The sequence below is a fragment of the Nuphar pumila genome, chromosome 13 (assembly GCF_984573655.1).
Source record: "Nuphar pumila chromosome 13, dmNupPumi1.hap1.1, whole genome shotgun sequence".
Classification (NCBI taxonomy): Eukaryota; Viridiplantae; Streptophyta; class Magnoliopsida; order Nymphaeales; family Nymphaeaceae; genus Nuphar; species Nuphar pumila.
This window is the reverse complement of record NC_143261.1, coordinates 91664440-91725387: the sequence shown is the minus strand read 5'-3', so window position 1 is coordinate 91725387 and position 60948 is coordinate 91664440. Positions and strand designations below refer to the sequence as shown.

General features: G+C 39.3%; 2 protein-coding genes, 1 long non-coding RNA gene and 1 other non-coding gene across 6 annotated transcripts; 3 read left to right on the top strand and 1 right to left on the bottom strand.

Annotated features, from left to right (window-relative positions):
- The first annotated feature begins 575 nt into the window (after window positions 1-575).
- On the top strand, window positions 576-2568 carry LOC149819161 (uncharacterized). Of its 2 annotated transcripts, none has more exons than XM_089985252.1 (2): window positions 576-894; window positions 2015-2568. In XM_089985252.1, exons 1-2 carry the CDS (start codon window positions 651-653, stop codon window positions 2173-2175), a joined length of 405 nt encoding a protein of 134 aa, XP_089841378.1. In that variant the 5' UTR covers window positions 576-650; the 3' UTR covers window positions 2176-2568. The 2 variants fall into 2 exon arrangements, with proteins under 2 accessions (XP_089841378.1, XP_089841377.1); XM_089985251.1 differs by having other exon boundaries at window positions 2012-2568.
- Window positions 2569-14247: 11679 nt separating this feature from the next.
- LOC149819160 (binding partner of ACD11 1-like) lies at window positions 14248-19658 on the bottom strand. Of its 2 annotated transcripts, XR_016427145.1 has the most exons (6): window positions 19518-19658; window positions 16465-16568; window positions 16318-16393; window positions 15363-15446; window positions 14609-15275; window positions 14248-14461 (listed from the first exon to the last, which is right to left on the bottom strand). XR_016427145.1 is itself a non-coding variant. In XM_089984624.1 (5 exons), the coding sequence occupies exons 1-5, from the start codon at window positions 19521-19523 to the stop codon at window positions 14709-14711; spliced, it is 837 nt and encodes a 278-aa protein (XP_089840750.1). In that variant the 5' UTR covers window positions 19524-19658; the 3' UTR covers window positions 14248-14708. The 2 variants fall into 2 exon arrangements, 1 of the variants encoding a protein (XP_089840750.1); XM_089984624.1 differs by having other exon boundaries at window positions 14248-15275.
- A 6706-nt stretch (window positions 19659-26364) lies between these two features.
- Window positions 26365-33951, top strand: LOC149819159 (uncharacterized). Its single transcript, XR_016427402.1, has 3 exons — window positions 26365-26580; window positions 27096-27206; window positions 33566-33951. It is a non-coding gene; the product is annotated as an uncharacterized LOC149819159 (long non-coding RNA).
- A 5870-nt stretch (window positions 33952-39821) lies between these two features.
- Window positions 39822-39894, top strand: TRNAK-CUU (transfer RNA lysine (anticodon CUU)). The gene has a single exon. It is a non-coding gene; the product is annotated as a tRNA-Lys (tRNA).
- Window positions 39895-60948: the final 21054 nt, after the last annotated feature.

Below are 60948 nucleotides of genomic sequence, written 5' to 3'. Positions count from 1 at the left end.
GAAAATTGTCGTGACTTTTTTCTCACGAATATGTAGGCTCTTGTAAGTGGAGCGGGTTTGTGTCCGGATATCCAACTGACCAGTTACTGATTACCTGAACTCAGAGAGTCCCTTGAGGGTGCGATACCTATTTGGGTTCAATCTGTTCAAGATCCAGTCCGTTTACAGGGAAATCCATTTTCAAAAAAGCTGATCGGATCCAAATCTAGCAAGCTCTCTTCCTGATTGATTTTGATCCAATTTATGAATTAACATTTTAAGCGCTCCAGCAATGTCGACTGAAAAGTACGGGTTAATAACCCGTTACATTCATTTGCAGCTCCGTTTTTCTCTCGGTAAAACGGCCACACTTTTTCTCACCGACCCTCTAAAACCTATTTACACAAAATGTCCTCAACGTTTTCCAAAATGCCTCAGGTAAACTCAACGGTCAACAGCCTTTTCTTGCCCGTGACGATTCCCAAGTTCCAAACCATCTTCTCCTTTTCATATCTCCCAAAAGTCGAGGGCAAAAACGTCAACATCTCACTATAAAAAACCCTAAATCGCAGGCGTCACCGGAGCGTCAACTCCTTCCTCCACCTCCTCTTCTTCTTCTTCTTCTTCTTCTTCCCTCCGAGAGATAGAGAGAGGCTCAGAGGAGATCAACAATGCACAGGCTCTCCCTCTCGAATTCCCCTTCGAAGAACTCGCCGATCCGCTGCGGAAAGGCGGAGAAGGCCCTAGAGAGCCGAAGGCAGGAGGGCGAGGGGAGGGAGGAGATCCAGGAAGCCAAGAGGGAGAAGCTCAGGACGTGGGGCTGCCGGAAAGAGAGACTCGTCCATCTCATCCCTCTCGTCCTCCTCTTCTGCATCCTCGTCCTCTACCTCTTCTCTTACGATCCGCTCCAGAAAGGTGAGAGAAACCCTGAGCTGTTACTCGGTCTCGAACGGAGCGATTCGATTTTTCAGCTTTCCTTTCTTCCGTTGTCGATCCGCGTTCTTGCTCCGGTACAGATTTTGCTCTTATCTTGTTTTAGCCAACTGCATTGTTAAAACCGATTTTTTTGGATAGGCGCCAGTTGCTTACCTGAAAATTCTCCAATTTTCTCGGTCTCAAGAGAGTCGAGTTACTGTTTTTCGGATTTCTTTCCTTTAAAAAAAATGCGATAAAGAAGCTCTTTTTTACAGGGAAATGCGAATTTAATATACGATTGTGTTTTTTTCCTTTTCCAAAACGGTACGAATTCTAGTTTCTTTGGAAATTTGATCAAGAAAATATTTCTTTCCTTTCTTCTTCCCAGTCGATCCGTGGTCTTGTTCTGGTCGAGATTTTGTCTTACCTTGTTTATAGGCAAGCCTGTGCATGCGGTTCTTCATTAAAATCTTGAATGCAAGTATCAGATTTTGTATGTTCCTGGGTCTTCTTCTCATTTACCTGATTTTCCTCGGTTCTTCACTCAAATCGTCCTATTTTTGTATGTTTATGGATCTCCGTGTCTCATTTTGCTCATTTTCCGGGTCAACTTGCAGTTTTTGGTCGATTCTTCGTGTGCATCGTGATATCAAATATCCGGTTATCCGTCCTTTCTTTCCCCTGCCGGTTTAGCTTGATATTTTTTTTATTTCGTACAGAATATTCATCCGATGCGATACTCTGGATGTAATCCGCGTTTTCGCTTCGTCGAAAAAAAATCTTTCTTTTCTCTTTTCCAGTTTTTTCGTACGTTTCCTTTTTCTTCTGCCGCTCCTATTGTTCTGCTTTTTTTCTTCTCACGCGAGCTCATTCTTCTCGTAAGAATGTGAAGGAAACCCTCTTTCGAAGCAATTGAAACCAAAAGCACCATAATTTTCAACAAAGAGTCGGAAGGAGGATCCGATTATCCGGTTCTCTATAATTTTCAACAACAAAAGTCGGAACAAGCATCCGATTATCCGGTTCTTCTTACTCTCTCTCTCTCGGCCATCTCTTTGCAAATTGACATCAGATTGTGACTCTTTTCCTCGTTTTTTACTTTTTTCCCCTTTTCCAGAAGAGTCGAAGATCGGCGGCGTGGGTCGATTTTCCGATCGACGGAACGGCGATGTTTTGGCGCTCTACAGCTATCGTAGCCTTCAGCATGCGGAGAGGAAGGACGCCGCCACAGCAACACCATCTCCTCCGTCAAATCGCTACAGAAAATTCGCCGATGTTTAGGCGGCGTTGTAAGGGGGAAAACATCTTAAAACAATTTTTTTTTGTTGACTCGAATCCCTTGCATGGCACGTGCCAACTGTCTTCTTCGCACGTGTAAAAGACACATTTGAGACAGTGGGAAGAAATCCAGCCGGAGATAGGGGTCCCCGCTTGCCGTCGCCTTTGCGCTTCGCGTCACGAGCGGTCCCCTCTGATCAGACGTAACACGTCCCTGCAGGCCGCAGCGTCGCGATTAAAGCGTGACGGTGTCCATCCATCCGTAATCCGTTGTCAAGTATGACGCACGAAAGTGCGAAGCTTATCCTGGAGAATTATGAAAACGTCCTTGTAGTTTGGGTAGCGATATTTGTTTCTGATTTATTGATGAGGGGCATACTGGTGATATGACGTTTAGCACAGGTTGTTTTTGGTAATTTTGAGGACGTTTAGTAGCCGTTTGGTAGGGATGTTTTGGTAATTATGGTTGTGGCTTATTTTCCGTCGCCTATTTTTGCCGCTTCGGGACCACGCGGCGAACTCTTTGGTTTTTACAAAGTGCAAGCTAGGAAATAAGGTGGGGATGCCCTGGATGGACTAGCAATCACTGACGGGGTCTTAGTGTCCACGTTGCATCCTAAATTGTGTTTGCTGATGGTTGATGGACGGACAGGATGATGGTCCCATATTGGGCGCATGATCACCCTTTTATAACGCGGTCTTCGTAGCTGAAATATGACGATGATGATGATGATGATTAAATTTTGATTTTGAAGACTGGTGATTACATATGCACGTGGTGGTGCTACGGTCAATGGGGATCAATGTGTATAATATTTTTATCTAAATTAAAAACAGATACATCTGGTTACAAACTTCAAAGAGCTTGCGGCCCCAAATCCATAGCTTTGAGCGAGCAAACGCATCGAGGAGATCCATAGAGTATGCTCACATGAGGCAAAATCAAAACAGCATTTCTTGTTACCAATATCAGTGTATCGTTTCTATTAGGGCTGAATATGTCCATACGTATCGTATCGGCCCAAAATCGATAGGAAACAAGCTGTTTTGGCTTAGTTTTTAAAGGTTTAAATTATTTTTAAATAATATTAATATCATTTTAATATTTTGCTGACACATGTCATCTGCTGATTAAAAATTTGTCTGATTCAGTTCAATTCGGTTCGGGCGGATTCTCTGATTCGTTTTGAAAATCGATTCAGGCCCGATACCTATTCTAACAATATTTGACCAATATAGACTCTTTTATCACTAGTTTGAAACCGGACTCCACAAGTTGAGGGACTGATTTTTCTTTTCTTTTTTTTACGAGAAAGAACCTTGTTAAGACTGCGGGTCACTTAATGGATCCGGCTCCTTATGAAGTAAACTCCATGTAATCCATCGATCTTGATGCCTTGACAGGGACCAACTGAAAAAACGGTGGGGTACATCTTGGAATCCATGGAGTTTGATCCGAGTTGATAAGCTATTTATTATCATGCACATTTGGCATCCCACAAAGCCTGCCTGACCATGATTAGGAATTGCATTGCGTCTTTTTTATCTAAATTGCTGCTGCATGTGACTAACATGTTGCCGGAAAGTACTCAACTTGCCAGTTGATGAACTCGGTCACGATTCATGGATTCGGTCCCATGTGCATGTTCAAATGATACCCTAACTCGTGACATAGGGGGTTAATCACATGGGGGAGTTGCACGGCCCTGACATCGGTTTAATGCAGGCCCCACTCAAAATGCTTCCAGGTGATTGGTTCTTGGGTGATGGTTTAAAGAGATCCTCCTTTTTTAAACCATTACTCCAGGGTGCCACTTTTTGCCATTGGAACCGTCTTTGGTTGCTCTATTTAGGAGCCATCCTCATACTTTCTTGGTGAAGGGTGACCTAGAGAAGATGTCCAAAGTCAGACCCGTTTGGTCTGATAGAGATGAAGTAATGTCTCTAGAATCACATTACCATTATCCAAGACGCCAACCCAAGTTTTTTATTTGAGAGATCAACCCACTTGGTTATCGAGCTCCAAAGAATACCAGACCCTTATCAGACTTTAATCACTCACGAGAGCCCCACGGCAGTACTGGTAGAGCAAGGCCTGCCGTGGAACAATAGAAAAAACCGGTCATCTTCTTGTTTTTTGCTTTGATGGCTTGTTTGATAAGAAGATGATGAAGGAGCATAGTAGGAGACTTAGGTCCATAAGCATTCGTTGGGATTCATTTTTGTTTTAGATTTTTATTTTTGTTTTTGTGTTTGGATCACTATATCATATTCATATTTTTAGGCTAAAATCTTATTTTTTTAGAAGTTTTATCATATTGGGTAATTTGCTTTAATTAGAATTAAGTAAAATCTCATGTATTTATAGATGAGCAATCTACGTAGATGAACAGTGGAATGAGATAAATTGGTTGCTCTTTTCCTTGATCTCTTGTTTTCCTCTTTGTTTCTTCCATTTTCTTTCATTTTTCTATTTTTCTCAATTTTTGTGCATATGACTAGTGGAACTTAGATTTTATCGCTAATCGCAGTTTACATCAGTTGGTCTTAGAGCAACACCCCAATTGAATATTCGTGATGTCGAGCAACTCTAAAAGCAAATAGAGGAAAGCCATCGAAGTGCATATGGATTGTGTCGAGACTGATGCACGTGTTGTAAAATATCAAATCTGCGAGATGAGTCAAGGCATCACATCATTGGTAGATATGTTCAAAACCCCATTTGGAGTCCTGTGGACAGACGCTACAGTGAGAATCTTGGGTTTTTCATCAGGCAGCAAAGACATCGTTCCAATCTAAAGAATCAGTGCCCAATGAGACAGTGGTAAGTGGTGAAAACCCTAACCTATGGACTTACCTCAACAACGCATCGATGGATGTATCACAACTGCAGAGAGCCACTGACAACCAAGCAGTTACCGGTGGGTTGGTACTAGTGACTCCCCGCCTTAAGGCATATCCAGTTTGGTCTACATTGAAGTTGGGTTTCCACCAGTGAAACGTAATCAAGATCATGCAGAGCATGAACCTAACGTTGTGTGAAATTAAAAAGGTTAAAATCCATGCTTTTTGGTAATCTACATTATAGTTGGATTGCAACAAAATTCAAAAACAATATTTTTCTTTTTTAACCCTTAAAATGGAGTAATGCAAGTTAAATACCTTGACTTATAAAATTAAATTAAGGTCATCCTTGTCAACAAAAGGAACCAAGATTAAGCAATTTGAATTTGAAGAAAAACATTTTGAAGAATTGTAACAAATGTAGTGTCCTAAATTTCTCAGTGAGGGAAAATCCCGTAACATATTAAATTTTTTTGTCTTGGGGAAAGTCTTGAGAAAACAACAGCATCTACAAAATTTAAAGTAGTAGAAAATATAAAAACACAAAAGTGCTCAAGTATCACCATAATATTGCAAAAAACCTTGACACAAAAAAATAGGTGACGTTTTGAAAATATTACAATTTTTTCAAAATAATGCTGATATATGTATGACTATGCTGTTCTTCAAATTGTATTTCAGATCAGTTTTAGTTACCTCATATAGCTTTTTCTTTTTTTAAGAAGCCTCGTATGCCTAGTTGGGTCCGTCATGTTTACGGTATTTGGGCCTAGTAAATCTATTACCCTATGCTGATGAATAGGACAAATTTGGGTCTACTTCTATCTGAAATGAGGTTCAGCCAACTTGGCTATCATCCAAGGATGACCAACCAGAAATAAGGGGATAGAATTATGCACCTAAAGGCCCTTGCTGGCCTAATTCAGTCTGGTGGGCCCATCCATTTTGGATTATTATGCCAGACCACTAGGTGTGAGGCCTAATTATTTGACTTGATTAGTTGATGGACCAGGCTATGACTGATATTGGTCTGGCATAACTCTATCCATTGTCCTGATTCCTGTCCAAAATTCAGATAATTCAAGCCAATAATGGTCCAGTCTCACGACTCCTTAAGGTAAGGGGTAAGCCCATAGAGTTTTACGCTGTTAGAACAGTGACTAAGTACGAAAAACAAAGCTAGCGCAGCTAGGTCTATGATCCTGAGGATGGTTTCTCTATATAAATATAAAAAAAAAGTAAGGTTCAAGACCCTGCCACATCCTGGTCAAACGATCGGGTTTAAAACAATCCCAAGCTAAACGCCTGTTTTTTTTTTAATCAGAGAAACTATGTTCATGTTTGAGATCAAAGACCTAGCTGCGCTACTCTTAGGTTATTTATCTCACCCCAGAGCCTACGCTGGGTATTGGAAGGAAAGTGACGCCTGAGGAAATTTAACACTGACCACCTGTTTGATAGCCAAGGTCCAACCCTTTGAAACTCACACATTGCCCCTTGTTTGCTCTTACAATAAGTAAACAAGTAATGCAGTCACCGCAAGACCTATGGCTATTTAGATTTCATTGCAATTATGTGCAGGAATATATTTAGATTTCATTTCAATTATGTGCAGGAATATATCATTTTGGCTGCTTATCCCCCGTGACACAATCGGACACTAACACGTATGGAATGTATCTGAATAATTTTAGTAGTTTTAGATTATATTTAAATAAATATATTTTTAAAAATTAAAATATAAAAAATAGCATTTTATTAATTAAAAGTTAAAAAAGTTGTGTCCACATGTCTTACTTTTTTTTTAATGAAGAAATGAAAAATCACCCCGAGATCACAGAACTAGTCCTGCTAGCTATGCCGGTTGTACTTAAGTCGCTTTCCCAAGAGTGTAAACCTGTGGCACACTCCTTGCCCTTAGGGAGTCGCCTTGGTTCGGTGCGAATAAGAAAAATAATGCCCTTGCCCCTTCTTTTATGCAAGAGGCTAATGCCCATGGGAATGTGATGCAAAATGGGAGGTCCCGATCTATGAGAAAATTCTACCAAGTTACGAGATTATGTAATACAGCAGAAAATTGCAAGAAATAAACAAGAAACTAGAAAAATTGTAGGAAATTTAACTGAAAAGACAAGAATAATCAAACATCCAACTTCAATTTACCTTTTACATAGGGTTCTAATCTTTTTATAGATGAGGTATCCCAAAACCCAATTCAAATAAACTACCTAATATCATAAACTCCTAAAAATATAAAACTCTTTTTAATTATCCTAAACTAATAAAATTTGAATATCAAATTCAAGACCTATTACAAAATGATCCAAATGCTAAAAAATGATCTAAATAATAAAAAATCCTAAAATATCAAAATAGATCCAAACAGATCTTTATGGGTCTTCTGCTCTGCTCCTTTATCATTCTCCCTGGGTAGGAGAATACTGGTCCTCAAGTTTGGATCCTACTTGTGCATTTTCCAATCTCGTTTCACTTTGTGGGTTATGAGCCCTCATCTTGAAGTCTTCTGGATCCTTCTATTGGTTAGGATCAAATTGATCAAATGAGTCTAGTGTAGGCTTGATCCAATGTGAAGAAGTTCATGAATAAAAGATATGCACCTCTTGCTCTGTCGTCCCGTGCTTCAAATGTTGGTTAAAAACATGGCTTTGGCCCAAAAAACTCAAAGGAATCGGGTCAACCAAAGAACGAACCGGGGTTTGAAGGCACAATCCAATGTGCAGGCCACCGAACGAGTCTGATTAGGGTTCAAACTGACTTAAAACAGCTCTAAGTTGGTCTGCTATTGATAGATCTGATGTCATATGTTTATAAGGTCTGTATCCAACAAGGGATATGGCCTAGATTGCTTAAATCTGATGTTATATACTTATCCACTTATAAGGCCTGGATCCAACAACGGAGCAAACCAGATTTGGATGTAAAGTAATGCAGAAGCAGTATATGATAATATGGATCATATCCGGATTGAAAAATGACCCTGTTGCACCGTATGTGACCAAATTCCAAGAAGTACAAGCTATTACTAGGGGTGTAAACATACTGAACTGAAACAAATTTTAGGTTTGCTCTTTTGTTTGTTAAGAAACATCAGGTTCCAGCCTGTCTCAAGCCTAGTTATCCAAGTTGAGCTTAATTTAGTTTTATTGGTGAGCTTCATATCAACTTCAAGCTTCATTTCAAGCTTAGATAAGACAGACATTGCAAAGACCAAGCCTGGACCCATATTAATCACTAAAACTTCGAAATCAGTGGCATTATAAGCAAATAAACCTAGAAAAAGGATCTGAGCGGTTAGTTTACAACTTTAGACAAACCCACAAGCAAAATATTTGAAAGAAAAAGCAATGAGTGGAAACAGAATGCATATTAAAATTTGAAAATCTATGAGCTATTGAATTTTTTGGAAAGTGAGTAAGCTGCGTTGATTGAGCTTTGGCTTCATTTCATTTCAAACGTAAAGTTAGTGTTCGAGCTTGCATTGTTTGCTTAAGAAAGATCAGATGTGCTTTCAATGAATTGAATTCAGTCAGGCTCAAGTAGCTTGATTTGATAACTACCCCTTGCTAACAATCACCGATTATTCGGATTTTCACTAGTGCATTGGTGGGATTCACTAATTCATTAATGCCCACGCCGGCTCTGCTGATCTGGTAGAGATAACTTTAGAATGTCACCAAGGTGAAGTGATGCAGGAGCGGGAGCAAGGTCTATAGGGTCCATTTGGATTTATTTTCATTATTTGGTTTTCTTGTAATTATTTAGTTTGGTCGTGTTTTGGATCTTATTTAATTCCGGATTTATCTCATATACTAAGTAGGATAGGGTTTCTTTATATATATATATATATTCATTGTAGAGTAGAAGAAAAGATGAATGAATTATTGGTGATTTTGAGTTATTTTTGTATTATCTTCCATTAATTTCCTGCTTGATTAGTTTGTAGCAAAGACGGTGTTGATTCCTGCGGGGTTCAGGAGCGATCCTCCTATCCCCTACATCATGAAGCGACAACACGAGTTTGAAACCCATGGGTGTGCATCCCTTGCAGAAAGGCTGAAGCAGGCTGTGGGTAAAGGCAGGGGCGTAGCTAGGATTCATGTGAGGGGGGGGCAAACAGGCGTGTAGAAAGAAAAAATTATTTGTGTGATAGTCGGGGGTTCGGGGGCAGCGCCCCCGGAAAAAAAAATTGAGATAAAATAAAAAATGGCTACAATTATTAATAAAAATCTATTTCATATGGACAAATCAAACTATTTGCTGCAGTAAGGGCTGGGCTAAAAAATGGATAAAAATCTATTTCATATGGAATCAGGGCAGGGCTAGGACTGGGCTTTTAAAATTTTTTTTTTTTGACTGTTTGGGGAGGCAGGACTGGGCTACAGCCCAGTCCTGCCCCCCCCTAGCTACGCCCCTGGGTAAGGGGACCCAACAATGAGCTTGCAAACGAGCTAGATGGTTTTCTCTGGTTATCCTAAAAATTTCCTGCTAAGAGTGGATCATGTCCTTTGCAACAGCACTCGCTAATTCAGATGCAAAACAGCAAAGTTGTCATGCCCTGTGTAGATCTGTAGTGATCCATAAAAATGGATTTCACCTTACCATCTCATTCCCAACATTAAATAGTGTGATGTAAAATGTGCAAAAAAATGTCCACGCTACCACACATGATGCACAAATCACACAGAATTGAGCATGCGCATGTGACACAAAAAATAGACAACTAATAGCTTCAATTGATGGGTCATTCTAGATGCTAAGCCAAAGGACCGAGCCAATACTATGTATAATGCTTATGATACAAGGTAATTCAAATGTTCATTGCCACATTTCTTAATAGCGATTTATATGGCAGTGTGCTTCCCCACTATGATCATTATGGAGAGATCTATATGAATGCTTATGACATGCATAATCTTCCAATAATATGGGCCTTGAGATATTCTAACATCATAACAAGTACACTATGCTCCCCTTAGGAAGTTAATCTAAAATACATCTCATATTCTACGCAAACTTTGGAAAAACAAAATCAGGTTCTCACTAAAATAATTTGATTCAAATTGTGCTCTCTAACAAAAAGGAGAAAACGATAAACACATTTATGGGCTCAAATTAAGCAAAAAAATACTTACAATAGATAATATGATACAGATAGTACCAAAAATATTCCTTAAAACTTTATCTGAAGTGGAAAATGTTTGCAATAAATACAGAACTAAAGGTTCTTTTCTGCCAAATCATGGTTGGTAATTAGATGTTCGCTGCGTAATCAGGGGATATAACCATGACCACTTTATGCTACAGTAGTCCAGCAACAAATGAACATTTAGAATTTTTTTTCGACAGAGAAGGCTGGGGTTGGGCAGACCCCTACCAGTTATACAACCATACCATTTGGGGTTCGAACTTGCAATGTCCTAAAAACCCTGATTTTTTTATATTCTCTTGATATCCAAAATCGCAAATATCCAACATGGTTAAGACCTTTTTACCCTTCACAACTGCAAATTGAGACCTTATTGCGATAAAATTGTACCGTCCATTGGCTAGGTCCAACTCCCACTTAAATCCAAAATCACAGGGTTTTTTTTATGTAGACTTCACGAACTTGAATAAATTTATTTGTGAATTTTTGGTGAAACTGAAACCACTAAAATCATAAATATTCTAATTTTGCATATAATAAATTTTTTTGCATAAAAATATTTACGAAACACCTCTCGCATATATCCTGAAACCACATTCATTTATGGGCAAAACTCCACTTAAAAGGAACCAACAAAATCACAAACATGCTATTTAAATATTTACAAAATTTTATTATATGTGATTTCTTTAATAGTTGCAATTTTATCGAATTATATATATATACTTATTTTTTAGGGTTTCTTCTTCTTGTTTGTGTCGGCAAAGAACTTCTTTGTAGAACCCTTGCGGTGATTCTTGCATGCCGAGGAGGTTGTGGTATCATCCTTGTGATCGACTTCCACGTCTACGGGTTCAAAAGGTGAGTTGAATACAATATATATGTGGCTATCCCTATGCATATTTTTGTTCAATATGGTAGCCTACAATTAGAAGTGTGAATGGTGATCATTGAATATCCCCATGTCGATTTGTATTTAGTTGTTGCTATGAATGTTTTTTTTATGTTTTTTTGTGTTATCATCAACGTCTCCAGCCACCCGATTTAACGTTTAGGGTTTATTATATTTATGATTTTTGGCATAAAAAATTATATATTATTGTAGATAATTTATGATTGTTTTTGTGTCCTTTAGTTAATATTTGTTATTCTTGTATTGGTGTAATGAGGCTAGGGTTCACTATGCACAAGCATTGAAAGGGTTAAAGTACACTATCATGGTTGTTGTAGGTAGTCAATGATGGCGTCTGAAAAGGCTAAAATACACTAACGTAGGTCTGATTATACTAATTGAAAATCTTTACTTGTCTCTAAAAATATTACATTTAAAGAATTTGCGACTTTGACGTCTCGTAAAACTGAATATACGGCAAACTTATTGAGCCTCTGGTATAGTTATTCTCCAAACAACTAAGAAATGTTGATAGATGTTGAAAAAAATGATGATGTAGAATCAATGATAACCATCCAAAGTTAATTAATGGAATGATGTGAATCTCGTGGAGAATGCACATGTATCTTAGGCACCATCTATCGAGATGAGTCATTTGATGATTATCCAATTGTCCCAAACAGTGGACGATATTGATGTTGTACATGATCGATAAATCACTGCAAAGGATATGAAACCATGTGTCTCAAATAATGAAAAAAGAAGTGTCAGTGATCTTCATCGCAATAATTTGAACGGCATGCAACCTTCCTGAGCATACAACAATGCTGGGTACAAGTTATAATTTTGATATAATTTATGATTAAGATGTAGGTGTGATGATGAATGTGATATTTTGATGGTTAATCTTGAATGTTGGTAATGCAGGAATGGTACATTCATGGAAGTAAATGAAGCGATAAATACAATGGATTTTGATTTAGTTGGTGCAACCAAACAGTCAATTAGTGATAACAACGATCATGTTGATATTGCAAAATCGGATGATATCGATGATGATGAATATACCATATCAATAGGAGACAATGAAGACATTGATGATATTAGACAAATAAGAGCGGGTGAAAGCGATGCACCAATGACATTGGAGAATGCAAACCCTTGATTCTCGTTTAATGAGTTAGCATACAATGAAGAGCAATTAAAAAACACTAAGCAGAGCCATCTGATTTGTATGAGCAATTTTGTAATGAAAAACTTAATGATTGTGAACAATTTCAATAGCTATCATCACTCAAACGATCAAAAAATTGCTTTAGGCAAAAGGTTGAATGATCTCCAGCACTGCAGCAAGTTTTTGAAAGATTGTGATCAGAAATAACTATAAAGCAAAATTCTTAAAGAATTGCAATAACAGAGTCATTGTCGTATGCACGAGGAAGAACACTCATATGATGATTGATTGCCTTTGAAAGATCCATTGTACAAAGGTACACGAAGTAGGGTTTTTTTAAAGTGAAGAGGTATGATAACCAGCATACATGTGGTGTATCACTAGACAACCTTATAGTGGAGAAAGTGTCTTCCAAATAGATTTCAAGTGTTGTTCACAAACACGATAACCCAAAAATAACTCTAAGAGAAATCATGAATGACATCAGTCACAAGGAAGGTATGGGGGTTACTTACAAATAAGATTGACGTGGATGAAAACACACTAAGACTGCATTATATGGTTCATTCGAACAATCCTTTAAGATGCGCCTATTTGGATTATCTGTTGGAGAACAACGACTTGGCGTATCATTTTCTTGATGCTAACAAGGTATGTTTTTACACAATTTTGCACACTTACAAAAAAATTTCACGTACACAATTTGGTTACACTAGATTTATGTTGCAACTCTTAATTACTTTTAACTGGAGCAACGAGCACTGAGTTTTTTGAAAGATGAACATAAAAGAAAAGGAATTTAGGATGTACAATTCCACGCCGAACACATATTTAGCAGATAAAAACCTCAAACAAGCAATACTATAACATAACTTACTCAATATCGTACTTGCTTTTTGTGTATGTTTGTTATCTTATTTTCGTGCATGTGTTGCAGGTTCATTTTTTTAACGTAATTTGGGTTTGACTGTTACAAAGATTGGACAACGTAGAGGATGAAGGGTATTCCTTAACAAGAAAATGAGTAATTACTTTGTATTTATTTGTTGACTCATTTTGTACATGTATATATTTTTCACTTGGTATTCTCATTTTACAAGTACGATTGTGATATATTTGTCATATAGTATATACAATACTTTGACAGAACTTCACGTAGATATGTGTTTATATGCCAGTTGTTTACTAATTTGAGATGTTTATTGTAGTTAGTTGTTTGCTAATAAAGGGTTATTTTCAGCAAGATATCACATATATAAGAAATCATATGATGAAGTTCTACAAGCACATGAAGAAAATGACTTTCAAGAGTGTGAAAGACAATGAAAAGGTGAAGACATCGATTAGAGAGGTGCCATAAGAGTCGCTCCAGGTAGCTAAAATGTGGACAATTATGCACCTTTGAAATAGATAAAGTTAAATTTACATTTGTAATTGCATTGATCAAGTTAAACTTTGACTATAATTTTATAATGAAGCTTATGTGTTAAATGTAACTTTGTAATTGCTAAACTTCAAGTTATTTGATTTTGTGCAAACCAATTGTATTTATTTCTATGTTAATCATATTGACTTATCTATACACGGAGAAACAATTTTTCAAAATTATCTCATTTTTGCTGATCAATAGGATTTTCGCAAATATACTTCTGAGATTTCAAAACATATATGCACGTATGATATATCCCGTGGCTTTTTGTCTTGTTCGAGTAGCTAGGCACATGGAGAGCACTATTTATGCGGGTGTAACATAATTCATTAACATTACATGGTCATCAAGAGTAACTATTCAGAAAACTTAAATACCTACGCATATGGAGAGCACTATTTATGTGTTCTAATATACTTCACTCAAATAATAGTCATCAAGACTATCTGTTCATAAAACTTGAAAACACTTGAAAACATTTATTCATAAAACTTGAAAATCTACGCATATGGAGAGCACTATTTATGTGGACTAACATACTTCACTTAAATTATAGCCATCAAGACTAATCGTTCATAAAACTTGAAAACATCCAAAGATTTAATGTGGATTGTCCAAACAAGAAAGAGAACAATACCACAACCAAGATCACACAGTGACAAAGCTGGATTAATATACCCGACATCAAAAGAAGATGGCCATACATTACCACAATCTCCATTTTAAAGACTGGAAGGTCCATCTCCAAAGCATCAATCGTGTCCCTGTCCTTCAACAGTCGAGCTCCGGCCATAATGAAAAACACCAAAGGAGTGCATCAGCAAAGCAAATACAAGCCTACCAATCTTGTATCCTTTCACTCAACAAACATAATGTATCTATCAACTTGTCACTTTTAGTCCAAAAAAAAAAAAAGGAAACCAGACTTACTCTTAATATGTCCCTTAAAGATGGAAGACATCAAATACACCCAAACTAGAACCCAATATCTTTCAAAAGGGTACAAGCCTATTTACAATGTTTTTGATAATCAAAGAATCAAGCCTTGTGCAGGTGGAGGCTTTGAAGAAGGTTCACTGGGTGCAGCTTTTGGAGTCTCAAGGACATGAACCGCTTGATAGCCTTCAGTATTTTCTCTTATATTTTCTACTTCTGCCTTCTCAACTTTCCCCTTGGCCTTCGAACCGACATCTTCTGCAGCCTTGGCAACCTTATTGAAGGCACCGGTAACCCATGAAGCTCCAGTTAATACATAACGATTTTTCATAATGGCAGAGCCAGCACTGCTAACTTTCTGCTCAGCAGCAGCAAAGGCAGTCCTGGTCTTCTCGGAAACATGGAATTTCTCATCCACTTCCTTAACTTTCTCATTAACAACAGTGGTGCCCATACTTATCTTTTCACTAAGTCCTATCTTTTTATCCAGAGAAGCAACTTTGGCGGTAGCACTAGACGTGAGCTGGTGCTTCTCATCAAATGATTTTGCTTTGTTGAGGGCATCCTTACCTAAGATGAAACCCTTGGAAAGCATGCTGCTGACAACATCCTCTGTCTTCTGAAACGCAGATTCAGCGCCACTGGCAGCGTTTTCTTTTTCCTGGAAAGACAGAGATTGTCCAGTAAATATCCTAAATGATGACATGCTTTATGCAGAAAAGATGAGTGGAGATAGCAAGAGGAGCACCACTGGAGGAGCTGAGGCAATAGGTGGTGGTTGGTAATCAGGAGCAGGTGTTATGGAAACAGAGAGATCAACTATTGTAGCACCCTGTTCCACAAGAAAATTTTAATATATCACGTATGCACAATGTCAGGACAATAGATAAGAAGCAAAGGAAGTGAAGCATTAGAGGACAAAAGTGCATGCTACATCAATCAGACATGCCGTCAGCTGTCATAAACCACTTAAAAGGCTTTAATGGAAATTGAATTCTTGGGAAAGTTACAAATTTGGACCTGTTTCAGTCCTCACCATCCAACCAGGAGAGCAGAAAGGAAAAAAAAGAATGGAGAATAATTAAACAATCTTAAAGAGAGAGAGGAAACAACAAAAGATTTCCATCAGTAAAATGAAATCATAAATCCATTGATGTACAAATGCATCAATAGAGAAGCTTCCAAAAGACAATAGCTCAAGCATAAAATGCAAGACTTTAGGATACTAATCAGAATAAAGGACAAAGAAATAAGCTTTCAGATGCATATGTTTCCAGAACCAACCAACTAGGAGTGCCCTTCGAAGCTTAAAGTGATGCTGGAAAGAATATCTTCAGTTCAAGCTGTTTGACAAAAAAGATGAAAGAAAGTAGGAAGGAGAGATGGAGACTAACACTCTTTACAAAAGTAAGTGGGACAGATGGAGACTAACACTCTTAAAAATAATAAGTGTAGACCGATTTGCATAAAAGCACAGTAAATAAACTTCACTAAAAATATAATCAGTAAAAACTTGCCTTCATGGAAAAACAAGAAAAGCAAACAATAAATGATATGTGATAGAAGATATACTCAACATGTTGAAGATAATGGCTGGTTTTACCTTAAATTTCAGTAACAGCTACCATCTCATGAGATGGCAATTCATGGACTAAAGAAAATATATTTCAAGAACAACATGAGCACAGGGAAAGCAAATATACCGAAAGGAGCAGTGCAGTCTCAGCACCCTGTGAATCCTTGAAAGTGACATATGCAATTTGAGATCGCTCACTTTCACTGCAAGTGAAATAGGTCCTTATAAAGAAAGGAATTTCAATAGTCTTACACGAAGTCACAGACAATCAAACCTTTGCATTTCAACATATTCAATATCGCCAGAAAAGGAAAAGAATTCTTTAATGTCACGCTCAGATGCACCTAAGGAAACATTGCTGACTTTCACTGTTCTCACCTGATTTAAAGAAACATAGGGTAAGAAAGAAAGGTAAAGGGAACCAGTAAATGTCCAATGGATCTGCCGTTGTAGCAAGAAAAGAAAGCAACATTTGAGAGATTAACAGAGTCTATTTCCAGTATGTCCTTTGTAGAAACAATAATGAACTGCAAATTACTAACACAGAAAATATAAGGTGACGTGTACAACACAAGAGCCAACCAAGGCCCCATGCCATTTGTTCATGTCACATTCATCCTTTGTATAAACAATAATGAACTGCAAATTACTAGCACAGAAAATATAAGGTGACATGTACAGCACAAGAGCCAACCAAGACCTCATACCATTTGTTAATGTCACATTCATCCTATTTACCAGCCTCAGGCTCAACCTACTTAGGCTGGAGGCAGGTAATATAAGCTAATATTTTTCTCTTTTCCATTTCATCTATGAGAGAAGGGATTGAACCTGCAACATCCGTGTTCACAAAAATTGCTGCTGAATTGGGACAATAATAAGTGCTTTTAGTGCATACAAAATAAACCAATTTCCTTTATTCCTCCTCACAAACTTGGAATGGTGTGGCAACTAATTAATGTGCCATGAACATTTTGCAACATTATCTAACTATGCTTGGTGGTGGAAATTAATATGAAAAGCCACCAACATATTCTGAAATTTGTTAGAGGCAACAAAAAGAAAGTGGTCGCCCTAATATCCACTAAAAATGGCTAAGCATAAAAAGCTCATGCATGGTTACAAGCACACACAGGCATACATAAGAAAACTCAAATATCGTTGCATAATATGCATCATGCCACTGCCCGCTCCCAACCAACACACACACACACACAAGGGGTTAAATGATAGCTGGACAAAGAGTCGCTCTCTCTCTCTCTCTCTCTATATATATATATATATATATATATATATATATATATAGCTTCTATGGTGGTAGCGTACCACCATAACTTACGGTGGTACATTCTTGATTTACGTAGATATAAGCTCCAAAAGCAAAATCTAACCTTTGGATCATGTTTAGCAATTTGTATTTACTAATTTTATATGTTAAAGTTGACTCACAGATGATGTTTTATATCAATTTTAAACAGCCTTATTTACATGAATTGTGAACCGTTGATCCTTTATTGTCTCAAAAAGAAAATCTTGTGGTGTATTAGACATGATAAAACCATCCACCATAGTAAATAAACCAAGTTTAACACATTTGTATGGTTAGATTCATCATTTGGTGGCTAGATTCATTTAAACAAGAGTACGTTCCACCGTATGGTATTATGGTACAAACTTTGTTGTCAAAGGCGACGACTAGGCGCAGCCCCACTGCCTGGGCGACCAGGTTTGGGCGGTGGGGCCCTATATTACCGCCTAGGCTATTTTCAGAGCCAAGGTTTTTTTTTTGAAGACATCATTTGTTTTTTTATTTTTCTTCTTCGAGAAGAAGAAGAAGACATGTTATTTGTCCATTGCTTGTATTATGTCTACGGTTGAGAAGAAGAAGACATATTATTTGTTTATTGCTTGTATTATGTCTATTGTTGAGAAGAAGAAGAAGAAGACATTATTTGTCTATTGCTTGTATTATGTCTATTGTTGTTAAAATCTTTTTGTATACATGATTTTATTTTTTGTGTATTGTTCTTCACATTTTTAGTTGTATTGTTTGTTTATTCAATTGTTAATTTATTCTTAATTTGTTTGAGCAAGTTAAGGTTATGTAATATAATTGCTTTAGAGTGTTCAACAACATATTATTTGTCTATTGCTTATTATTGATTGATTTTATGTTGTATACATGTTTCTTATTATGTTTTTTATGTTTTTTTAATTTTTTTTTCATTTGGGTTACCGCCTAGTGCCTATGACAACTAAGGGTACAGAACCACCATATATTTTCCCTATATTCCAACCGATGACCAAGTTACAAAAACAAATAAAGTCAATATTAGGAACTCCGGAGCATTTCCTAACCCGCAACAAACTGGATGGGACATGTCAGCACGAATATCTAGCTGGATAGCTAAAATTGCTTTGCACAAATTGGTCAACACGTTGCTATATGCAGCCAAGATTGGGCCACCCTGAGACAGTATTACCATCCCCCTCTAAGCAAACACAAGTTGATGGAAGCATTTATGCATACTTTAACCCACAACAAAAAAAAGAAGAAAAAGAAAGAAAAAACAAGTGTTAGGGCATGCATATATGCAGGGGAAATCAATCTCAAGCACGCAATACCATAACACAAGTTGATGGAAACATTTATGCATACTTTACCCCACAACAAAAAAAAAGAAGAAAAAGAAAGAAAAAACAAGTGTTAGGGCATGCATATATGCAGGGGAAATCAATCTCAAGCACGCAATACCATATGCATATACGCGCATGCATTTCCGGGGTATATCGTTTCCAACGAAACAAACAAAAAAAATGTTTTCACACATCCCGATTCTTATTTAATTTTCCTAGTCCTGATTCTTACTAGTTCCTCTACGTAATCTTTCGATCGGTAAACTATTCAGTCAAGTTCATTTGGGCGCAGCAAGAAGAAGGAAATGAATCCCTAATTTGTTATGCTTCGAGTTTAATTTCCAACTCCTTCGGTCATACATCCTATGTTTTTGGACAATCGAAGAGCAACAACAAATGCCAAATATCACATCACAGACACATAATAATCCATCAATATCCAATCTCACCCAATTCCTTATCAATCATAGTAGATAACATGCCACCATGAAAGCCCCAAAATTCATGAGGAAAATACTCTGGGAGTCACTTCAACCCTAAATTTACGGATTTTAAAGTCATAGGCACACGTACATACATCAAATGTGAGATCGATTTCCAATTTCACGAAATTATTTCAATTGAGATCATAATCAAGCAAAAAACAGTAAAAGATAAGGAAACAATTTGAATGATCGCAAATTCACTCACCGACATTGAGCCTGAGTTTTTGAGAGAGAGAGAGAGGAATCTCCTCAGACAGCTCGAGACGTTGGGAATTGAAACCCTAACCCTGAACTTAACCCTAAAGAGAGGAAGGGAAGAAGGTCTTGGGAGGCCCGCTTGAACGCTAGACGTGAGAGACTAACCGTCATTAATTAAATTTAATTTCCGTTATCTAATTAAAAAACTGTGTGCGCGTTCAAACAGCAACTGAATGACCAAAATACCCCTAAAACAGTAAAACCTATGCTTATCTGGTGAGCAAATCAATGGGTCGGGTTTGACCGAGACCCACCCCGTACCAAACTTTATTATAGGGGTGCAGGGGTAGGGGTGTCAACCGGCCTGGTTTACCCAAACCCGACCCGAACCAAATTTTATAGGGTCCGGGTACGGTGATAAATAAGAAGACTCGGGTGCGGACCTGAAGGTCCGATTAATACATGTTCCCTGATATAGTTTGTGAAATTTTATACCAGACCCGGACCCGACCCGAGTTTTGATTAAGACCCACAAATTTTCAATGCAAAAATGATAAAAAAAATATGGTTTTTACCAGGTATGGTATGGGTTTGGTTCATGTAGTTCTTATCGGGTCCAGGTATGATTTTTCTCATAATGGACCCGATACCATACTCAAAAATCTGGTCCAAGTCTGATTTCACTTGGGTCCAAACCAAACCTGACCCGTTGACACTCCTAGTGAAGGGTGATAAACAAGGAGTTCCTATTAGAATTCTGGTCATAATCAAAGGGTCCAATTAATATATGAAGCCGAGTATGGTTTGTGAAATTTCATACCAGACATGGGCCCAACCCGATTGAGATAAAATATAATTTTACTAGGTATGCATCGAGTCTAGTTCATGTAATCTTTGTAAGATTCAGGTATGATTTCTCTTATAATGAATCCAATTGAACTCAAATGTGGACTAGGTACTAGTATCTCAAATCAGATCTGAGTTTGTTTCCACTTAGGTCCGGATCAAAGCTGACCTATTGACACCCTTACAAATATCTATGGGTGTCAATGGGTCAGGTCTGACTCAGATCCGGCCCATACCAAACCCTATAGGGCTAGGGTTTGGTGAAAAAGAAAGAGGTCCAATCAGATTCTGGGGTTGAACCTGAAGGGTCCGATTAGTACATGGAGTTGTGTATGGTTTGTAAAATTTCCTACCAGACTCCACCCGACCCAACTTTGAGTTAAGACCCATGAATTCTCAATGTAAAAAAAAATAGAAAATATTATTTTGCAGGTATGGACCAGGTCTGGTTCATGCAATTCTTATAAGGTCAGGGTATGGTTTTTTATATGACAGACCCGATAGGACCCTGTTCCAAATCTGATACACGCATCTTTAATTGGATTTGGGTTTGAACCCCCCGTGAGTCCGAACCAGATCCAACCCGACACCCCTACAAATATCTGACGCCGTCGCGATTACAATTTTTTGCATTAACACAATGACAAAATTAGCCCTAAGCCTACAAGAAATGCCAGATATTTTTTTCCGGCATCGCTATCTAGCTAGGGAAGGAGACGAGGTGCTTGAGACTGGGTTCATGTTGGGCTCAAAAAATAACTTATTTTGAACTCATGAAATGAAGTAGGCTCAACAAACTGAATGCGAACAATTTGTTTTTTTGGCTGACCTTGGCTTGTATAGGCTCGTTAACTAGCAATAAATGTATTTTAAATATATTTTAGATTATAGCGTAGATGGCTGAAGTGTTTAACTTACAAGCATGTTTAGAATTCAAATCCTATTTCTTGCACATCTAAAACAATGCATTTATTTTTGTAAATGAGTTGCTTTGAGCTTCTCAAATTAAGTTTGAAGCTCAAAATTTTATTGTTTTTTTTATTTTAAAATATATATTTTTGTAAATGAACTAAACTCAAGGTTGGCTCCGTTAACTGGGACTTGCTAATATCTGGAGCTCAGATCGATTCATTCTATTGTGAGATGTATTATTAGATTCGGATGTAAAGACATAAAACCGAATCCAACTAATGGATTCGGGTTGGTCACCCAAACCTTTACTGATTACATCCTTGCCTTTGAGAACAAAAGGCCAACTCATTTACACTTCTTTGATACGAATATAACAGATAATGCTGTTATTTTCAAAATATTATGATTTTAATATGACCTTTTCATTAGCCATTATTCTACCATAAAGAATGTTGATATTTTCAAAAAAAAAAAACGCTTGTTTTAAAAATGTCATATTTTAATATGATATGAACACATTGAGATTTTTTTCACTTTTTGTACTACTTAAACATTCACCTTTGGGCGGAGTTACGTTCTGGGTAGGGTGGGCACGTGCCCAGCCTGACCCAGAAAAAACCCCAAGGAGTAATGGGACCTTGGGAGCGTAGGTGGGCAGAGCCCACCCTGACCTGGACTGCAGGTGGGCAGTGATCTGGATCACAACCCCGAGCTGAGCGACGAGTACATACCCACTCCACTCGTTCTTTATTCTTTTAATTTTGGTTAGAAAAATAAGTTTTTTTCAGTTAGCATAAATTTATGATTTTTTTAGAAATTAAGGTATTGATTTGAATTTTTCAAATGAAATAAATGTTTAATTATAAGGCTTTAAGTTTTTTTTGTTTTTTTCTTAGGATCTACCTCATAATAGCATAAATGTTTTGATTTTAGTTTTTTGTTTTGTTTTTTAGCATAATGTATGATAGGATTTTTATTTTTTATTTAGTTTATTTTAAAATTGCATAAATGTTTAATTAGAGTTTTAAGGTTTTTTGTTAATTAGCATTAGGCATGTAATGAGTGCTTGATTTTAGTTAGAATATTAGTGGGTTTTTTTTCAATGGATGTAAATTCATGGTTTTTTAGAGATTAGGGTATTGGTTTGCATTTTTTTCAAATGATGCAAATGTTTAATTACAATTATTTGTTTTCTCAAATGATGCATATGTTTAATTACAGTTATTTGTTTTTTTTTGTGTTATTTTTTTTATATCATTAAGCAAGATTTCATTAATCAATGCCTGCTTTTGGTTATTACTACTTATGAAACCCTTGAATCTTTGTTTTTTGTTAGAATTTAAGTTTTTATTTGTTTTTTAAATATCACAAACATTTAATTAGGCATTTTTGTCTTTTTTGTTTTTTCAATCAACATTAAATATGATTTCATGAATGCATGTTTAATTTTGGTTAAAATGTTAGAGGTTTTATATTTCTTTTTCAATTAACATATCTATGAGTTTTGAATCATGTTGATAGAATTTAGGGTTTTGATTTTTTTTAGTGTGCATTTGTGCCGACCGTAGCTCAGATTCCACCTATGTTTTTTATACACTATATATCTGTATATACCATTATTTCACCATAATTGTCTGAAAAATTAAAAATTTTAAAATATCATGAGATATTTCCTCACAAAAGATTTGTGATTATGTTCATGAGCAGTTACAAATCCTTATCCTGTACTGTTTGCAGATGTGTTGTCCTGCCGCGTGCACTCATCATAAAAAAACATTTTTTCTGATTTTTTATTGTCCGTTCTTGTCCGTCTGCCATTGTTCTGTGAGGGCATAGAACAACGGTGAATGTTGTTTTTGCGCCTTGCGCATCTCGACAAGCATGGGGCCTGCGCTCGGTGCATCCCACGGACGGGGATTCAAACGCCCCCTAAAGGTGTCAATTAGGCGTGGATTGTCTCATTCCAAGTGGTGGTAATGGGAACTATGGGAAGAAAGGAATAACAAGATCTTCCAAGATGGGAGGAGGGAAGGGGAGAACCTGGTCAAAGCATGCTTCAACTCAGTGCTAGAGCATGTAATGCAGATCCTTAAAAACTCAAGTCACCTGATTGTCATTCGATGGAGAACAGCCTGACTGTGGCAAGCTTCACCAGTGGGATGGATCCATAGTGACAAACGTTTTTATCGACAATTTTTTGTTTTTCAAAAACTCGTGAGAAATTGAAAAAAATCCATAAATCTTGTGTTTTTTGGGTAAAAATCTCCGCACTAAAAAAATAAATTAAAAAAATATGAAAATTAATTTTTATAATAAAATAATAATAAAATTTATTTTAAAATAAAAATACATGTTTTTTTTGCTATAAATAGCCGTTTAAAACATAAACATCATGTTTAAATCATGGTATTTATGTTTTTTTCATAAATCTCGCGATATTTTAAAAAATCTCACGAAAATTTGCTGTTTTAAACTTTCAAGCAATTTCTCACGATATTTTCGTAAATCTCGTGATATTTGTCACACTGGATGGATCAAGCTGAATGCTTGCAGCTTATTTAGTCGAGTTTGGAAGGTTGGATACACCCTTAGATATCATGTAGGCCACTTCTTAAGCGTTGGGTGGTCAATTTTCAAAGGGTCATAGACAGAGAGTGAAGACGATGAAAGGAGGATAGGGAGAGCCACCCTGACCCTGAAATCCCTAATAAAGGAGTCGCCCACCCTTACACGGTTGTGCCCTTCCCCCTCAAACTAACCCCCCCCCCCCCCCAAATCAAAACTCTCTCTGTATATATACCACCATAACTTATGACGGCACAGACTTGATATCCATAGTTCTAAACCCTAAATGCAAAATCTCTTATTAAGGTTGACTAAAAATTATCATGTTTTATAACATTTCAAGACCACCCTTATTTTCATGGATCTTATGTTATATTAGACATGATAAAACCTTTTAATATAATAAATAAATCATGCTAAACACATATGTATGATTGGATCCACCCTTTGGTGGCTAGATCCATACAAACAAGAGTGTATACTAAGTACAATATCATGGTATTGAACCACCTTATATTTTTCCATATACATAAAAGCACACAAACATTTGTGCCTACTCTAATTTGGATTTGTGGCTCTGCCTTTGGAAGGAGGTCCTAAGTCCCATCTTGAGATAAAACATGTTGCTCATAAAGGTGTCCCAACCAGATATTGGCATGCTTGATGGCACGTCCTGCGTTGCGCCTATCAAACAGTGAACACGGCGGATGCGCATCCGATGTGTTTGTGAAATGGTATTCTATCCCCCTATTACGTTGGGAACAAGGATGGAAAAAGCACTGATTAAAAAAAGAAACATGGTGGTCTACCCCTGAAACCCCTCACTCTCTCCCCTGTGCAATGGCTGAAAAGCAAGAGGCCAACAATGAAAGGCTCTTTCTCTCTTTTATTTTTTTCTTCTTCTCCTTTTTCATTCCTCTCTTTCTCCCCTTAGCTCTTTCTTCTTATTCTCTCTTCGATCATAGCTTTGATTAAGGTTATGAATCAAATGTCTTTAATTAGAGCTTTTGATATATAATTTGATTGGAGCTTTGAATCAAATATCTTTAATTAAGGTTTTTGATATTTAATTTGATTAGTGCTTTCTTTCTTTGATTTTATTTGATTATGTCTTTGAATCAAATTTTTTTAATTAGGGATTCTTATAGTTAATTTGATTACGACTTTTCTTGTATTTGATTATGGCTAATTTTCTTTTATCTTCTTTGATTAGGATTTAAATTAGGGGTTTTAATATTCAAAATTATGGTTTCTTTGATTTTATGATTTTTTTTTGTAATTTAAGGTTTTTTTGTTTATTTATGATTTATTTAATTTCTTTATTTTAAGGTTTTATAATTTATTTATGTTTTTTGTATTTGTATATAAAAATTTAAATTTCTTGCTTTTCTCAAATTATCCAAACATTTAGATCCAATCTAAGATCCATATCCGAGACTAAAATCCATAATAATAAACATGTTAATACATGGTGGGGCAGATTGAGTCGTACGATCCAAAATGAACTTATCTAACCAATTATCTACATGTGTTTAAGTTGTCTGCACAACATAAAAATCAAACGCCATACGAAAGAAACAAAACTTCTTGTCTAATCGAAACAATCGCTAGACGTAATCAAGTTGTTACCGTGTTTTGTTTGTAATGTTCTACTGTTTTGTCCAAACTTAGATAAGCAATCAAACACATCGTAAATGAACAATTGGAAGGGAGGGACAAGCCAAATGCCATCCCCAAGTTAACGATAAAGCCACTCTCCAATTTTTGGAGGTTAAGGTGCAACTGCAATATTCACATATTTTTTTTATAAGTTGGTCTTTGAAAAATATCGCGCTAAATCTATCAGCATATTTGTGACTGTTCATAAATCATGATTAATCGACACAGTAGTAAATATTGCATTAATATTATAAATTTAAAAATATAAATAAAAAACTTATTTATGTGCTTAAAATTTATAACATATTCATATCTTAATTATGTGATAAAAATCTATCAAAGATTCGCCATGCTTAGATGCATATCAATTAAAAATAGTAAAGTCAACATGTTAAAACTATTGTAGCTAAATTGTTGAAACTGATTGAAGTAAAAGAATATACAATCTATCTTATTTTAAAATGGTTAATTTCTAATTTATTATTAAATCATTAATTAAATATTTCTTTAAAAAGTGTGTTTATAATATAAATTATGTAAATTTATTTGTACTGTTAACCTTTTGCATTTATATTAAAGTCTTTTTTATTGGTAAAGAAAGTATAAAGACTTTGGAGTTTATTTTTCTATTGACAATTGATTTTAGCGTTATATATTAATAATGTTTAAATAAAAATAAAATTTTAATTCCCAATAAATGTTTGCCTTATGTCGGTATTGAGATCAACGGCATCCAAATGAGCTACCGTCAGAGCATACTCTGACCTGATCCCACTCGAGCAGTAATACTAAGAATAAAGTAACCACAAAAAAACTCAAATCTATGGGCGCATTTTTTTTTAGAAATAACAACGTGAACCTCTTTTGGTCGTCCAGCCGATATTTGCGTCTCTCTCTCTCTCTCAAAAAATCGGTGCATTCCGGCAAGTTGGGGCCGTCGATTTCTGCGTCCAGAACCACTAAGATGAGTTCTCCGGCGAGATCTTCGGTTTCGGCGAGCAACGCCTTCTTGGGCGATGAATCGTCCTTGACCCAATTCCACGACGATCTCGTTTCCGCCCAAGATTGCAAGCTCGAAGCAATCGCCGGTAATCACCCACCACAGATCTCCATCTCTTTCGTTGATTCGGTTATTAGCAACTACCAATCTTCTTGAGTCGCAAATTTTATACCAAATCTTTGTTCATTATCCAGTTTTTCTCTTGAATAATGACCACCACTGTCGTTTTCTTGCTCGAGAGTCATGCTTTCTTTCTTCTTCAAATGGTTGGTGTCCTGTAATCTCTGTTTCAAGATGAGTGACTTTATTTTGTTTTTTTTTTTTGCTTTTTTTGAGATGGGTTAATGCAATGGGTTGGCTGTTGTACTAATTCTGATTTGTTTAGGGGGGGGGGGGGGGGGGGGGGAGGGGGGTGGATTTCTTTTCACCTACTTTTCCCGGACCAATAGTTGGTCATAGTAGATTCTTGCTTTTCTTATTGTCTTTGTTTAATTTTGCACCAATTCTGATGACCATTAAGCGGTTTTAGTTGGATGTGGTTGCTTAGTTTCATGTAACTTGTTTGGTGATGGTTTTGGTTGGTGGTTCCTTTGTGTGGTTCAGTTTTGAAATCCGATGTGATGGCTGCTCTACAAAAGGAGGTGAAGTCCTTGGATGAAGATAGCTGGATGTTTGCCGCGCCTCGTTCCAAGATCTACCTTATATCGAAACCACGTAAAGCATGCCTTGCCCATGATTCTGTTTATCTGTCTGTTATGGTTTTCTGTCCATTCCATCTTCAGTATTGTCTAGCTGTAATGGTCTTTATCCGTCCCATCTTTGGTACAGACATTTTTCTTGGTTATACCATTTTAAGAACTAACATTGTCGAAATGACAAAGGTAGAGTCATAGAGATATATTCACATATATAAATTGGTGCACTTTTTTTTCCTTTAATTCCATGTTGCATAATACATATGTATAGCTGTGGACCAGCGTGTACAAGCCAAGCTATGAAGTAATTTTATTCACATAATCAAATACTTCTTTATTTTGACATGTTAGAAGCAAATAGTTTAATCATAAGTTGTACTCACCAAAGTGCTCTCAATTTTTTGTTTTTAATACTTTAAATTTTGAATCCTTTCAAAGTGGCAGTTTCATTATAAAATTGTCACCTTATATATCCTACGTGCTTGTGAAAGATATCCTGATATCTCTTAGATACGCTACATTTTAAAATACTAAGTAGTTTTTTTGATATTTCAGTTATTATATTTAGTTGTTTGTCTAAGTAGCATCCACACACATGCGTCCTAGGTAGGGCTGGTAAACGAACCAAACAGGGGCTGTTTGGGCTCAGCTCATTTACAGTCATATAGCATTCGGGCTTGACTCACATGGCTTGTGTGAGCTGAGCCTTGCTCAGCTCGTATGGGCCTGAGCCAAATGAGCCCGAGCTAGCACCCCTAAATAAAAAAAATATTTTTTTATCTAAGGGTTCATAGTGAGAATGGAACCCTTGACTTGTTGGAACAAGTATACCCAACCACCCAGCTGAGCTAACATGTTTTTTGAATACATATTATATATAAAATTCTATATAAGCTATCTAAACGAGCTTGTACGAGCCGAGACGAACGCCCCTTGTTCGTACTGGACTCGGCAATATATAACGAACAAGCTCATGCTCGGCTCGCCATTTAAACGAACTGAACAAGCTCATGCATTGGATAGAAATGATTGGAGGAGAAGGATTCATGTGGAAGACCCAGAATGATTTTCTTTTTTGGTTCATATCGCCGACCCCAATTGTTTTGGGATGAAGGCGTAGTTGTTGTTGTTGTTGTTATTATTTTTATTTTCTAAGGTCACATTCTTAGAAACATAAAGTTTGTTATTCTTAAAATTAAAACATCTATAGCCTTTTTGGTTTTTCCCATAACCAATGAAAATATATTCAATGGCTTTTGGAGATAACTTATCTTTTTTATTTAAGAGAACAAAACGCTTACAACCAAAAACTCGTAAACGCTTAAAATCAGGTGTTTTTCAAATAGTTTTTCATATGAAGAAATATTTTGTAAAGATGATGAGGGCATTCTATTTATCAAATATGTTGATGTTAGAACGACCTCTGCTAAAAAACTCTTTGCAATATCTTTAGAAATAAGTAGGGTTCTAGTGGTTTCCACAATATGCCTATGTTTTCTTTTGGCTAGCCCATTTTGTTGAGGAATTCTAGGGTAAGATTTTTTATGACAAATTCTATTTTTTTTTAAATAATTTTAAAATTCATTAGATAAATATTCACCACTCGAGTCGGATCTATGAATGAAAATATTGCTTTGAAATTGATTTTTGACAACCATATGTAATTCTTTAAAGAAGGAAAATATATCGGGTTTGAAATTGAGGAAGTAGACCCACACATATCTAGTTAAATCATCAATAAATATAACATAATATGAGTAGCCCCCTTTTGATATGATCGGAGAAGGTTCCCGTACCTATGAATGCACTAATTCAAAATGTTTTTTAGAAACAAAGGTTCTATTAGGAAATGAAATAGATTTCATCTTTCTATTAATATAGTATTTGCAAATGAAATCTTTTTCATTACAAACATTTTTCCCAAAAGGAAAGCAACCCTTAGATGAAAAGGAGATTTCACATCCATGGTTGGAGATTTGAGAAACCGAAAAAAGATTTAAATTCAATTTTTGAACCACCCTAAATTTTGGAACACAAAATTTTTGAAAATTTTTAGAGTCTAAGGTTGTAATACTTTTGATTTGCAAAGGTGTTCCATCGGCGGTAGAAACACCAGATAATTTTGAATTAGTGCATATATCAAATAAAATATTCTCATGAGGTGTCATATGACAGGAAACTTCCGAATCGAGAATCCAAGAGCACATTACCTAGAGTTGAGGATGAAGCTATCGTGACACCCAAAGTTGTTGGAGACTTGAGTAATTGTTGAAGTGCCTATGAAAAAGAGAGAATCGGTCTTTAGAGTATCCTCTTTTAATTGATTCTTTCATCTTTGGTGTGAATTCTTCAACGGAAGCCACCTTGTACTCAGAGGTACTATTGAGCTTGGGACAAGTGGGTTTTATATGTCCTGACTCATTAGAATAGTGACAAATAACTTTTTTTACCACCATTATAGTTATTATTACCATTATAATTATTGTCTTCCAAAGTGTGGAGGCTTGTAAGACTTCACATGGTTGCCAGGCTTAGACACCGCCAATACTTCTCTTCGTTTAATCAAACCAAGACGAGCTTCTTCTTGACATATTTCGGCAACCGCATTTTCTAGGGAAATAGGTGTAGATCTATGGAGAAGAGAAGATCTAACTTGTTTAAATTCGGAGCGAAGTGCATACAAGAATTGAAAAACTGTTCTCTTTCCATTTGTTGATGCCTAAGTTATACTTCAATGGCAACCCACTTAGGCTCCAAAAGTGTCAATTCATCCTATAGATGGGATAGAGCACTAAAAAAAATTTCAAACACTTAAGTCCCCTTGCTTAATAGTCTTAATTTTTTCTTGCAAGAAATATTGTCTTTCCAGATCTTTTTGGGTATACATACCATTCATAAATAGGGATGGTAGTGGACCGGGGGACAACGGGGCCCCGCCCCGCCCTGCCTCGCTCTGTTTGGATCGGGGATGAAGGTTAAAATCTATCCCTGTGCGGGAATGGAGGCGGGGATGAAGGTTAAAATCTATCCATGTGCGGGGATGGACTTACGCTTTCCCCTGCCCCGCCCCGCCCCATCCCCAATCCTTTAAGGAATGACTATAGACCAAGGGGAAACTGCGCCCCGCCCCACCTCACCCCCGTTTGGACCGGGGATGGAGGACATGAAACGGGGATGGAGACGGGGGTGGAGGTTAAAATCCATACCTATGCGGGGATGGAGACGGGGATAAAGGTTCAAATTTTGAAACGGGGCGGGGGTGGAGACCTTGTCCCTCGCCCCGCCCCGGTCCACTGCCATCCCTATTCATAAAGAGCCATGCCTCATTAGCTTTATAAAATTTTGCAATGTTGACACATATTTTAAGCTCAACATCATTCATAAACCATGCAAGATTTTTTGCATGATTCTCCCAATCTTCTACCTTAGATTGATGATCTTCAATAGCCTTAATTTGAGTATCTCCTTCTAGAGCCTTCTCTTGACCTCCTTCTAGTTTGGTGAGCTTGTGTTGAGGCTCGAGGATAGTGCCCATCACGTATCCCCAAAGCTTCTTTCCCTTAAGGTTATTACATCATTTTGTAGGAGCCATTAAGCTTGAAGGAAAGATAATTTTTGTGATCATGCTCCATTTTGAATGAGAGAAGAGCGAGAGAGGAGGAGAATTGGAAAAACACGTTCACTTGAGTCACTGCAAGCACCACGAACACACGAACACTTTTGGATGCTTTCCCACAAACACGAACACTTGATGGCCACTTTCTACAAGACCAAGAGCACTATGACTCAGATTCCATGTAATGAAGTACGTGGAATTACAAAACAAAGTGCACAAGCACATACACAAGTCCAAGAAAGGACAATACAAAAGACACTATACAAGCACAAAGTGCATACAAAGACTTCAAAGAGTCTAAAACATAAACACAACAAACAACAACAACAACTACGCCTTCATCCCAAAACAATTGGGGTCAGCGATATGAACCAAAAAAGAAATTCATTTTGGGTCTTCCACATGAATCCTTTTCCTCCAATCATTTCTATCCAACGCCATGTCCTCGGTGAGGTTCAAAGCATTCATATCCTTTCCTATCATCTCCATCCAAGTCTTCCTAGGCCTACCCCGACCTCTTTTAACTAATATATTTTCCCATTTCTCCAACCTTCTAACTGGAGCATCATTAGGCCTTCGCCGAATATGTCCAAACCACCGTAAACGATTCTCTCGCATCTTATTTTCAATGGGTGCAACACCTACCTTCTTACGTATCTCTTCGTTCCGAATCTTATCTTTTATTGTATTTCCACACATCCATCTAAGCATCCGCATCTCAGCTACACTCATTTTTTGAATATGATGTCTCTTGGCAGCCCAACATTCCGTACCATATAGTAAAGCGGGTCTAATAGTCGTCCTATAAAACTTTCCCTTCAACCGCAATGGCATTCTACGATCGCACAGCACTCCAGTAGCACTTTTCCATTTCATCCACCCAACCTTTATCCTATGATTTACATCTCCATCAATTTCTCCATACTTTTGAATGATGGATCCCAAATATTTGAAATAATCATTCACCGGTATATCTTGCTCACCAAGCTTCACTACACTCCCATCACTACTTCGTTGCTTACTAAACCGACATTCCATATATTCAGTCTTACTCTTACTCAACTTAAAACCTCTAGCTTCCAATGTCTGTCTCCATAATTCTAACTTAGCATTAACCCCAGCTCTAGACTCATCAATCAAAACAATATCATCAGCAAACAACATACACCACGGTACATTTTCTTGAATTGATCTCGTAAGCTCATCCATCACTATCGCAAATAGGAAAGGGCTTAAAGCAGATCCTTGATGTAACCCAACCGTTATCGGAAACACAATAATGTAAAAATATTCTTTGTTGAATAGAAATGCTTAAGAAAAGCATTGAGAGCAAGAGAGAGGATCATTCCCTATTTATACACAATAAAGAGCATTAAGCTCTATTGGGGAGCTCCCAATAGAGTCGTCCCAACGACTCTATGGTCTTTTGACCATAGAGCTCATGCTCATTTTAATAAAAGAAAACAACAAAAAATAAAACTAATAAAAAAGGGAAAACTGTTCCTAGTGAACAGTACCTATTACATGCAGTTAAAAGACAAAAATGCCCCTGAGGGGCAATACAACTTACAAGACTGTATATATATATATGTAACCTATTTTAACAAAACCATGATAGAAGAGTCCTACATGCTTCCCTTATGCATTAACCTCAGGTCCTGTGTAGTTATCCCCAACATGATGCTGCAGTTTTTCTCCTCTAGGTGCAATTCTTATGTGCCTTACACTGCTTGAATACATTTATCTAGAAAATCAAAAGAATTGAAGCAAATCGTATCAAGTAGTGGCAGATCCAAGGGTTCAGGAGGGGACAATTGCTTCCTAACTGAAATAATTCTGATGTGTATAGGCACTGTGTGGAAACTGCCCATCAGACACAGATGGAGTGGAGCTGGGGAATATTCCAGCTCCAACACCATTTGGAATGAATGCTGTTATAGGAAATGAGGGAACTGGATTCCTCATTTCACTTCCCACCTGGATGAGGTGTTGGTTACCAAAGTCTACGCTGGCTGCCACACTGTTGGGCATTTCAACTTCTCCGGTGACCCTTCCAGCAGTCTTCTTAGTTTTAATCTTAGGTTCTAAACTGCATTTCAGACATCTATACCATGTATCCCAAACAACCAGATGCACTTGTTAAAACCACAAATTATGGGGATTATGTCCCAGAACATAAGGAAAGCGAAAAAGTTACTGTTTTTTAGATCTATAAAAATAGAAAAATTACTGTATCCTATAGCTATAGAGTCAAAGAATTACCCTTTTTTTGGTAATCATTTAAAACATACATTTCAATCTTATAAAATAAGAAAACATAGTTAAATATTTTCTGATAAATATTTAGAGTGCATGATTTTGCTGTTTCTAAAATTTGAATACATGGATATTTAAAGATTTGACTTTTTTTTTCTTTAAATTACACAAACTAACATCGCTCCCTCCCTAGTCTATGCATCCATTTCTCTCTTTTGGTCATCAGAGGCTCCACAAGATGCAAACCACAAAAATAAGAGGTCCAACAAAATAACAAGCTGCATCCTGGTGGTCTGGTTATTATGTACCACAAATTGAGAGAGAGAGAGAGAGAGAGAGAGAGAGAGAGAGAGAGAGAGAGAGAGAGAGAGAGAGAGAGAGAGAGAGTCATTTTGTATTCATTTATATATCTATGTTTTATTTCATTGAGGTTGCCAGAATATTTACATTTGTGTCTTCCAACATCACTTTTGCATGATTATAAAAAAGATATTTTGAATATTCAGGAAACGTTGTGCAATTTTCGCCACAGGAGGGAAAAGGACGGAGCTCGAGTATGGGCAGAAACTTAGGAACAAATGACAGGCTAAAACTCCATCTTCAGCCTCATGACACACTATGTTACAAGCCACGATAAGTCACATGAGCTAAGTAAGGCTAAGGGTATGCCTAATAATGTTATACCACTGGACATGTTATGTACAAATTTGTGTATGAGTTGAGTTCTCTAAACTTTGAAGCTTCCAAAAATCCCTCTTGTTCTCTCTTGTAAAGTTCTTTGTCAGTTACGATTGTTTGACTCTTATTCTTTTCTATGGTTTTTGTTTCAGTGATAAACTTCTGCTATGTTCCAGTGGATATTTCCTTGTGCTTTAATTTTGTGATTCCATTATTATCAATTTATCATGTTTCCAGAGGCAACACCGAACACAAAAACATTGTTTTCAGCCGAACAACCCTTGTTTCTTTTTTCAGGCGAGTTAAGGGTAGCCTCTGGTGTGAACTTTTCTGATCAAGCTATTTTGTATCTGTAAGTGAACCAACCATGAGTATACCATTGTTGAACATATCCTAAATGGTGCCAGGGTGTCAAAGGTTTTGTTTTTCTTAGTGTGCCAATTTATTGTATTAAGCACATTTTTGTTTACTTTTTCTTTGTTCAACTTTTACTATTATAGACATGATTGTTTGTACCCTTAGGTTGTTACCAAATACAAGGATTATATTTTTATACCATTTTGCAGTATTAATATGTAGGCTATGTTCGCATAGATATGGCTACCGGTATGGGGATCAGCCATTTTTGTGAAGTTTTCCTATATACCTAATGTATAAATGGATATGGTACTAAAGTGAAGATGGAGTATCTTTGTGACGGAAGGTTTGGGTATCATTGTCAGATGATAATGGTAACCCTTACATTGGTACTTTTGTCTTCCAGCATGAGTTTTACATGTTTTTGAATATTAATCTGAAAATTTTGTTGTTTCTTTATGATTTTGAAAATTTTGTTGTTATGCTTGATTTTTGGCACGGTATAAATATGAGATACAGTGTTAAAATGGATTGGAACTACCAAGCTTTTTATGTCTCATGAACAATACTCTGGAACCTTATTTGTTTACTTTATTTGATTTTTTTTTTCAATTCCAAGTGTTTGTTCCCAGCATACCATAGCAATTCTGCCCTCTGGGGAAACTAAAAAAGTTGTATAAATAAATTCAAATAAAAGAAAAATCTATTGTATAATTCCAATGTGTTGAACTTATTACTTTGAACTATGAACAGCATGTTCACAGTAACAATTAAAGGTCTGTTGTCTTTCTATGCGGTTGTGTTCATACATTGACACAGAACTATGGCACAAAATGTCACTGCTGGAGTTTCATCACACAGTACGAGGGCATGCTTCTAATCCAATGACATGATTCAATATCTCCAGAGAGTTGGTCCTTTGATTAACCGATAAAAGTATATCATTGTTATGCTTCTAATCTTGGTAACGTGCAATACGGCTTATTGGAGATCAGATATTCTCAAGAGAACAATGTTACCTGCTAATCTGCAGATTCTGCACGCATCTATTTACATCTCTATTTTGTAAAGGAATGCCTACGACTGAATATGATCAAGTATTCTACACACTTGTGCACATGGGAGAAACCCCCAAGGCTCATTTGATAACTTGCGATTCTGTTTATGTTCTTTTTTATCCCTTAGTATGTATTATGAAAGTTAGTGCAACGTTCCAAAATATTTTTGAAACATCTAGAATGTTCATTAAATATACCCGAGAAATAAAGGAATCTTAGGTATTTTGCATGCATATAGATGCTGTACAATTATATTCCAGGATTTATTGGAGGCATCGTTAAACCTGGTCTTTGTCATGTTCACTTCATTTTATTTTAACGAGGCCAATTGCACAAATTTGTACTGGCGCCCTTGAGAATGATCAAAGCCTCTTATATGACTGCATTTTTTAGCTGGTCCAGTCAAACCAGTGTTGCTCTTTATGCTGCTCATGTTTTCTGCTATTTGAAATTTCTCATGTGGTTTTGCCATTCAAGGGTGCACATTGCAAAAAAAAAACTGATGGATGCTGGATGATACAAGCGTTTGGAAGTCAATGATTTCCACATTGGATTATGAAATATCTCCAGTTAGAGACGGACTGCCACAACCACATCAAACTCATGCTGGATAGCCGTATTCCTCTACCGCGCATCCTTAAAGAAAGTGATTCATATGCCGAATATTTTTCATTCCTCAGCGGGTACATGGATGCTGCTGTTAAGAATTTTGTTGGTCTCTGTTGTTTTCATATACTAGCTTTTTAAGAGCGATTCAAGATGCCTATAGGAATATTTTCCATTTATCAGCCTGTGCTTGTGATGCTTAACTGTGTGAAAAAGATGCTGGTTCGTGATTCAACATGTCATCTTCAATCTGTGCTTTTCATTTAGACACTAGGTAAGAAACTTGTTCACGCACCGGCAGGACAAAAGGGATTCTCCATTATGGAAAGTCTACAAGGCAACAGTAGGTGACATGGCAGTGTAAAAGCTGAACAAAGGTGTCTTCTGTTTATGTAAAGATTATTTGGTTGCAATGGCTGCTTACTGAAACCTACACTCACTCTTTTTCCGAGTGTACAGCCGAATAGTTGTTTCACCTATATTGCACGGTTCATATTTCCTAGTTCTATGAGTGCGCCAAACATATCGAAGTTAACCACATTGTATCTAATATCAAGATAGATATGAGAACACAATTCTGACTACATTGCTTTGTTGATCTAATTAGACTAGATGGTTTTCTTACCAAGTCCGAAATGATTTAGTTGGTCCACTTTCACATGTGACGAAGTCTGGGGGGTGTTTGTTATGACCCCACCCAAAGCGATGCCAGGAGGGAAAGTGGTTCACTATGGGAGAAGGCATGATTCCATTTTGATAGGAAATATGCTTATTTGTCATGTGAGCCCTACCAGGCTACAATATATTTTCTATAGAGATGTTTGTTTCTCATACTCTCCCGTCCTCCCCTTTTTCAGGGAAGAGGCGCCTTCTTTCATATGAAAGAGGTTCTCTTTTGTAGAAAGGACATGTAATAAATGCGTCAATGTCTTTGAGTTCATGAGCCTTACAGCATGCGAAAATCAAAGGTCGAGTACATATTTGCGCCATATTTGTTTCTTTAGACGGTTGTTTTATGTTTCCATGTAGTCTCATTCAAGGGTGTTTTAACCCTCTAAATTTGGAAATAATGCTAGTCCAAAATCTTGAGGTTTTAACGATTATCCAAATTTTCTCAACTATCATCAAACAAACGTGAAGTGAGAAAAGAAAATGGAAAACAGAAAAATGTCTACACCCTGTAAACACCTCAACAGGATATGCACACTAACGGTGTTGTAGGACATGCAAAATGAAATTGACTGGAGGAATGTTACATCAAAATTGTAGAATATGCGAAAAACTAACTGCCATGGTCAAATAAGCATCACTACTTGTTTCTCATAACCAACCGAGCATTTAAATTCCAACAGGAAACCTTTTCTTTTTTAAGGAAAGTAAACTCGATTTTATTCAATCAAAATAAAGATAAGAGCTCAAGGTGATGAGGTATGGACCCTCAGCCTTACATACATCGGATAAGATATGGACTATCAATGCTGAGACATGCGTGCTTCGTCCCTCAAAGATTCTAGTGTTTCGATCCTGCCAAACTTTCCACCAAACAGTGAACAACCAGCACCTCCAAACAAAATACCACCTACTCCTCATCAACAGCAGACTTGGGTTGAGGAGTATGTCTCTGGCGAACGATTCCCGGTGCACTGTTAAATGGAGCTGTCACCAGGTAGACAAGAACAAGGTCCAAAAGAAACTACCAACTCATACCAGGTGATTATGCGTCTGCCTTGCCATGGTAACAAATGATGGGCAAACAAAGGCCTCTCTGCGATGCGATAGGTTGTCATGAGTCAGCACATCATCACTGATTACCAGCCAAGCGAATAGCCTTGTTCTAGGAGTTGGCCTTGGGGATCACACACACTCACCCGAGAATGGGTCAGCCCCAACCTCTGCCAACGCCTGACAGTAGGAGGCCACCGAGAACTCCTCAAATGCCGAGAAGGATAAGATGTATACGTCCCCTCAGCAGCTGATGGCGCTAGCCCTGTAACGAACATGGGCCATACCCGATACCAGTACAACCATGTCCCAGATGAGCATTGTCTGTTCGGGGTCCACTCAGTAGGGGGGGTCACTGTAACGAGTACTTTGAGCGAAAATATGTCACAAGGTTTTCTTCGATGCAACAAATTGATCACCACCACTTAGATATCAGTGCTTCATTCCTCAATGATAGTGCCCAAGACCACCCCTCTTGGATGGTCGAGCCACCCTAGACCAAGCTACCATGGCGATCTTTGGCCGTGGAGGAGTACTTGCAGAATTTTATATTATAGACCCCAAAACAGAGCTAATGTTAAAGTGACACCTTTCAGCCCATCCAATCAACGATTAGGATCGGTTTACATTTTCACCTGATGTGGACTGATCATAAATATCCAGATTCTTTGGCTGGAGATCGATGTAGGATAGAACCCATCATATATCCCTTTTGGTGTTTTTTTCCAATTATATAAATGAAAAGAAGCCCAAAGACCTACAAAATTTAAACGGAAATGATCGTACAGCAAAAATGATGTGTTTTTTGAAAAATGTCCCACAATTTTTGAAATTTGCTCAATGTCCAAATTCACAATTTTTTAATTTTTTTCATATATGCAAACATCTTAAATATCCAAATACTTGAATTTCTTTTCAAATATACAGATTTTCTCCTAAACATGTGAATTTCCTTTCACACATTTGCAAATATCCTCATGTCTATGCCCCTTATGTGATTTTATTTTATTAAAAGAAAGCTCACACATTTTGAGAACATTCACAACCCTGAGTTGCGAAGGTCCAAAAAATGTGCACAGTTTTCTTAACTAAATACTCCCACATTTACAAATGACCTGTCCTTTGCACACAAATGTCCTCGTACATTTGTGAGTATTCTTCTGCCTGTGCCCCTATGCGATTTTATCAAAAGAGTTCCTATATTTTGGAGACCTTTGCAGCTCATGGTTTGCGAATGTCGTATTGTATTTGCAAATGTTAGGTAGGGCCTTGTGCCTAGTATTTGAAAAAGTGCCACTAAAAGTAAAAAAAAAGAAGCCTTTAACAAGGCTTCAAAAGCGTCACTAAATCCTTTAGTGTTGCCTCAAAAGTGCCATTAAATCCTTTAGCGACGTTTCAAAAGTATCACTAAGGCCTTTACAAGAAAATTCATATATTTAGAAAAAAACCCACATATTTAGTAAGAAATTCATATATTTGTGAGAAAATTTACATATTATCATATTTGAAAAAAACTTCATATATTTGAGAGAAAATTTGTATATTTAAGAGAAAATTTGCTTGTGTGAAGAGTTAAAAAGTCTTTAATAAAATATTTATGAACTTGTCCGGCAAATTTTAAAATTTCTAAAACATTTGGAAAAACACATCATTTTTGGCATACCCTACAATCATTTCCCGAAATTTAAATGTGTTGAAACGGGTTCAGGCATGAGTAACTTGAGTACAAATTGGAATAATCAAAACTCACTATCTAGTCTTTTATCTAACAAGACCCTTGCCAACAAAAGGGTGGCGGGCGTCTAGGAGACACTTGGGAACCATGCATCTTCTCGTCTCATTCAAATATCAGAGAAGTAAAAACCAAACAAAAAAATAGAAAAATCAAAGGTCATGATATAGTATAGTGTAGAAACTAAAACCAAGATAGATGCATGCATGAATCTGCTTACCATAACCACAGTTTGACGGTACTGTAGGAATAGCAGTGGACCGGGGCGGGGGCAGGGGACAAGGTTCCCACCCCCGCCCGGTCACAAAATCTGGATCTCCAACCCCGCTTCCATCCCTGCACGGGTTTGTATTTTAAACTCCACCCCTGCCTCCATCCCTGGTCCAAACGGGGGTAAGGCGGTGCGGGGCCTCGTTTTACCTCGGTCCATTGCCATCACTTAGAAGGATTGGGGACGGGGGAAAGCGTAAGTCCATCCCCGTTTCATATCCTTCATTCCTGGTCCAAACGGGGCGAGGCGGAGATCCGTTTTTCCCCGGTCCACTGTCGTCCCCAGAAGGAATTTAGTATATAGATAAATATTATTGTTATATCAACCAGATGCAAGTGGCCCGTCTAGCTCAGTTGGTAGAGCGCAAGGCTCTTAACCTTGTGGTCGTGGGTTCGAGCCCCACGGTGGGCGATATTTTTTTAACTTAATTCGCACTACTTTGGCTTCTTAAACGTTGTTTTATTTTATTTTATTTTAAATTTTCTTGGCTGAGCCATCAACTGTTCGGGTTTGGGTTGGATACTAAAGATCCGATTGTATAGGTTGATTGTATTTGTAGAGTTCCGGTTGGGTAAGGGTTTTCCATATGCAGATCACAGTTTGGACCCACTTTCCAGTTATGCAACATCCGGAAAACAGACACGGGACTGCAGAGCCTCTCAAATATCAAAGCCGTTGGGGAGGATGATTTTCCTGTGGGTTTTTTTTCAACTGGTTTTAGGCATAGTTTGAAAACTAGCCAGGCCAACCCAGTGTCTCGGTTGACTCGGCCTGGATCGCTTAGTCATTGGGTCAAAAAGCTGGTTGAACTCAATTTTTACAAAACTAGGCCGAGTCATGCATATGTATATATATTATAAAATATAATATAAATATTATGTATATTATATATAAAAATATGATTATACATGTATTAATAAAATTACACATTAAATATATTATAAAATATCATATATAATATATTAGTAAAATACTATAAAATATAGATAGTATCTAAGTATATTTATATAAAATATAAAGTTAACATGACTCGGCCGAGTCACAAGTCACTCAAAGACAAGCCAGAAGTGACGAGTCAGTGGGTTTTAAAACCATGGTTTTAGGACACCACTCTTGATCCGATCTATTACAATTCTTCAAAGAATTCCACAGGAACAATAGACTCCTTAAAACCAGAGGGGGAGCCATGTTTAGGCTAGGGTGGGCACGTGCTCACCCTGACCCAAGAGTTTTTCTTAAGAGGGTATGGGTCAGGGTTGGCAGTGCCCACCCTGACCTGCGTTTCACAGGGTGTAGTGGGCAGCACCCTGACCTGCGTTGCACAAGAATAGTGCTCGGGTCAAGGTGGGCATTGGTGCCCGACCCAGTTCGACAGTTCACACTCCCCCTCGTATGTCAACTCACAAAGGACTAGGGCGGGCATTGTGTGCTTGACTTGAGTTCCCATCCCCTTCCCTCGCACGAATCCAATCCCCCCACCCTTCTCAGTTCCCCAACACCTTTTTGCCCTAGTTGCACCTTGAATCCCCTCTATTTATCTCTCTCTCTCTCTATCTCTCCGTAGAAATATGCTCTGAGTCGCCTCTAGCACGACCCCACCACCAGCACCAGGCAGCCCAGAACCTCCATGCCCATCTTGTTTCGCCTTAGCAGCTCTGCCCCTCACCCCACCCAGGCCCCAGCCTATTCCGCAGCTTCTGCCCTTACCCTTCACCCTCCTCAAGGCTCCGAGCCTCCGCTCCTGTACTAACCCCAGACACCTGTGGTCCTCTCTCTCTCTCTGCTTTGCCCTCCCTGCGAGGCTGCAACCTCAAAGTGGAGTGGCCCCTCTGATCTCCCTCTTTGTCTAAAAACATCGCCTTCTCATCGATACGAGCACCCGTTCCGTCCGATCTTTCGGGCAAGATTATGAGATTTCTATCTGTCATTATCTTCTTTCTCTTCTTTTTGCGGGGTTTTGTGCAGTTTTCAAGTTACGTTTTTTGTGAAGATTTGTTTCTCATACTTTATTTCTGTGTAGTTGAAACTTGAAAATGAGATCTATTCATAGTTTCGTAGACTGAACAACTCGGCCAAAACAACATATTCGCATTCTTGAAATTTGAGAATGAGATATATTTGTATTCTTGTAACAGTTGTTTTCAATTTTTTATTTATTTAAATGACATGAGTTTCGATTATGCTTTGAAGGTGTCATGTATTTTTTTTTTAATCCTTGGTTTTGGTTAGAACTTTTTAGTTACCTATATCAAGAATGACATATTTGACACCATTAACAATGAATCAATTATGAATGTTGATAAGGTCAATTATAAAAATTATTCATTAGAGAAACTATTTTTAATTATGAATGTTTCTCTTTGTTTTGAGTGGCTTGTTCTTTTTTTAATTATTTATGTAACGCCCTAACTTTATATTAAAAAATTTTATTTTTTTAAAAAACTAGCGGAAGGACTATACAAGTCATATGCAAACTCGAATAAACTTGGGCGAATTACAATCAAACAACACACACATGATTGAAATAGAGTTCTAAAGAAATCATTCATTAATTTAAAACATTCAATCATAATAAAATCAATCTTAACATATTATTAAAATATCTAAGATGCCCAAGAGTCAAAACATAAGCTAAGTATTTGGAAAAAGAGCGATGACATCCGTCCTAACATCACCATAAGCATTATAAAACATGTGAATCAGATCTCAGTTTGACACCCCTCGAAAGGACGAACATCGCGTGACACCACCCTAATGGCCAAAAATGGCCTGACGCCATCCCGATGAGGTCGATCTTAGTCCGGCACCACCCTCGAAGGCCGAACACCGCATGGCGCCAACCTGATGGCCAAAAACGGTTTGGCGCCATCCCGATGAGGTTGATCTCAGTCTGGCACCCCGCAGACGATGACAAATGCCGGCTCAACCTCAACTAGAGGTCCGACCCAACACGGTTCGAAAGCGGAGGCCGAAACCCTGCCTTGGTTGCTGGTCGAAACCCTCCCTGATCACCTTATGGTGGCTAGGTTAATGCATTATTTTTCTTTTCTCGCTCTGTAAGGGTACATTATCAGGGACTCGACTTCGATCTAACCAATCTAATGGGGGAGTTCATTATGCCATGTATTTTATTAACCCCATGAACTCAGAAAGATCTACAAACACCCACTGAATCAATCAACAACCAAGAAACATTTCAATGGTCCAGGGAATCGATTCCTACTCTGCATAATCGTGAATCTACCAACCTAAACCTTATCAGGTAGTCCTAGTTCACTACGCCGAGGATGGAGAATCAGAAAGACCCCTCACTCTCCAAAATAACCATTTCTTTCCTCTGTCATGTGTATCGCCTACCCTCTCTAAGGTAGACAATTAGTTTGAACGAGTTACTTAGTATTAATTAATTAGACTTACCAGTCAACTCAAGTATCTCTACACAAAGAGCTCTGCAACCCAAGTTTCCCTTAGGATGCTCTCACAAATAAAATAAAACAAAATAAACTCATTCAAACTAGGTCCACGATAACATATCCCCACTTCGGGATACCCTTGAGCCAGACTTGCAGTAACATACTTCTCTCAAAAGTACCCTTGAGCCATACCTCCATTAAGGTTTAGAGTGTGTATATGAATGCATGACAAACATTCACAATATGGTGCACAAAAACATTGTTGTGGTTCCATCGAACCCGGGCTTCCTCATGAGCCGTATGCATGTAAGATCTCTCACAACCTATCATATTTCAACATGTTTCACATGCACCACTCACACAATGCATGATGCTCATGCTCATAACATAAACCATAAATGCACATTGCCATCTCATAAGGTTCAAGTCATATGATATATCACATCAAGCAAACATGACATTCTTCATAACCATCATGCATAAACATTCATCATGCTGTCATACAAAGTTTTATAAAATTCTTAGACTGTACATTGATCCACAAACCGACCATGTACATGAAAGCATGTTATACAATGAATCACATAGTTTCATAATTCATTATTCAAAAATAGTAAATAGAAAAAATTACCCTGCTGTCACAAACCCAAATCTAGAAAACCTCTTATACTTATACAATATAAATTCTTGGACTAAAATTGGTTTTTCTGTTAACAAATACAGGTGCAAAATTCTGCTCCCTGAAAAAACAATGATTCAATACCCTATCCAAAGGCCTATAATTTTCTTAATTTTTTTTTTATAATATCTTTATCTGCTACCTTTCAATTGAATCTATTCTTTCTGCAAAACTCCTTGCTAATATTTTTAAATTTATTCCGGACCTAACCCATGTCAGAGAATTTTACAGGTCTTGATTTTCTGTAAGTGACAAAATTTCACCGACTTGGATGAAGTTCTGGTACTCATTGAAAATTATTATAAATTTTATTTTATTTTTCATAGATTCTACTGGTTGTCTTACTACATATATCAAAAAATCAGATTTATTGGATTTTTTGTTGTAGCATCTATCAGATCCAGTTCAGAATATTGGCCAGATTTTCTGGTTCATATTACATAAATATTAACCCTCTAAAGATGGAACTTTTGGACAAACCCTATTTACTGGGACTTTGTGTATATCTCTACATGACCCACTTAAAAGTATTTCATCAAAATCTATTTCGTTTAATCGTAATGATTTTTCCACCGACATCGTTCAATTAAAAAAATACAAACAACATATAGTTATTTTCTGAATTCATTCATCAACATGAAAAGACATATGCAACTATATCTAATCATGGATTTTTAGGCATGGTACACACATAATAAAACAATCATGATGCTTTAACATAGAATATAATTCAATTCATAAATTAATACATAACCAAAATCATGTTTTTAACAAGATCTAAAGCATATCTTTGGAAAAATATTCTTTTCATAATCCAATTTAATAAAATTATTTTTATTAAAGATTTATTAAAATATTATACACATCAATTTCAACATCATACATCATCTAATCATGCATGTAACGCCCCAAAATTTCGAACCTTATAAATTCCTTGAAATAGTTGGAAAATACCTTTTCTTTACAGAGTTTATTTCTAAATCAGCGGAAACGATTTCTTTTAAAAGAAAAAAAGACGGGTTTGACAACCTTGGGCACGTTAGCGAGAAAACAAAGATTTACCATGGACGATCTGCAATAATACTTAGGAAACCATTCCTTCTATTTGAAGAGAGTATCAAGTTTGTACAAAATTTGGGTTTCCTCAAGGGAAAACCGTATCAAAAACCAAAAATGTCCAGGAGAAACACTACGAGCAGAAACAGTGGATCCTTAAATCATCTCGCAGTCGTGCCATCGCCTGATGCACCTAATCGTCACCTGTGCCCATGAAATGGGTTAGTTTTGCGAAAAACTAGCAGGAGAGTACAAAGAGAGAAAGAACTAAATTAGGCATAGATAATTTATGCAGCAGGTAGTAACGAGCAAACTAAGCAGATAGACTGGAGGAATAGGCTAAGTACAACAAACTGAAAAGGGTGTGCATGCTCAATTTAGTTATTACTTGATAACCGACCATGCGGGTACATACATGGCACGTGAGTCGAAACAGTCGAGTCCAAGCCGAGTGTTCATTATGTTAAGTATTTTACTATACGTCGGTTGTCTGACTGAATCCTATTCCTATGGAGACGACCGATGGTCGAGAGAGTAAGTCCCCAAGGCCTGATAGGGATGCATCCAACTTCTGCAGAAGTGTTAGGCTAACTTATGTAGCCCCTATCCCTCCCCCTAACCTCCGATGACTGGGGAAAAACGGGTCTTTTGCCCTTTTTGAAAGCCATAAATGGACTGTCTATCGGAGTTGGTACCCTTCGTCCTCTCTCTTGACGAAGCAAGGTTGAATTGAGCGCGACGGGGTTTCTTAGCCGTTGCCTCATTCTTCATGCTCTGGTCCATTAGACCGAAACGAGCATCTTGCCTATGAAGGCGATCCCACTCTTATATGTGTTTTCAACAACCTGCACTAAGCATTAATCGAGGTCATAAGACTCTCTCATCCAATCGTCGTAGTACTAACATGTCTCGCATGTTTAAGAAGTACACTTACGAGAAAAGGGATACAGGTCCTTAATAGGAGCCTCGAGAGTGTGTTTCGCAAAGATATAATGTTTTATAAAAACTATTTTAACATATCAAATCTTTCGAAACGACACACAATCTTGCCAACATAAGGCATGTGATTTTCTCGAATCTGACATCCGATGACGCAGTGTCTGGGTGCTATGTAAGTCACGACACTGGTTTTGGTAAATGGGTTTTACAAAGGAATCTATCACCCAACAACTTGGTCTTGGTCCCGATCAAGGGTTTTCCCAAAACGTATCGGGTGGAAAGAGGAATAGGCATTCCTCTCGAATACACTGAGTCTATGGCAAGGAAAAGAAACCAAAGATAATAATGCGAAAAGGAAGTGCCTGGGCGCGAAGCGCGACGGCAAACAGGAACTGCGAAAGCAAGGGACAAGAATCGCGAAACCGCGTCCTTGAATTAAAGGACAATAAGTAGTAACTATGAAAGCAAAAGCCTGGGCGCAAAGCGCGACGACAACAGAAACAGAAAGTGCGTAAGCAAATGACAAGGACCGCGAAACCGCGTCCTTGAATTAAAAGACAATAAGCAGTAAATACGAAAGTAAAAGCCTGGGCGCAAAGCGCGACGGCAAACTGAAATGCGAAAGCTAAGGACAAGGATCGCGAAACCGCGTCCTTGATTTAAAAGTGTACTTATATACATATAAGTATATAAATATATCATTAAGTCCTTTCGATTATCAATTATTTAAGCTTGATTTAATTATTTAAGTCCTTGTGCATCTTCTCCTACCTTGGAGTATTGCGAGAATGAAACTGTCTACGAACGTAAGTGATCGTCGGTTTAGTTCGCGGGGCGCGAACGGGCTCCGTTGCGTAACACTGCAAAAGTATGTAGTTTAGCATGCATAAAATAAATATAGATAGGGAGAAAGCTCGGTTTCTCCGCAACTCAATGCAGGGGTCATCGGCCCCTACCATTGCGAAAGAGAACTGGGTAGGGTCCAATGACCCATGCCGTTAAAGGAGATGGGTGCAGGGGCCAAATGACCTTTGTCGAGTTTTTGCCAAAGGCCCCCCTGCGGCTCAAAAGGAGAGGAGGTAGGGGAGTGCAGGGGCCAAAGGCCCCTGCCGAGCCCTTGCTCGACAGAAAAGAGACAGGGGCCTCTGACCCCTGTCGGTTTAAAAGAGGGGTAGGGGCCAAATGGCCCCTGCTTGGTTTCCGAAGGGGTGGGGCAGGAGCCTTCGGCTCCTGCCCCCCTCTCTTTAGGGGAAGGGTAGGGGCCGTCGGCCCCTACATGGAAAGGGAAGGGCAGGGGCCATGGCCCCTGCCGGAAAATTAAAAGGGAAGGGGGCTCCGCCCCCTGCCTGCTAAGAAGAGGAAAGCAAGGGGAGCGGAGCCCCCTTGCTTGTCGAAAAAGAGGAAGGCAAGGCGGCGAAGCCCCTTGCCTGTCGAGATAAGAGGAAGGCAAGGGGGCGGAGCCCCTTGCCTGTCATGAAAAAAGAGGAGGAAGGCTCGGCAGGGGCCGCCGGCCACCTGCCGGCCTTCCGGCGAATCAGGGGGAGGAAAAAAGGGAAAAAAGAGGGGGGAAAAGGAGGGGGCTACCTGGGCTGCCGTGAAGGGGGGTTCGCCGGAGAGGGTGGTGCCGTGAAGAGGGGGGAGGTTGTCCTGCGTCGGCAAAAAGGGAGAGGGAGATGGAGTCGGGGGAAGAGAGAGCAGAGGGGAGAGAGACGAGAGATGAGAGAGAGAGTCGGGGGGGGGGGGGGGGGTCGGGGGAGGCTCGTAGGCCCTCCCCTCTCCCCTCTCGTCTTTTAATAGGGAGGGGGCGCACACAGGGCTCGCCCCTTGTGTCGCCGGAGGCTCCCCTCCCCCTGTGGGCTGCCAGTCCCCTCGAAAAGGGTTTTCGAGGGGCTGGCACAGGTTGGATCCGGGTCGGGTCTGGACCCGACCCGGGTCCGATCTTAATTTTTTTTTAACTGGTTTTACATCCAACCCTCCTTAAAATAATTTCGTCCTCGAAATTAAATTGAACTTAACGATCAAAGTACAAGTCAGGGTATTTCTCCCTAATAGCAGAGTCAGGCTCCCAAGTACATTCCTCTATTCCATGGTGCTTCCAACGGACCTTTACAAGAGATATTGTCTTAGATCGAAGCACTTGATCTCGACGATCAACGATCTCGACTGGTCTTTCCTCAAAAGACAAATCCTTCTGAATGTCTACATCATCATAATGGATGATGTGTGATGGGTCGTGAACGTATTTCCGAAGCATGGATACGTGAAAAATGTTATGGATCTGAGCGTACTGAGGAGGTAAAGCCATACGATAAGCTACTTCACCAATCCGTTCCAGGATCTCGAACGGTCCGACAAATCTAGGGCTTAGCTTTCCCTTTTTCCCAAAATGAAAAACGCTCTTAGTGGGAGATACCTTAACAAAAACCATATCTCCTATCGAGAAGGTGAGCTCTCGACGACGACGATCCGCGTAACTTTTCTGCCGATTCTGTGCAGTACGGAGTCGCTCTCGTATCATTTGCACCTGCTGAGTGTAGTGTTGTAGCACTACAGGAGATTTCATCCTTCGCTCGCCAACTTCGTCCCAGTAGAGAGGCGAACGACAGGGCTTTCCATACAAGGCCTCGTAAGGGGCCATCCCGATGCTAGCGTGGTAATTGTTGTTGTACGCGAATTCGGCCAGACTGGTATGAGAATCCCATTCTCCCTTCCAGTCCATCATGCACGCACGCAGCATGTCCTCCAAAGTCTGAATTGTGCGTTCAGACTGTCCGTCAGTCTGAGGGTGAAAGGCGGTACTGAACTTTAAATTCGTACCCAAAGCGATTTGAAGTTGTCCCCAAAACCTCGAGGTAAACCTCAGATCACGATCGGAGATGATAGATACCGGAACACCGTGCAACCTCACAATCTCACGAATTTAGAGATCCGCCAAACTGTCTAAGGACTGACTAATACGGATAGGAAGGAAATGAGCCGATTTGGTGAGTCGATCAACGATCACCCAAATCGCATCATTCTTTCTTCGTGTCCTTGGCAAACCGACGATAAAGTCCATAGTGATGTCTTCCCACTTCCATAGTGGGATCTCCATTTGTTGCATCACTCCGCCAGGTCGTTGATGCTCGATCTTAATCTGCTGGCAAGTCAAACACTTAGAGATGTATTCGGCCACGTCTCGCTTCATTCCGCTCCACCAAAATCTGCGCTGCAAGTCTTTGAACATCTTCGTGCCTCCCGGGTGAATCGTATATTTGGATTTATGGGCCTCTACGAGAATTTCGTCTCTCAAAACGGGATCATTTGGGACCCAAAGACGATTTTTGAGCCAAATGCTTCCATCGTCCTTAAGTCGGAAAGGAGTATCGGTCTGTTGTGTACGAGCCTTCAACTTCTCGTACTGCGCATCAGTCTTTTGCTCAGCAAGGATCTTGGCTAACAGCTCAGGTTGAGCTATCAGATTAGAAAGACTGATAGAATTTGATGAGACTGCAAACGGTTTCCAGGAAACCAAATCCTCAATCAACTTTCAACCAACGTATAATAGGTTGACGGAAATGCTAGAAGCCTTACGGCTGAGAGCATCAGCTACCACGTTCGCCTTTCCTGGATGGTAGGAAAGGGTGAAATCGTAATCCTTGAGAAATTCTAGCCACCGTCGTTGCCTCATATTAAGCTCCTTCTGTGAAAACAAGTACTTGAGGCTCTTATGATCCGTAAAAGCCTCGAATTGTTCCCCGTACAAGTAGTGTCGCCAAATCTTTAATGCGAACACCACTGCCGCTAATTCCAAGTCATGAGTCGGATAATTCTTCTCATGAATCTTAAGTTGACGCGATGCGTAGGCGATTACCTTACCATTCTGCATTAGGACGCAGCCCAAGCCTGTCCCGGAAGCGTCAGTATAAATTACGAAGCCGCCTTGTCCCGAAGGCAAGGCTAAGATAGGAGCGGTAGTAAGTCGTTCCTTCAGCAACTGAAAACTGTTTTCGCACGAATCGTCCCACACGAACTTAGCCTCCTTCTTTAGCAGCTTTGTTATAGGCAGAGAGATTTTGGAAAAGTCTTGGACAAATCTTCGATAATATCCAGCTAATCCAAGAAAACTTCTGATGTCACGAACATTCCTCGGTTGCTGCCAGCTTAGTACGGCCTCCACCTTTACAGGATCTACGGATACGCCTTTCTCGGATATAACATGTCCCAAAAACATAACCTCCTTGAGCCAAAACTCACTTTTAGAGAATTTAGCAAATAAACGCTCCTTCCACAAGGTTTCCAAAATGATGATCAGATGTTCGCGATGTTTATCCCAGATCTCTGAGTACACCAGGATGTCATCAATGAACACGATGACGAAGGTGTCTAAAAAGGGTTTAAACACACGGTTCATGAGGTCCATGAAGGCTGCAGGAGCGTTGGTGAGTCCGAAAGGCATGACAGTAAACTCGAAATGCCCATACCTGGTTCGAAAAGCCGTCTTGGAGATGTCATCTCCCTTAATTCTGAGTTGATGGTATCCTGACCTAAGGTCGATCTTTGAGAAAATCTTGGCATTCTGCAGTTGATCGAACAGATCTTCGATACGCGGTAACGGATATTTATTCTTTATCGTGGCCTGGTTGAGCATTCGATAGTCGATGCACAACCGCAATGATCCATCTTTCTTTTTAACGAATAAAACAGGAGCTCCCCAAGGCGAGACACTGGGGTGAATGAATCCTAGATCCATCAATTCTTGTAGCTGCTTCTTGAGTTCCTCGAGCTCGGCTGGCGCCATACGGTATGGAGCTTTAGAAATTGGCGCAGTACCCGGTAGCAACTCGATGTTGAATTCAACCTCTCGTGGTGGGGGAAGTCCTGACAGCTCCTCTGGGAAGATGTCTGGAAAATCCCGAACCACCTCCAGATCTCTAATCGAAACTAGTGTCGGTTCGGACTGGACGACACTGACTAAAAAGGCAGTGCATCCACTTCTCAAGTAATGTTGTGCCTTTAGCGAAGAAATCATCTTGCTTGCACGGACCGCCTTCACGAACTTGAATTCCACCCTAGGCATCCCTGGAGGAGATAACACAATTTTGCTTTCATGGCAAAAGATCTTGGCATGGTACTTGTGCAGCCAATTCATGCCTAGGATGACGTCAAATTCGGTCATATCTAGAAGGATAGTGCAGGCCGGATAATGTCAATCTGCCAAGACTACGTCCAAAGCTGGCACGTAGGTCGCACAAATAGTGCTCTTCCCAATCGGGTTATAGACGTTGAGAGCATTATCTAACGAACTTACAGGTACGTGCAAGAGTTCAGCAAATTTTACAGAAATAAAAGAATGAGTGGCACCGCAATCAAAGAGTACGAAAGCTGCTTGGTTAGCAATCAAGATGGTACCTTGCACAAGCTCGCCCTTGGTCAGCTGTTCGACCGTGACAGTGTAAACGCGCCCCGGTGCTTTCTTCTGGCCGCTGGACTGAGGTTGTTGCGCCTGATAAGAATGTTGTTGTTGTTGTGGTTGCGGCGGTGGTCGGGGGAGCAGAGGTGATCCATTATTCCTTCTGAGGTCGTCAGCCGCCTTCTTGCGGCACTCGCGTGCAAAGTGGCCCTTCTTGCCACAGTACAGGCATCCGCCTGTAAGAAGAGGGCATGCTTGCCCGGGGTGAGGTCATCCGCATTTGGGGCAGACATCGCCCGCCTGCTGCCGGGCGGGAGGGTTGCCCTGAGGACGCTGACGTTTGGAAGGAGGATATGGCTTTCTTCCACCTTCCTTGTTTATGAAAGAGGACGGTCGCTTGGCTTGACCGCTAGAGGGATATCTCTTTTGATCGTTACCCGCAACGGGTGGATTCTTGCTTTGGGTGCTCTTGGAGCGTTCCCAATCCTCAGTCAGGAGAGTGGCTGCAGCAACAGCTGCGGAGAGAGTTGATGGCATGCTGTTTAGGACCCTTGGTCGGATTCCTTCCTTTAATCCGCGGATGAATTTACCCGCCCGCTCCCGATCATCTGCAAATAAGTTGGGGCAATGACGCTCCAACTCCTGGAACCTGGAGATGTAGTCCACCAGACTTGACGAGCCTTGGCAAAGTTCCAAGAACTCAACCTTTTTCTTCTCCCTAGCATGAGGAGGAAAATAGTTCTCCAAGAAAGTCTTCTTGAAAGCCTCCCAAGGAATAAACGAGTCTGTCGGGAACTGTATGTTCCGAGTCATGTCCCACCAATGGCGGGCGGCACCCAAAAGTCTGAAAGTACCATAAAGGGTCTTCTTGTCTTCTGGGACTGTCAAAACTTGGAAAACTCGTTCTATTTCCAAAATCCAGTTTTCAGCTGCATCGGGGTCGGGCTTGCCTGCGAAGGTTGGAGGACCGAGCTTTAAGAACTTTTCATATGATACTGTCGCAGGGTGGCTTGGTTCTGGGGTAGGTACTTGGCTGTGCGCTTGATTTCGCATGGCGCTAGCCAATGCGCTCAACGATTCCATGATGAATCCCCGTTGATCTGACCATTCGTCAGACAAACCTTCGTTCGACCCTCGAACCATCCTTAAAATACCCAGATGATACATAAGTCAATACTTGAAAGAGAAGAGTAATATAAAAAAGTTTATCATATTTCCGAGTAATAGAGATTACAAAAAGCCCAGCAGTGCTGGTATAAGAGGGCACTTACAAAAAGTTAAAACAAAAACTGTCCACGGGTACACAAACCAACGAGTTTATATCTTTTAGGGATGATGATGAGAGTACTTCCTCAAGTACTCTCTGGCGATACCCGTGCGCCTTAACCCGCGCAGAGAGGGAAAATGATGCAAATCCTCATTCGGGACTTCTTGCTCGTGAAGAGGAGTAGTGGGGGAGTAATGTGGCGAGGCATCCGGTGCATAGGGCGGCGAAGCCGGAGTGTACACCGGAGAATCCGGTATGTACAGCGGTGGAGCTGGTGTGTACACCGGGGAATCCGATATGTATAGCGGTGAAACCGGAGTGTTTACCGGAGTATCTGATATATACTGTGGCGAGTCTGGGGATGGTGTGTAAATTGGTGAGTTGGGGGAAGGCATATGAGTGGGTGGAGCGATGTCCTGAGCACTCTCTAGGGGTAATATTTGTCCATCACACGATGGTGTGTCATAAGTACCCTGGACAGAGGATGTTGTGTCTTCCAGATCTTGTGCTGCAGTCCCTCTTCTATCGTATGCTTCCCTGAGTTGACAATTATCCATCGTATGTCCTTCTTCGCCGCAGAAATTGCATCCCATCTGGGCTTGCCAGGGGGATTCTGCTTCAGAGGATTCCCGAGAAGTGTGTCGATTAACTAAAACATGATTTGGCACACGATTTCCTTCCCGTAAGTGCACTGCTGCCCATGTCGCGGCTAGCGGTGCCTGGTAGGTATCCGGAAGCGTAAAGCCCCAAGAATCCGCAAAAGTGGGAGGGGGCGGCCCGCTGGTCCAATGATCTGAACCGATAGAAGAACGCTCAAGTCTTCCTACCACAGAGCTTTTGCCCCTCACAGAACGACAGCGCGTTCTTCTTGCGCCCCTTCTGCGTCCCAATCTTTCACCATCCGGAGGGTTCATTTTCTTTGGACAAGAAAACATCTCAAATACTCATGTAAGGTATACTCTAGTCTAATAGTATAGAAAAAGAGAAATTAAATTACTTACAGCGCGATGCGGATGCTCGATGACCAAGAATCACTGTTTCGATCTGCTCTGATACCAAGTTGTAACGCCCCAAAATTTCGAACCTTATAAATTCCTTGAAATAGTTGGAAAATACCTTTTCTTTACAGAGTTTATTTCTAAATCAGCGGAAACGATTTCTTTTAAAAGAAAAAAAGATGGGTTTGACAACCTTGGGCACGTTAGCGAGAAAACAAAGATTTACCATGGACGATCTGCAATAATACTTAGGAAATCATTCCTTCTATTTGAAGAGAGTATCAAGTTTGTACAAAATTTGGGTTTCCTCAAGGGAAAACCGTATCAAAAACAAAAAATGTCCAAGAGAAACACTACGAGCAGAAACAGTGGTTCCTTAAATCATCTCGCAGTCGCGCCATCGCCTGATGCACCTAATCGTCACCTGTGCCCATGAAATGGGTTAGTTTAGCGAAAAACTAGCAGAAGAGTACAAAGAGAGAAAGAACTAAATTAGGCATAGATAATTTATGCAGCAGGTAGTAACGAGCAAACTAAGCAGATAGACTGGAGAAATAGGCTAAGTACAACAAACTGAAAAGGGTGTGCATGCTCAATTTAGTTATTACTTGATAACCGACCATGCGGGTACATACATGGCACGTGAGTCGAAACAGTCGAGTCCAAGCCGAGTGTTCATTATGTTAAGTATTTTAATATACCTCGGTTGTCTGACTGAATCCTATTCCTATGGAGACGACCGATGGTCGAGAGAGTAAGTCCCCAAGGCCTGATAGGGATGCATCCAACTTCTGCAGAAGTGTTAGGCTAACTTATGTAGCCCCTATCCCTCCCCCTAACCTCCGATGACTGGGGAAAAACGGGTCTTTTGCCCTTTTTGAAAGCCATAAATGGACTGTCTATCGGAGTTGGTACCCTTCGTCCTCTCTCTTGACGAAGCAAGGTTGAATTGAGCGCGACGGGGTTTCTTAGTCGTTGCCTCATTCTTCATGCTCTGGTCCATTAGACCGAAACGAGCATCTTGCCTATGAAGGCGATCCCACTCTTATATGTGTTTTCAACAACCTGCACTAAGCATTAATCGAGGTCATAAGACTCTCTCATCCAATCGTCGTAGTACTAACATGTCTCGCATATTTAAGAAGTACACTTACGAGAAAAGGGATACAGGTCCTTAATAGGAGCCTCGAGAGTGTGTTTCGCAAAGATATAATGTTTTATAAAAACTATTTTAACATATCAAATCTTTCGAAACGACACACAATCTTGCCAACATAAGGCATGTGATTTTCTCAAATCTGACATCCGATGACGCAGTGTCTGGGTGCTATGTAAGTCACAACACTGGTTTTGGTAAATGGGTTTTACAAAGGAATCTATCACCCAACAACTTGGCCTTGCTCCCGATCAAGGGTTTTCTCAAAACGTATCGGGTGGAAAGAGGAATAGGCATTCCTCTCGAATACACTGAGTCTATGGCAAGGAAAAGAAACAAAAGATAATAATGCGAAAAGGAAGTGCCTGGGCGCGAAGCGCGACGGCAAACAGGAACTGCGAAAGCAAGGGACAAGAATCGCAAAACCGCGTCCTTGAATTAAAGGACAGTAAGTAGTAACTATGAAAGCAAAAGCCTGGGCGCAAAGCGCGACGGCAACAGAAACAGAAAGTGCGTAAGCAAAGGACAAGGACCGCGAAACCGCGTCCTTGAATTAAAAGACAATAAGCAGTAAATACGAAAGTAAAAGCCTGGGCGCAAAGCGCGACGGCAAACTGAAATGCGAAAGCTAAGGACAAGGATCGCGAAACCGCGTCCTTGATTTAAAAGTGTACTTATATACATATAAGTATATAAATATATCATTAAGTCCTTTCGATTATCAATTATTTAAGCTTGATTTAATTATTTAAGTCCTTGTGCATCTTCTCCTACCTTAGAGTATTGCGAGAATGAAACTGTCTACGAACGTAAGTGATCGTCGGTTTAGTTCGCGGGGCGCGAACGGGCTCCGTTGCGTAACACTGCAAAAGTATGTAGTTTAGCATGCATAAAATAAATATAGATAGGGAGAAAGCTCGGTTTCTCCGCAACTCAATGCAGGGGTCATCGGCCCCTACCATTGCGAAAGAGAACAGGGTAGGGTCCAATGACCCATGCCGTTAAAGGAGATGGGTGCAGGGGCCAAATGACCTTTGTCGAGTTTTGCTCGACAAGAAAATGGGACAGGGGCCAGAGGCCCCTGCCGGCCTAGAGAGGGGCAGGGGCCTTCGGCTCCTGCCAGCCTTCTTAAAAGAAAGGGGCAGGGGCCGATGGCCCCTGCCAATGGAACGAGTAGGGAGGAGGAAGCGCAGGGGCCAAAGGCCCCTCTGCGGCTCAAAAGGAGAGGAGGTAGGGGAGTGCAGGGGCCAAAGGCCCCTGCCGAGCCCTTGCTCGACAGAAAAGAGACAGGGGCCTCTGGCCCCTGTCGGTTTAAAAGAGGGGCAGGGGCCAAATGGCCCCTGCTTGGTTTCCGAGGGGTGGGGCAGGGGCCGTCGACCCCTACATGGAAAGGGAAGGGCAGGGGCCATGGCCCCTGCCGGAAAATTAAAAGGGAAGGGGGCTCCTCCCCCTGCCTGCTAAGAAGAGGAAAGCAAGGGGGGCGGAGCCCCCTTGCTTGTCGAAAAAGAGGAAGGCAAGGGGGCGGAGCCCCTTGCCTGTCGAGATAAGAGGAAGGCAAGGGGGCGGAGCCCCTTGCCTGTCGTGGAAAAAGAGGAGGAAGGCTCGGCAGGGGCCGCCGGCCACCTGCCGGCCTTCCGGCGAATCAGGGAGAGGAAAAAAGGGGAAAAAGAGGGGGGAAAAGGAGGGGGCTACTTGGGCTGCCGTGAAGGGGGGTTCGCCGGAGAGGGTGGCGCCGTGAAGAGGGGGGAGGTTGTCCTGCGTCGGCAAAAAGGGAGAGGGAGATGGAGTCGGGGGAAGAGAGAGCAGAGGGGAGAGAGACGGGAGATGAGAGAGAGAGTCGGGGGGGGGGGGGGGCGGGGGAGGCTCGTAGGCCCTCCCCTCTCCCCTCTCGTCTTTTAATAGGGAGGGGGCGCACACAGGGCTCGCCCCCTGTGTCGCCGGAGGCTCCCCTCCCCCTGTGGGCTGCCAGTCCCCTCGAAAAGGGTTTTCGAGGGGCTGGCACAGGTTGGATCCGGGTCGGGTCTGGACCCGACCCAGGTCCGATCTTAATTTTTTTTAACTGGTTTTACAATGCATACAAATAAGTAACCTGCTTATTTAAAACCGATTTGCATCTAAGATACAAGACTACATGATTTCCCAAAACTATTTTTTGGTAAAATCCCAAAACAAATCTTGTTTTTAAAGAAATTGATAATTTTAAAACATAATAACATGAGGTATGTCATATACAAACATTTAAAACTTCTCTAATACAAGATCTATGGTTGTTCCATCATGGATCACCATTGATCTTGATTTTGTTTTCTCTATGTACCCGAAATCCACTTCTAAGCCTATACGATAGAGGTACCTACCTCAAATATGAATTCCAATAGATCCACTTGATGCAACTCCCACAGACAACTTCAATAGCTGTTGAAAACTCATCAAAGGCTTGAAGAAGAAAAGAGACTAAGAGAGAGGGAGAGAGGGAAATAGAAAGAGAGAGAGAGGTAAGGTGGGTAGCCCCCGTGGGCTCCCCCCTTTTAATGAAGTTTGAGACTTGCCTTAGCAGCTTAAAAGGCTAAGGAAAGAGGGCTGGTCAACTCTCCCTTCCTTGCCTCTTTTTTCTTTTCAAAAACCTCAAACAAGCTATTTCAAAACTTGACTTTTTATGTATTTTTTTCTTTCTTCTTCTTTCATTATCTTTTTTATTTTTGAAAACTAAGGTCCAGCCAAGAGGGTGTGGGACCACCTAGGGGGCATCCCACCCTCATTGATTAACTTGCTTAATTAAATTAATTAATATATTTACCATTTTTTTTGAAAAAATCTAGTATTTTAAATTAGATCTTGGATCCATATTAAGTCTTGAATTTCATATCAAATTCAAATCCAATAAAATTTCAAACTTAATTTGGATCCAAACCACATACTAAATCCAAATTTAAGTGAAATGTATTCTAAACTTAAATTAAATTTGAATTCTAGTTAAATTTTAATTTACACGAATTTAACTCTAGGTTAAATTCGAATTCTATTTTAACTTTGGATAAAATTCTAATTCTCTTGAAATTATATTTTGAATAAATGTACCACATCAATTCAAATTCACAAGCATATTTAAATAAATAGAAGCCATATTTAAATCAATAAATCATCTTTATTTATTTAAACAATTAGAAAAATTGTATCGATATTACAATTTATAAAACATTTATGATGTCCTTTATAGTTTTTTTAGAAGATTAATTAATTAATTTGCTATTTATTTGTAGGATATTTGTATTTCTTTGTCACATCTTGCTGAATGCATTTCAAGATCGAAACTTTAGATTAGGCACACTATTATTTATTCATGGAAGGTACTTTCTTTGAACAAATGAGTTTTGTTTGAATGATATATGGTTGTATTTGAGTTTTAAATGTGCAGGAAATAAATTTATATTTTTGAATGAATTGATGGGTAGGTTATGAAGTTATATGTTTGAATGTTTGATGTGCAAGTCAAAATGTGTTTGAATGAATTTTGTTTATGCTTAAATATTAAAAGAAATTTTTCTTTGTGTTTGAATGATATATGTTTGTGTTTGAACTTTGAATATTTAAAAGAATTTATGAGCATGAAATAATTTTTTATTTTTGAATGAATTGATAGGTAAGTTATAAAGTTACATGTTTGAATGTTTGATGAGTATGTTAAAATGTGTTTGAATGAATTTACATTTGTATTTAGATATTAAAAGGAATTTATATACCTGTGCCCATTCTGACTTAAATTCCTGTCTCCACCCCCTGCTTAGCACCTTTAACAAAACTTTGCTAGTTCTATTACCTAAGCATGGGGTGAAAACAGTAGTATCACAGATTTTAGGCCCATCAACCTACTCAGCGCTGTGTATAAGATCCTCTCAAAGGCATTGGCCCTAAGGCTCAAATCTATTTATTATCCATAAGGTCATTTTGGAAACACACAACATGCTTTTTTCATCCTTGGTCGCAGCTTGCATGACTGCGTAGCTCTATCTAACTAACTTTTGCATAAAAATGGCCCAAAGCACCCTACTCTGTTTTGTCTCGAATGCTGATTTCAACAAAGCCTTTGATTCAGTCTCATGGACCTTCCTATTTGATTGTATGATAAAAAATAAGATTAGACGCTCGATGAATCAGATGGATGAAGGAGCTTATCTCCACTGCCACAACTGTGACAACTTAGTAATTTCTTTTCTTTTGAATGGGACGTCCTTCGTCAAGGCTGTTGGGGAGGCCCTAAAGGCCATGTTTCAAAAGTTTGCCTGCACCGACTTCATCAAGCTGGTAGGTTTTAATGACTTAAAGTTCATCACTATACAATATGCGAATGACCTCTCTTAGTCCTTGGACGCACCTCCATCGATTAAATGTTCAGAATCGCCTCTCTTCAAATCCTTTGCACTCGTGTTCAGGACCTTCATTAACGAGCAAAAATGCAGCATCTTCACCTTCAGTGGGGATGCCCACATCAAGACAGATGTGTCCACCATTTTTGGTTGCCGACTTGCAACCGTTCCAACTAAACACCTCAGCCTTTCAATTCACATCAAACAGGTGAAGGTAACCTCACTCTGGCAGCCGTTTGTGGATCGGATCCGCAAATGCCTTCAATGATGGCGCGCATGCTACCTTTCACATGACATGCTGAGTCCAGGTTGTTCCAATGGAACAAAGTATGAGAGGGTGTTGCGTGTGCACCCTCCGAACACACACTGTAGCTACATCGCGTGTTTCGGGGTCCCTACTGAGCACCGTGTGGCGCACAATGGGGTATACGGGATGTACGGCGGTGTATAGCTCCCACGTACACCCCACTGAGCCACGTGGCGCTCAGTGAGGACCCAGGAACACGCACTGTAGCTACAGTGCGTGTTCCTGGAGGGCCTGCTAGCTTCATTCGAGGTTGTCTCATAATCAGATCCTTATGCCTCAACAACATAACTGTTCTCATGCGGTGGCTTTGGGTGCTCGCTTGCCAATAATGCACGTCCAAACTGTTTAGCTTCTTGTTTTGCTAAATACCGTCTCAATGGTCGTCCCTCCATCTGAAACCTTTCCTGCACAAGGTTGGCATCCCATAGTTTGGTCCAAATGCTGGCCTGAATTCTATGAGAGCATTACTTCTAAGCAGAATAATCCAGATCACGCTGTTTGTAGTTGTTCCAATGAAGATACCTTCTCTACCTCTTCTGCATATTTCTTCCTTGTTGAACCAGGCCTCGAGCCTTTACCGAAATCATGCATTTGGTTGTTTGTCTCCTCACCACAATATTCCAAATTTTTGGCCTGGGTGTTTCTATATGACAAAGACTTAACCCAGAGTAACGGAAGAAAATGAGATTTTCAAATGTCTACTCTGTGCTATTTATGTTGGCAAAGTGAGGAAATAGTGCACCATCTGTTCTGGGACTGCACCCCTTTTCCAGTAGTTGTTTCACTTAGCCTGAGGTACCGATGCTGGATCTTTCACCCTCACTGTCCGTACGTAGTGAATCTTTGAGTCGTGACCATCTTTTTTGGGCCATATTTCACATCTAATTCAAAGAAAGGGTCCTTCATGTGGCGTTGATGGATTATTACCTTTTGGTGGCTAACCTAGAAGGAGCACAAGAATGAAGCTCATCCCCCACAACTCGTTTATAAACTCATTGCTTCAGACATATACCTTATGGTTGGGCAAAAGGGTTTTTAGTCTTCAGATTGCCTGCAACAATGATCAAATTGTGACACAAATCGGGATGGCCCAATTTACGAGAGAATCTACCAACTATGGTTATATCTAAGGAAAATTTTTAAAAAACAAGAAATAATAAAAAATTAAAATAACTAAAAATAAAAAAAATACCGAAATTTATCTCATCTTCAGCTCTCCTAAACATCCGGATTTCTCATCTTTTTATAGATGAGAATTCTTAATCAAAACAAATACAAAAGTGATAAACACTAATTAAGATGAGTCTCTATCTTAACAAACTTCCTAATTAGATACAAATCTCATATAGATCCAATATATAAAATATAATCTAAAGAAATTCAAAAATGAAAGATGGATCTATCAAAATCTTTTATGGACCTGAGACTTCTATTCCGCTCTTGCATCATTCTCCTCAGGTTGAGGAAGACTTGCCCTCAAGTCTGAATCCCACTTGTACTTTTTCTAATTATGTTTTAACTTGTGGGTCATTGAGACCATAATACATAACCGAATTTTGGTCCAAGTCTATAAACAGGCCGAACCCAACAGGATCTACTTCAACATGCATACTGAAGTTCATATTGATCCAATTTTAGCAAGTCTAAAGTCTTAAATGGGGTTGAGTTGTAGAATATGGATATAAGATAATCTTAGATCCAATTATTAGGATTTAGCTCCTAAATATATTTGGATATTGGTAGGATTTGTTGAAAGTCATTCTGGATTGGGTCAAGTTGGTCTAGGGTTTGGATCTTTGGGACCTAAGGTGGGTTTAAGTGGATCCACTAAAATAGGTTTGGATTCATAAAGGGATTTTGGATCTAAATCATCTTTAATTAGATCTAAGAATTC

Bases quoted from the DNA above. Each gene is read 5' to 3' on its own strand.
- LOC149819161 (XM_089985251.1), top strand. From the start codon at position 651: ATGCACAGGCTCTCCCTCTCGAATTCCCCTTCGAAGAACTCGCCGATC. The intron at 895-2,011 runs GTGAGAGAAACC...CCCCTTTTCCAG, and splicing joins TTACGATCCGCTCCAGAAAG to AAGAGTCGAAGATCGGCGGC.
- LOC149819160 (XM_089984624.1), bottom strand. The intron at 15,447-16,317 runs GTATATTTGCTT...CTTGTGGAACAG, and splicing joins AGACTGCACTGCTCCTTTCG to GGTGCTACAATAGTTGATCT. The intron at 15,276-15,362 runs GTGCTCCTCTTG...CTGTCTTTCCAG, and splicing joins TTGCCTCAGCTCCTCCAGTG to GAAAAAGAAAACGCTGCCAG.